Source organism: Mya arenaria, chromosome 4 (assembly GCF_026914265.1).
Source record: "Mya arenaria isolate MELC-2E11 chromosome 4, ASM2691426v1".
Classification (NCBI taxonomy): domain Eukaryota; kingdom Metazoa; phylum Mollusca; class Bivalvia; order Myida; family Myidae; genus Mya; species Mya arenaria.
This window is the reverse complement of record NC_069125.1, coordinates 69,450,623-69,522,711: the sequence shown is the minus strand read 5'-3', so window position 1 is coordinate 69,522,711 and position 72,089 is coordinate 69,450,623. Positions and strand designations below refer to the sequence as shown.

Here is a 72,089-nt window from a genome sequence, read left to right as displayed (position 1 = left end):
TACGATCAAATTAAGAAAGAAAACTCTACATACCGAATGCGGCGATTGCCAGGCCCAGGATTGCGGTGATAAGAAACTTCATCGTGACGTCGTCGGTGTACGGCCCCACTCAATGCTGCTGAAACATTCCGACTCTTTTTATACCTTTCCTTAACCAACACTGCAAGTCATCCGATCAATCATGCCAGGTTTTAGATGACTACCTTTTACAGTTGATATGTTTTCTTTATCATAAGGATTAGTTTTGGTGATTACATGTTTGATATAAAGGTACTTGTTATGCAAAAAAGGATAATGTGCATTCAGCAGCAGTTGGTTTATCACTATGTTTTTTTGCTGGAACCATTTTCACTTTTACGTGTTAATACATCGTTTTCATTTTCATTACCTGGCAAGAATAAAAACAATCATTATGTCGGTAAATTATTACAGCTGTTTTTTGTCTTCTTTTAAGATTTCATTTTAACTGTTCCTATCGTGTCCATCAAACGAGGCACTTTTGGGTATGATGATACAAAACAATAGCTATCCTTAAGAAAGATAAACGGCGATCAATTTTTCATAAAGCGTGTATGACAAAGCAGTATGAATTTGTTTCATTTAAGTATAAAAAGTACTTATGTCTTTTTTAACAAATGTCTTACTCAATAGTATGGCAGAGACTATTGTTTGCTAAATATGTGCATTACTACTGGGGCAGGGTTTGTGCCATGTTTCATTTTAATATATAATACCATTTATAGTTGAAGCAAATTATTTCGCACAATTACAAAGGTCCGTGACTACATGTATGAACACATCAAGGCAATGGCATTGATCAATTCTTCTTCTTCTTCTATTTTTCTTCTTCTTCTTCTTTTAGTCAATGCCAGTTCATGCAAAATATAGAAAGTCAGATACCCCTCCCGGATCGCCGTACGTCCGTTCATGCCACATCTTCGCTTTGTTTACAAAAAAAAACATGAATTTATTCGATTTTGTCTGAGAGCTTTTCCCTGAATTTGACTGGTTTATAGTTAAATCGGCGGGCCCACTAGAGGCACTAATAAGACGAATTTTGAAATATTTTTTTCTGAAAAAAATTGACATCAAATGTAATATTTAAGTGCATATTTTTTCCAGCTATGTGACGGTCCAATCTATCCGGAATCCTCGAGTAAAGTATTTATAGAAAATAAACCACGGACCCTGGTTTTCCTTCCCAAAAAGAACCTCTGATATTCCCCATTTTCTGAAAAAAAATCTCACAAAAAAGGAATATATTTTTAAAAAGATCCTAAACATAACGTCTTATTTTCTTTCCGTCTTCGCATATAAGTCAAAACTGAGGTTCAACAGCTATCGCCAAAAAGTACGTTGGGCGTTTCTGTCTTAAAGGTACAAACAAAGCCCCTAGCATATTGTAACCAAAGTAGTTTATGAACTGCCTACCTTCTCAAAGTAGGTCGGAATTTAGGTTTAAACTGTCAATTCTTTTTGAAGGAATTGTATATAAGTTGTACATTTTCTGAAACTGTATTATGTTCTGAGACGAATGCAAGATATTTCGACACGAATGCAATATATGTTTTACAAAAATGGTAAAAAAGGTTACGAGCTTCGCAAAAACACCACCGTCCGTACGAGGTCTTCACATGTCAACTCTTACTATTTTATAAAAGAGTAATTCGGGAATCATATTGTGGCGAGTAACATGAGACAGTTATAAAATTACAGTATAACAATATTCAATAACCAACATTTCCATATCGATTTAAGTTAACAATATGTATTTAAGTTTATAATATGTTCGAAATTTACCTATTTGTAAGAACATAAATTAATTATTAGCTGTGTACAAATGTTTAAGAAATCAATCTTAATTGTTTTGTAGGGATTTTTACACAATTTAATTTCTCTTGACACTCTCATATTACCATTATAAACTTAAAGACACTAGACACCAGATGGTCCCTAAATCGGCAAACTCAGTATTTACTCAAAACAAGCCTAGAATTATCAATACGAGCTAATAGCGGTCTATTAAACATCATTTTACATGAGCATTTTAGCAACTCCCTGTGATTTTCAGCAATGTAATTGATTTCTATCACATTTGGCAAGATCATATAATTATTGAGATGTATTTTGTAATTATAACCAACACACGTTGAAGGTTATGGTAATGTTAAAAGGGACTGGTTATATCACACGTATTACGATAAGTGAGTTATAGTTGATCGTTGTTGCTATGGTAACCATTTTGTCTATATAATCATCCTAACTTAATTTTCATCGTATTGAAGTGAAAGTTTTTTTTTTTTTTTTTTTTTTTATTATTCAATATTGACAAATATTATACAACTTAGTACATTGCAAACATATATGTATATATACATATCATTGAGACATTTATATAGCGTACTTGTTATTTGTATAACAAAATATTTGTTTTTTAAGTATTGGTGTATGAGTGATATCACATGCAAAAACATATTGTACAAAAAGGTCTATATAGGTGGCTGCCAATGCAGGAAGCAGTTTTTTAATCTTTCAATATTTAAGTGTTTAAACAAAAAAGAGTGAGAACATAATAATGGAGGAGGGTTGGACTGATAGAAAGGATAGAAAGAATATAATAGAAATAGAAATAGAATAGATAGGAGGTACTTATGCATTTATGTAGTTATTCAACAGATGCCATTTGTTTTCATGGAAGTTTATTTTGTTATTGACTAGAGCTGTTTCGCTCTCTATTTTTTCTCTAAGTTTTACATAGTTTAAAAAGGATGTAAAGGTTGGTATAGTGTTTCTGTTTTTCATGCTAAATATAAAAAACTTAATTAGCAGTATTAAAAAGTTTATTATTGTCTTATGTTGTAATTGTTCAAAGATGCCAAAGCTTATGTTTTTTAAGTTTAAATTGATCGAGTTTGGATTATGATCAATTATTCTTTTTACTTGAGACCACAGAGTTTGTGTTATTCTACATTCCCAGAATAAATGTTCCTGTGTTTCGATGTTTTCCCCGCAAAAGTCACATAAACTTGAATTTGAGATTCCACACTTGTATAAGAATTTGTTTGTAGGTATAATTCTGTTTATAAACTTGTATTGAAAACTTCTCAGGGTAACATCATTGGTGCATCTATAGTAAGATGTGTAGATTAATTTCCATAAAGTGTTATCTATATATTCATCTGGTATGACCCGTTTCCATTTTTCATCTATTTGGCTGGAATTTCTTTATAAAACTGGATTGAGTATAGTAATGTGTTTGGTTTTACTTTGCTTGTTCCGATTTTGTGTTTTAGCGTGTCTTGAGAGTCGTTTATTGGCATAGCAGCTCTCATTTGATCTTTCATTGACTGAGGCAAACAGGCTATTAATTGATAATATTTTAGGTAATCGTTATTTTTTATATTGTATAAATATTTAATATCTTCAAATTTGTAAAAGTCTTTTGAACGATAATCAAATATGTGTTGTATGAATTGTACACCTTTATCATACCAATCTCCGTAATAAAAAGTGCTACCGTTGTTATTAATGTGTTTGTTGTTCCATATTATGATTTTATTTGTCGGTATCTTTGGGTATAACTGATTTACTTCTGTCCAGGAATGAAAGATGTCAAATAAGAACTTATTTCCACAACAAATTTTGTTAATCAAGGTGTCGTTTAAATAACACTCAAAAACAAGGTTTCCACCATATTTTTCAATAAGATTTGAATAAAATGTTTTATATTGGCTTTTGTTAGAGCGGTCTAATATTCTCTTTACCCAAACGCACAGTTCTTTTCACAATACAAGTCTATACTACCATAACCAGTCTATCATTCTAGAATCTATCCAAAGACGTCAGCGTTTACCTTGTTACTTCCCCTTTTCTTCTACGACTTCCGAGAAGGTAGCCCGTACATTTTTTCTCAAATCCCTGCCCAGCCCACCGCCTTTACATGTTAATAATAAACTATATATATGTGTGTTTTCAGTTCATCATTTGTGTGTATAGAGCTTAATGTTATCCATAGTTGTCAAATACCTTTCGGTATACTTAAATCGAGCCATAGCCCGGTCATCTTAACTTCAACATAACATATGTAACTTTTTAATTAAATGTCTTTTGTTTGCTCGCGTCTGTGATGTTTATTTCAGACGAGCCTCCAGAAACCATTGCCATATTGCTCATACCTTGCCCAATCTTCTGCACGGCTTCATGTTGTTGACCATGACGTAACGAATCCAAGTTCAGCTTTCCATCATGCATGAATATATAACCGTGGCCAACGTGAACCCGAGGATTAGGACGTTTGTTCCGGGAAGGCGCGGTGGCGATTTACATTTAGTCAATACTTAAAATATTTAATACGCCTAGGCAGTTTAGTACCGCTGTTACCAGGGTCTATCTGCTGATGGTGTTTTAAGTGTACAATACGGTGCGTCTTTATGGTGACGCTTGGAAGGGTCTATAATGTTTTTTTTATTTAATTTATGTAACAAAATGTGGGGCATACAACTACCGGATTCCATGACAGACCATAAAATAAGTGCATGTACTGTTAATCCAGAGCTACAGATATGTCTTTTCAGGAATTGGGTATTTACCAAATGGCATTTCAATGAATCTTGTATCTGTATTTCTTCATTGGGATTGTGCCAGATGTATTTTTTACTTTACTGGATACATTGTATAAATGTTGCCTACAGAAATTTCTGTGCTATGTACACTAGTTAAAATAATGAATGGTTCAGAATGGTATATACATGTACATATGCGTGCTACTGTTGAAGGATATGCTAGTTACTGTTGTGATGCTTGCAGAACTGTCCTGCCATTGCCTCTGCTAGGTAGTGCTCACAATGACCTCGCTAATGTTGTTACAGGCATTTCTTCATCCTCATCTGATTAAAACCTTCCTGCTCTAAAATATATCATATAAACATTAAACTAGAACTCCGCGAGTCGGATGTGTCGCCTGACGAATTATTTACTGTCGACATTATAGCTGTTAGATTGGCATGAGATGTTTTTTTTTAAGCAAAACAGGAAGTTGGCCATTTTGTTGTTGTATTTTTGTAGAGGATCACCCAAGGAAGCTTCCAGTAAAGTTTCATTGAATTTGGAGTGGTAGTTTCAGAGGAGATGTTTTTTTTAAGCAAAACAGGAAGTCAGCCATTCTGTTGTTGTTGCTGTTGTTGTTGATCAATCATGACCTCTTGTTGTATTTTTGTAGAGGGTCACCCAAGGAAGCTTCCTGTAAAGTTTCATTGAATTTGGACTGATAGTTTCAGAGAAGATGTTTTTTAAAGCAAAACAGGAAGTCGGCCATTTTGTTGTTGTTGTTGTTAATCAATCGTAACCCTTGTTGTATTTTTGTAGAGGGACACCCAAGGAAGCTTCCTTTCAAGTGTCATTGAATTTGGGCAGGTAGTTTCAGAGGAGATGTTCTTTAAGCAATTGTTGACGGACGGACGACGGACAAAGACCGATCACAATAGCTCACCTTGAGCACTTCGTGCTCTGGTGAGCTAAAAAAGTGTGCAAGGTAAAGTTAAACATGAAAATTAACAAAGGGCAATAACTCTAATATGGAAGCAAGAGATACAGTTTTTGTGCACTGCGATCCCCTTCAAAAAGATCTATCTATCTATAAAGTTTCAAGTTGATAACTCTTATAGTTTTCGAGAAATGCCCCGGACAAAATTTAAGCTTGAAAATTAACAAAGGGCAATAACTCTAAACATATAGATGCAAGAGTTACGGTTTTTGTGCACTGCACTTTCCCTCAATCAGATGTACCTACGGAATAAGTTTCAAGTTGATACCTCCTATAGTTTACGAGATATGCCACGCACCAAACCTAAGCATGAAAATTAACAAAGGGCAATAACTCTAAAAATATCGCAGCAAGAATTACGGTTCTTGTGCACTGCACTTGCCCTCAATAATATCTATCAAGCTATGAAATTTCAAGTTGATACCTCTTATATTCTTCAAGATATGCACCGGACAAAAATTTAAGCATGAAAATTAACAAAGGGCAATAACTCTAAACATATAAATGCACTGCACCTTCCCTCAATCAGATATACTTACGGAATAAGTTTCAGGTTGATACCTCCTATAGTTTACGAGATATGCCACGAACAAAACCTAAGCAAGAAAATTAACAAAGGGCAATAACTCTAAAAATATGGCAGGAAAAGTTACTGTTATTGTGCACTGCACTTGCCCTCCATGAGATCTATCTACATATGAAGTTTCAAGTTGATAACTCTTATATTCTACAAGATATGCCCCGGACAAAACTTTAAGCATGAAAATTAACAAAGGGCAATAACTTTAAAACTAAGAAAGCAAGAGTTACTGTTATTGTGCAGTGCACTTGCCCTCCATGAGATCTATCTACATATGAAGTTTCAAGTTGATAACTTTTATATTCTACAAGATATGCCCCGGACAAAACTTTAAGCATGAAAAATAACAAAGGGCAATTACTCTGAAAATATGGAAGCAAGAGTAACAGTTCTTGTGCACTGCACTTGCCCTCAATTAGATCTATCTACATATGAAATTTCAAGTTGATACCACTAAAAGTTTAGGAGATATACCCCGGACAAGCGAAAATGGGTCGCGGACGCCGCCGCCGCCGCCGCCGCCGACAAAAGTAACCCCTATATGTCGTATTTTCATGCGACACAACAAATGCATAAATCGACAGATCCTGATCATTTTCCCCTTTGGTAAGTTTAAAGGTTGGTATAGCCTACTTGCAATTATAAAACTTCAGTTATCATGACAGACTTAACCTAACTAATATAGTAATAATTAGTTCAACATAATTGGTTATAGGAACCTACCTCCTATAGCGCTTTGATCGACTATATCCCTAATCTTTAGAATCTGAACTTGCAGTTGTCCCAAAACCAGTCTTTATTTTCGCGTTCTTTAGGTTTGATTGAACCGCATTATAGTATACTAGGATTTAAAATGTGTGTTATTTATGATTTATACCGTGATAACAAAGCTTTCTGTTTTTATTTTTTACAATGGATGCTGATAAATTATTGTTCAAACCAAACGTTTCATGGACACGTTGGAAAAGGTAATCTTTAAAGAAAACCAAAAACAATTGTAATAATTTACCGACATAATTGCTTTCATTTTTGCTAGCCAAGGGTAATAAGACGATGAATTAACACGAAAACGTTTAACCAAAATAAAAGTGATAAACTAACCGCTGTTGAATGCACTTCATTATCCAACATCAGTTATCTATACTTGCATCAAGGATTCCTGAAAAAAACATGCAATCACCAACACTAATCGTTACACGATTTGACGGTGTGTCTGCCATCTTAAAACATGTTTGTGACATTATCCATTGTAGTTTTGGTACTTTATATGGGTATTGGACTGCGTTCTGTATTGTATTTTAACTAACTGTCAAACATTTAAAGAATGGACTGTCCAATATTTTAATTTAATTTTTCAATGCTCAATAAAGATGTGACTAAGGTTTGCGCATTCATTAGGGAAAAGGAAAAAAATGTGTATTTGATGTATGTCTCTTATAATAATAAGCGAATATTGCACAGTGAAAACACATATTGCACTTGTTATATTTTCGTAGAATTTCAAGGATGATTATTTTAAAATAATAACCAAAACAATTATTTACTATTGATATGTCCATTAATATAAGCGCAATTTTTTTTTTGATTTGCCTAAGAGATTCACATGATTAGTATATTTTTCAATGGACGTGACAGTGTCCAATAAATTGACAATAGTGCCAAGAAATTCATGATTTGGACCTCGTGGTTAACATGTTTTAAGTAAGTGAAACGCCTCAAACTGTTCATTTTGTCAGCGGAAAGCAGCAATACGTGCCTCGAACTGTTCTTTCTCTGACTTATTGACAGTTTTCGGCCTTTCACCCTTACTTAAACAAGGCATTTTAACCTACAGGCTAATATGATCAAGCAAAAGGAAGATTGTAATATGTTAAAATGTCGTAGCCCAAGTGGCTTTGAATATATGGCGGATACTTAAGGGTTGATAGCACACCCTTTTTAATATCACAAAGTTATATTTTATGATTTGAAAAACAAACTTTTTGCGTTTGTTCAGTGTTAAGAAATGGTTGTAAATGGTAATCCTAACAAAAAATGTCATGGGAGACATAAATGAAAGAAATCAATAATGCGGTGTAATGCCTCAGTAATCGATTAAAGTATCGAGATCAATGAGGTCTTCTAATTTAATACAGTACTCGATCATACGTTTAAGTACCATCAACACATATATTTAAACGAATAGTAATGTACTAACTCGACATGCAACAGGAGCTTACTGCAAATGTCACAAGAGGTGCAGCCGGAAACAGAAGTTTGTTGGTCGTTGCCCATGGTGCAAGAAGGGCTGTAAACTTGTGCTCTGCTGCAGAAGGAGGTGGCACTAAACACGTAGCGACAAGGTTATATATATATATATATATATGGTCGAAACCATACAAGTATGTTAAACATTCTCTATGTCAGAAAAGAAAAAAAATGAAAATTATTATAAGTAAAGTTTTAAAAGCTTTCTAATGTGTTACGTGCTGCAATATCATTGTTACTTTGGCATCCTTCTTAAACAAGCCTTTCAAGAATATGTTACACAACAAAGTGTAACTTTGGAATGCTAATTTGAGATACGAACTACTTTCGTTTTTTCTAGAAATTATGAGAACATATAAATAAAATGCGGTATCAATTATTTCCTTTTTGTTGCAGACCGGATTGTTTCAAGGACAACGACTCGATTATCATTTGTAAATATATTGAAGTAAAATTCACAATGTTGGTGTTGTCGGGTTGAATTCAAATTCGACAATTGAGAACATCTATGTCACATTTTAAAGCAAATTCTGCCGATCGGTTACAGCCTGTTATACATTGTTGTTTATTACATACACTGTCTAAGGTTTTTTTTTTATACCAAACTAGTTTAAAATTTGGTTTCAATGGTTTCGTCGGTTTGGAAACCTGTTTCGAAATTTTTGATTGAAGTAACAAATGCATGGTTGTGTGTACAGCTTCAACAACATGATGGAGCTTCTGCGTGTAGCCATTATTTCTAAATTTCTTCAAAACAATGATACCGCAGACGGTCGTTCAGACGTCATTGGCGTTTCATCACACGTGTTGGATCACTCTCCGCCTTTTTTTCTTCAAATTGAGCTATGTTTTGGATATTACTAATCAGCGACACCTGCGCAGTAGGGGGTTTCAATATTTTTAAAAACAAGATTCGGTTCTCGTAAAACAAACGATACAACTGGTTTTCATTTTGTCACACAAGAAACACACAGTTCGTAAAACCAAAATAAAACCAAAACTATTTAATTACCAACAAAAAGGCCCTTAGAAAGCAAAAACCGAAAAATATATTTTGTTTGATGAGGTTTAACATTAAGAATGTGCGTACGAAGTGTTGAAATCATTAAGATTTTATATACTAAATGCAGACGATCTACCAGAATGCACCTTAACTTCAAGGCTAAAATGCACGATACTACAAGCTGCCCAAAGGTGATAACAAATACTGCCCAAAGGCGATAAGACATTCTGCCCAAAGGCAATAATGACATTTTAGTGTCAATACTTTAAAACTAAATGATTCCAAAGTTTGATGAACGATATAGTAAGCTCCAGTGCTTGCATACGTAAAGCAACTGTTGTACACAGAGTTTTGAAACCTGCTCTGAGTCTAATGAAGTCTAGCAGCCTCTCACGTTAGCAAACTGTTTTGCTTTGTATCCCAGTTGTATCGCAGCGCATACACTGCAAACGGGGAAGCAAATTTCATACGTGAGCTGCAAACACCTTTTGTAAGCTTGAACGGAAATTGTTAATAATAATGCAATGAAAAACTACCGGGAAATCTCTGTAGACAGAACAACAACGCAGAATATGTGAAGGCGAAAGTTTCAATACCTTAAATGCACTTTACGAAAAAGTGTATCGTCATAAAAGAACAAAAAACCCATAACATATGGATTAAACTATATGGCTAATTAGTGTTTGGATAAACGCCGTATAAAGGATATAAGATCTTTTTAATGTTTCACAACTGAAAAATCAAACGTCAACATCAGTGAGAGGGAAGTCGTTCCACTTAATACAATTACGGGACCTTATTTTCATGTTTCGCGATCTCTGCTCTCTCAAAAAAGTTCTTAGAGTGGCTATACACTTTTAGATATTTATCATCCATGACGAGATTAATAAAGCACTTGATTAACCTCGTATAAAAACTGATTCAATGGATATTAGAAAGTGATTTGGTTTGTCATCAATGCGAGTTTCTCAGAGTTTCTCAGAGACTTAATCATTCATGCAAAGCATCAAAGACCCCGCGAATGTTTTTGAAACATGACTTAAAGGAAGCAGATGCAGTTTACCAGCATACCAAGTTTGAGATACCTGGATACAAGCACACTTCAGATATTAAACGAATTCGGACTTTCAGCGCAAGGTCACCACGACTTTGACTCTTGACCAACTGACGTCAAAATAGTAAGGCTGGTGGTCATGTTTAAGGGATCTCTACCAAGTTCGGGGTCAAAAGGCCTAAAAGATTTCAATTACTGATAGGAAACGGCGTATTTTAGCTCAAGGTCACGACAATGATCCTTAAGCCACTGACCTCTAAAGCATTAGGGTTCATCTGCTGGTTATGACCAACCTGCCTACGAAGTTTGAGGGCCTTGGGCCACAGTGTTCAACATATATTGATCGGAAACCGATTTTCAGCTGTAGGTAATCTTAAGGTCACCACGACATTGACGTATGTCCGACTGACCTCAAAATGAAAATGCTTTATCTGCTGGCCATGGCCAACCTGCCTACAAAGTTTAAGAACCTTGGGCGTAAGCTTTCTTCCGATATTGATCGGAAACCGTGGGGATGGACGGCTAGACTATCAGATAACCATATGCCACCCTTTGGGGCATAAAAATCACAGGTGCTGTTATACTTACAATTATTATCTTAAGGTTTTATTTTTTTTAGTTATGAGTTAAGTGTGACACAAGCATTGGGTGATTTAGGGACATTCTATACTCTACCAGTTTATAAGGGGTATGATAATAAAAATTGGCCTGGTTCATAACATCTTAAGTCATTTCTTAACTTAAGTCGATGTCCTCAAATGTTCAATCAAATTATTAATAAGAAAAAAACTACATGAGTTTAATTTTAGTTTAAAGTATAATTTTATGTGTATTACACAAAATTAAGTATTTCAAATATTATTAAATTATTATATCATACGACCAGTGAAATACTTCACCTAAGGAAATGACTTACCCTAAGGAAATAAGTTAAGATGTTTTATGAATACCAGCCCAGCAGCATATATGAGAACATTGAAATTGAAAATAATTGTAACAAGTTAAATGGTATTTAATATAAAAAATGAGCAATTATGATATTTAAAATCAAGTTAACATGATCGTAAAGTCTACTGAGCTTGTTTCTGTAGTTTATAAGATTACCATATTGCTTTATAAGTTTCATATTTTAACTAAGAAGTAATCCGTTTAAATATGTTTAAACAAAATAACCATGCTTACACTGTTATTTTTATAAACTATTTCAATTGAAAGCTTAGGTATATTAGTTGAAGGAAAGTGTGTTGCCCCGTGCTTATTTTTTTTGCGGTATCTTTCTTTTGGGTAGTTCTTTCTTTTCGTTACAAGCATTTTCTAACTTCCATCGCACGCGCTCGACAAGACCAACAGAAAGTAATAAACGCAATTCCAGGCCATTTTTCGCCCCCTCATGATGTATGTTTTGCTTTAATGGTTTAGGTACATTTGTATTGCCTTATTATAAGTGTTATGTTTTTAGTATTAGTTAAGAACAATTAAGCATTTCCATTGTTATTTACTGACTCATTCGTGCCTGGGTGATTTCGTACGATATTTTACTTAAACACGACATTCTCAATCCGGTCTAAATAAATGTATGAGCAGAATGATGGTTTGGTTATTAGGCTCGCTCCACAGAGCGAGCCTTTTTAGTGATTGGTTTATGAGATCGTACTGGAGACGGAAATGATTGATTTTAGCCTTTCGGTTGTAAGTGTATGCACAGAAAAGTGTTGTTAAAAATTTAGAATTAGAGAATGATACTATTTTGACTAATGTTAGAGTGATTTCGATTTAAATTTTGTGAAAATGTTTTTCTTTTACCTAATTGGCAAAAGGTGTAAAGAAATAATGTAATTTGTCGATTTCGAGGCGTATAATCAAAGGCCCGGAGGTCAATAACTCCTTTCAATTTTTGATCATGCTCAAAGAATGGTTGGGTATAAAAGACTGGCCGGACCGGACTAAATCCGGACCAACAGAAGTCTTCGAACTGTTACGGAAAACGTTCGGAATTTTCCTAATTTTGTGTTGGTATAAAAAGACTGACCGGACCGGACCAAATTAAAATACGCATTGCTATGTTTTATAGATATTATATCTATTATAAAATATATTTTATTATGTCTATCTGTGCGTCTGTTTGTGCATCTGTCTGTATGTATGTGCGTCTGTACGTGCATCTGTCTGTGCGGCTGTCTGTACGTCTATATGTGCGTCCGTATATATGTATGTCCGTATGTTTGATTGTCTGTGAAACTGTCTGTGTGTCTGTCTGCATGTATGTATGTCTGTATTATTATCATTAGTATTATTATCATTAGTAGTAGTATTAGTAGTAGTAGTAGTAGTGGTAGTGGTAGTGGTAGTGGTAGTGATAGTAGTGGTAGTAGTGGTAGTAGTGGTAGTAGAGGTAGTAGAGGTAGTAGAGGTAGTAGTGGTAGTAGTGGTAGTAGTGGTAGTGGTAGTGGTAGTGGTAGTGGTAGTGGTGGTGGTGGTGGTGGTGGTGGTGGTGGTGGTGGAGGTGGTGGTGGTGGTGGTGGTGGTGGTGGAGGTGGTGGTGGTGGTGGTAGTGGTAGTGGTAGTGGTAGAAGTAGTAGTAGTAGTAGTAGTAGTAGTAGTAGTAGTAGTAGTAGTAGTAGTAGTAGTAGTAGTAGTAGTAGTAGTAGTAGTAGTAGTAGTAGTAGTAGTAGTAGTAGAAGTATTGTTATTATTTTTCTTATTTTTCTTATTATTATTATTATTATTATTATTATTATTATTATTATTATTATTATTATTATTATTATTATAACTATTATTATTATCATTATTATTATTATTATTATTATTATTATTATTATTATTATTATTATTATTATTATTATTATTATTTATATTATTATTATTATTGTAACCTAACATAATAAGATATATTAATCAATAAATAAAACATATATGGATCATAGCAATGCATATTTTAACTTGGTCCGGAAATTAGGTAAACTTCCGAACGATTTCCGTAACAGTTCGAAGATTTCAGTTGATCCGGATTTTACATTCTGATTAAAGAAGCTGAAACAAAGACGGGTATGTAATTAATGCTTTCTTTTATGAATTGAGTTATTGCGTTGTTTCGTCTGTTTGTTGTACTGAACGTTCACCAGGTATGACAAGTGGCTTTCCTCCTGGCTCTCCATTTTATTCCCTCTACAATTGCAGTTGCTGATCTACGGCCACTGTCGTTCCCACCGACAACAAGCCCTTACGTCTGAATAGTATTTATAAATAGACACTAAGTTTACAATCATGTATCCCATTTCAAACTATTCATTTAAGACAGATAAGTTTGCTATTTGTCAGGTTTTTTTATAAGTACCTGTATATGTTATGAAACTGTGTATAACATATGTTGCATATTTCATACTTGAAGGACACATCTGCGTTTCAATATCATGTATTGTTGATTGCACTCTGAATATCATGTCACACTCATTTCTAGTCACTTCTTTTTTTTTACTTGCATTCATATTGTTTCAATTTCAAATTTTGAATAAAAGTGCCACCTTTTATTTCTCAGTTCATTTCGCCCCATTTTACTTTGTGTCCTGACTAACATGACTAGAACAAATTAGCCTTATAGTCATTTATAGTGCCTATTCGTTCTAATTTCAGCACTTCAAAATGCAGCTTTTTTATTACTCAAAATCTGTCTTAAAGTAAAATAAAGCTCGAAAGATGTCCTGCATTATTTGAATACTCATCCATGTTTGTAATAAAACAAACCTAGGCTGATTAAAATTTCCATGTGTCAGTACTGAAACTGCCCATTTCGCCCCCTCACAAAGCACTAACTGTACATTGCTATGGAACGATTTAGAGCGAGCCTTTTTTGCTGTCTCCTGCAGCAATTTTGTACTTGTACCAGTAGTAGCTAGTCAGTAGACTGCATAGTAAAAGAATCATTCAGGCAACACATGCAAAGAAGAGTCAGGACGCTCACCTTTATAGCCATGCAAAGCTTTTCTAAAGCATAGCAGACTTTGAGAAAGCGCTTGCGAAGGCAGAACAATCACTATATGATGTGTTAGAAAATGATCCTTCTCAAATAGAGTTAAGTAACATTTTAAATGTCGAAAAGGAGCTGGAAACAACCTTCGATACCTATACGAAACTCTCAGAAAACTACCGCGAGTATCTTGACAATACGCACTCAAAGGAGTCTATGAGTGAGATAGACAAGCTCCAAACAAAACACCAGAACACAATCAGAAAAATTACAAAATATCGTGACACTTTCACACAAAGGAAAGAAGCTGAGTCACAACATGTACTGTTTTCTCCTCAGCACAGCTTCCATGGCCGAAGTTCTCGTGCTAAATCTTATGTTTTAGCAATGAAGTATGCTGCTACTGAAGCAGCTATAGCAAAGGCAGAGTATATGGAAAAAGAAGTTTAATTAGGGAAAAAGCGGAAATCGAGGAAAAAGAGAAAATTCGAAGTGCAGCAAAAACCAGAAGAATGGCTGAGATCGACGTCGACTTAAGTCTATTAACTCATAAGAAGGAAGTAGCAGCGATGAAGACTGAAGTTGAAACTTTAGAGAATATGTCGAAAAAGGACAATGAAAGTCATGCTTCCGCTAGTTGGAGAATGTTATCACCAGAAAATGCAAATAGTCGAAACAAAGTAGTTGAGTTTCTTTCGGAGTAGAAACCGTTTAAAAAGGGCGATAACCTAAAAGCTGAAGCAGGTGCTAAGGACTTTACACAGTATCTGCTAAGGAAAGATCTTCTGCTAATTAAGATGACGTATTTTAATGATACAGCTGATTCGTTCCAACCGCGGAATTTTTTTTAACAGATGTCTGATATAATGACCTTGACAGCGACGGAAGAAATGGATCTTTTGATAAAATGGTTAAAGAAAGAGTCTAGAAAGCATGTAGTCAGTCTTAAAACAGTGTACCGGAAAGACCAAACTAAAGGTTTGCAGAACATTTGGGTCCGGCTTGATGAGAGGTACTGAACACCAGAAGCTCTTCATAAGACGATTATGAAAAAAACTGGATGACATTCCAAAGTTGACTGCAAGTGATAAAACACGGTGATACACAGGAAGATCCAGAATATTCATGTACATTGGCCTACTTCGACTCAGCTGTTGGTCTGTCTCCCATCATTGCAAAATTGCCATTCAACGTGTAGGAAAAATGGGCAACTAAGGCCTATTATCATTAAAATGATTTCAAGTATCTTTTCTGCCATTCTCATTGTTTACAGAGTTTGTACAAGATTTAGCATCGATCAAGAATGATCCGTCTAGTCCAGCGATCAACAGGTCTACAAACCAGAATAACACACAGACGCATGTCCTCAGAAGAACAGGAAACTCTTACACATCTGAAGCATTGCTCCCATTCCAAAATAAATCGTGGTGTCCACTTCACAACAAGAATAACAGCCTTAACGATTGTAAAGTGTAGGTGTAAAGGCATCCAAGAAAGGAAGCAATTCCTACGTGTTAATCGTATTTGTTTTAAATGTTGCGATTCAAATAACCACAGGGCTAGTGATTGCCGTGAGCATGTCAAGTGTCAAATATGTGGTAGTGATCTAGGTGCCATGCATGCTTATGTGGCAAACCAAAGTCCGGACGGCGAGGAGCGAGACATACAAGGACCAAGAGAAGCTGTAAACAACAAATGCACGCAGATTTGTGGTCAAGGATAGGGTAGATATTGTGCTGAAATTGTTTTGTAAGAGAAACATCATGCACAAAGTCCAACAAATGTTGTCAGATGTTATGTAATGTTAGATGATCAGACTAATAGGTCTCTTGTTAAGCCAGAACTGTTTACTTTGTTAGGAATTGATAGGGGAGATTTTTAGTATACAATAAAGTCTTGTACAGGTTCACATGTTAAATATGGCCGTAGAGCCAATTATTGTACTATTACATCTTTTGATGGTGCTGTGACATACAAATTGCCTTCCATCATAGAGTGTCCTGATATACCAGACAATAATGATGAAATATGTACACATGAAATCGTACGCTCTCATACACACTTGACCGGTATAGCACAGGAGATTCCAGAGTTGGATGATAAAGCAGAGCTATTACTACTCATCGGTCGGGATGTTAGTGAAGCACATCAAATAAGGAATCAAATTGTTGGTCCATTTGGTGCACCGTTTGCAAAGCAAGTTTGTCTTGGTTGAATTGTCGTGAAATTTGTCTTGGAAAGGCCCATATCCAGGATCCGGTCAATGCGTTTAAGACACATATTCTTAGTAATGGTCCCCCCCCCCCTTGTTCGAACCTTGTGACAGTCTTTTTGAAGTCAAAGATGATCCTGTGTTCGTACTGCTGAGGACAATAATCCATCACTGTCCATAGACGATAGGGAATTTCTTGAAATCATGGACCATGGGTTTCGGAAGTCTTCCAGTAGTAGATGGAGTGCTCCTCTTCCATTCAGAAATAGAAGGCCTAGGTTACCAAACAAAAAACAAGAAGCTCTAAGGCGAGCAAAGTCCTTTGACACAAATTTGCATAGGAATTTTGAGAAAAAAGGTCAAATGGTAGATTTTATGGGTAAAATTCTCACAAAAGGTCATGCCGAAATTGCTCCTAAAATAAAAGATGACGAGGAGTGTTGGTACCTCCCTATCTTTGGGGTAAATCACCCTAAAAATCAGGTCAAATCAGGGGGGTGTTTGATTCATCAGCAGAATTTCAGGGTGTCTCATTGAATTCTGTTATGTTGAGTGGGCCAAATTTAACAAATAGCATGTTAGGAGTTTTGAGGTTCAGATAGGATCTGGTTGCAGTTGCATTTGATATAGAACATATGTTCTACTGTTTTGAATTTGATGAAGCTGGCCGGAACTTTCTCAGATTTTCTGGTACCAAGACAATGTGAAGGCATGTTTTTGTCAACAGCCCTTCCCCAGCAATTGCTACTTATTGGCTTCGAAAATCAGTAGAGGGTAGTGAAGTAGATTTGCATGAGTTTGTTAAGAACGACTTTTACGTCGATAATGGGTTAACGTCACAATCTAGTGTCTTAAACGCCGTGAGTTTGATACAAAGGTCACAATTGCCCTTCAAAGTAGTTGTCTTAGACTTCATAAGGTTGTGTCAAACAGTGTTAAGGTAATTAAATGTTTTCCCTCTGAGGATCTTGCCAAGGATTTGAAATGTCTTGACTTTGACAAGGATTTGTCTATGCAGCGTAGCTTGGGTCTTGGGTGGGATTTGAGTTCAGATGCATTTTTTGCAAGGTTGATATCACTGACAAGCTCACTACAAAAAGGGGAATTGTGTCTACAATAAACAGTGTGTTTGATCCCCTAGGTTTTTTAGCCCCCTTTATCATTGTAGGAAAGCTTATTTTGAGAAGCGTCGTAATGGAGGGTCAAAATTGGGATGAGCCAGTGTCTCCTATGGTTATTGCAAAATGGATTGCGTGGAGAGACAGTCTTAGTGACTTGAATGTCACTTGACTTAGTGACCCCGTAGTTACTTTTTGCATTCACTCAGTGATATGACAGCAGAAGAATTATATGGGTTTTTTTTCAGATGCCTCTGAGAAGGCAATAGCTGTAGTAGCTTATGTAGTTGGCCATAATGAAAATGGTAAAACAAATGTTGGTTTCTTGATTGGAAAAACAAAGATTGCTCCGAGTTGAGGTCATACGAGACCACGCTAGAGTTATGTGGTGCTGTTTTAGCGGCTGAGATCGCGCATATTGTGCTTGACCATTTAGCGGTCAAATTTAGTTTGATACAGATAGTAATATCGTGTTAAGCTACATTCACAATCAGAGTAAAAGGTTTTGCACATATGTAAGCAACCGTGTACAGAAGATAAGACAAGTTAGCCAACTTAGTCAGTGGAACTATGTTCCCTCTGGGTTGAATCAAGCAGATATTGGGAGCAGGGGTGCAACTCCTGTTGATTTACAGCATAGTTGTTGCTTGTCTGGTCCTAGTTTCTTGCATACCAGTGCTTTGTCTGTCCAAAAGTTCTTTTCGTTGCTTTAACCAGGGCAGGATATAGAAGTTAGGTGCAATGTGTCTGTGTTAGGTACACGCACAGTTGTTGACAAGAATTTGAGTAGTTCTAGATTTGATAGATGCTCAACTTGGCAAAATTTAGTTTGTGCTATGTCTGTTTTAAAGCACGTAGTAAGGTCATTCTGTAAAGAGTCGAATTGTAATGGTTGGCATACATGTCCGCTTTGTAGGTCATCAGATTTTCAAAGGCAGACTGAGTATATAATACTAGGTGTAGAACTAACCCGTTTGTACCACAGGGAAATTCAGTGTCTGAAGGAACATTGTAACATTCCTAGGGATTCCTCTATCTAAGCATTAGACTCATATCTTGATGAAAATAGTTTTTTGCGTGTTTGGGGACGGTTAAGCAAGAGTTAATGTTCTTAAGGTGAAAAGCACCCTGTGATTGTTCCAGGCAAGAGCCACATAGCCCATCTTTTGATAAGACATTACCATGAACTAGTTAAACATCAAGGACGGCATTTGACTGAGGGTTCAGTACGGTCAGCAGGTTACTGGGTCATTGGAGGAGAGTCTCTTCTTTCATTCATAACTGTTTAAAGTGTAGGAAACTACGAGAACGTTTCCTTGGGCAATAAATGAAAGATTTAACTGTAGATAGAGTAGTACAGGCCTCTCCTTTTACTTACGTAGGGGTTGATGTGTTTGGGCCTTGGCAAATAGTTTCTAGGAAAACTCGTGGTGGTCAGGGTTCTTCTAAACGGTGGACAGTCATGATCACTTGTCTCACAATTCGAGCAGTACATATTGAAGTCATAGAGGAAATGACCTCTTCCTCGTTCATCAATGCATTACGAAGGTTCATTTCTGTAAGGGATAAGGTTAAGATCTTTCGCTCAGACCGTGGGACAAATTTCATTGGTGCATTAGATGGTGCAAACAATGAAGCCAATAACGTCGAGGATAAAACTACCGATTTGTTCTTGAGAGATCATGACTGTCAGTGGGTATTTAATCCTCCACATAGTTCACATATGGGAGGCTCATGGGAAAGAATGATAGGAATTGCGCGCAAGATATTAGAGTCGATATTGTCCAATGTCAAAACTCTTACTCACGAGGTGTTAGCCACTCTTAAGGCTAAAGTCAGTGCCATTATGAATGCCCGTCCAATTGCCCCAGTGTCAAATGACCCTGAAAACCCTGAAGGTTTGAGTCCTTCTGCTTTATTGACATACAAAGTTGAGTGTGATCAACAAGTCATGGAGATTTAGATGTGAAATCTTTGTACAAAGAGCAATAGAAGAGCTATTATCAGATTAATTCTGGCTAAAATGGAGGCAAGAGTACCTTCAATTCTTACAAACTCGTAGTAAGTGGTGTCAAGAAAGCAGGTCCCTTTGTGAGAATGACGTGGTTCTTCTTAAAGATCCTGAAATTGTTCGCAATCATTGGCCAATGGCAATAGTGTCTAAGACCTTTCTTAGTGAGGACGGTCGTGTACGCAAGGTCGAGGTTACTGTTTTCAGAGATGGTAAACATTATACTTACATTCTGCCAGTTGTTAAGTTGGTACTTCTTGTTAAGTACAAGCCATAGGCTGTTTGCAGTGTAGTTATGCAATAGAGAAATGCAGAGGTGTTAAAATGTTAATGTGTATAGTCTGTATTGAATCAAATTTGTATAATTTGCATTTAGTAATGCTCTTTATTGTGGAAAGATTATTGAAAATAATCTAATTGACCATGTTGTATGCATCTAGCATACTGTCCTTATAATGATTACATTAATTATTTGCCAAAGATATATTGTCATGTTGTCCATTATATGAAAGCATATTATGTCATTGAAATGTAATTTTGCATAAATCTATAGCAACATACTGATATATATAGATTTAGATTAGATCAGGACAGCCTGTTTCATGTCATGGAATCTACCCAAGATTAAGTGATTATTCTTTATCTTCATTTGACAAAACTTTTTTTTATTGTATATCATAGTTGATCTTAAAAGGTTTTTTTTATATCTTGATGTTTCGTTTTTCTTTAATCAGTTTATACATTTGTTTGATCATAAAGGTTGTTTTTATCAAACATATTTTAAAGTTTTATTGTACCATAATAATGTTGGCAGGTCCGTTTTTTCACGTGACCCTCAATGGTACAACATTGAAGCATATTCCAAACTGAAGTCAATAAAGAAAAAGCCGTGAAAAGAATTTAATTGTGTGCGTTTCCAAAGTTTAATTATACAAAGTCTATATTTTTATTAAAATAATAGAACAGAAATTAGCTTTTGAATGAACAATATAAATGTTCACTGCCATATTTGTCAAAGATAAACGACGGTGATTTTTCCTGGGAGTTGCTGTTTCAGTGCTTAGTTCCTTAAACATTTTCTTGAGGGACATGTAAGATGTAAGTATTTACCTTAATCTGTTTCCTTATTAAAGTTGCTCACTGTGCTGATGACGTACTTACTCGTTTCTAAAATACTTTGTTCTCATTGGTTCGTTTTACCTATATTTGTATTTGGCAATAATGTTTTAATAAAATTAAAGGATCTTTGGATCTGTTATCAACGACCCAAACGTGCGATCACTTCATAGAATCAAAAATCCTGTGTTGTTATCATTTATGTTTCGAAACACTTGCTAAGATTAAAGACATAACATAAAGATTGTTTAAATTTGCGAATTAAACTTGAGACACAAGGAAATGACTCAGACAAAAACGTATTAACACCAAATACACATATACGAACACCACAAACCGACAACTAACTCATTAAAATAACGTTACCGATAAATGATGAGATTACCCCCTTGGAACGGTACAACTAACGATAGATGACTTTTTATTAAGTAAATTCATGTTTAAATAAATATTTAGTTTAATAGATTAAAAAAAATGATTAAGCGAAATTGTTTCGAGAAATTTTGATTCGACTTTAATTGGTATTCCCCGTGTTTGTAGATAAGCCCATGAAATAGTAACGCATAACACGGCAGGCCTTTAAAATTAACCATTAAATTTCCTATCACAGCTCCATAAATTATATGGGCATATTTTAGAGAGATGACTAGCGCAAGGGATGCAGCGATTCAACACCAAACCTGCGATATCGATGGTCTCGCGAGAATGATTGATATAGATGTACTCCATAGTGAAAAGACCAATTACATTGAAAATGGAACGCATTTTAGATGCTGCTATGATAATGTTTGAAGTTGTGCATATCTATTAATTAGAACATAAAGACCTGCTTGTGTAGGATAAGACGCGTTATTTATGGAGATGAATGTAAGAGAAACTTCCGGATTAGCGATACGTTCTACGTAAATCAATTTCGTTTCCAATTACGTTGGCATTTTCGTTATACAAACGCACGTATTCTAGCCAAAAAATGGCAAACGCATGCAGGCATGATACAATTTCACATAATCTTATGTGCCTTCAACGGCATTAAAGTTAAATGTAACAATTAGTATATCTATTCTGATTGAATATTTTCTAGCGTACAGGATAAACATTTCCGTTGAATTTTGTCAAGACCTCACTGAGCAATGTCGCACGCCCTTTTTTGGTGGAATTACAATGACGCGTCTAGCTACTCAATCTTTACTTTAGTACAAACATAGTTACAGGTCATCGGAGGTGCGCTCGGGTTTGGTTTTTCCTATTTGAACCGGATCACATACTTGATATTTTACAACGCTATAGCATTTGAATTGTATATCGTGTTTTTACTTTACAGCAATCATGCGTTCGATAAATTCACAAACATGGGACCGTTTCTTTGAACAGAAACGCTGTACAAAAGAGACCTTGTGGTGTGCGATGGGAGCGCACTAGGCGATACGATTCAAAGATGCTCGTTACCGATCGTATGGGAACAGACGCTAAAATGAATGGAATGAAGCTCGTGTGTTAATTCGATTTATAATTAAATGAAACGTTCCTATGTCCGCCAGAACATGAATGATGCTCGAACGTGGTAACAGTATTCACAATTCAACTTGTCGGCCATTGAAGTTTGATCCATAATTATGCAGATTTTATATTGGTTCCATACAATTGCACTGCTAAAGCGTGAACTAGAGTTCAGGTATTGGTCAGTTATGCGTAACTATGTACTAATCGCAACTTTTGATTTCGTCTGTACACAATAAGCGTTTTAACGAACTGCTCATGTTGTGTGTCATACGTCCACATTTTATTACATACCTATAACTGGTTTGTTAAACCAGAGACAGTATTAGACCCACAGTATCACAGTTTCACCTTATCGTATATGCTTATTTTTATTCTATATTTTCATAATATCATTATGCATATATCTCGGAATAAATATTGTTCATGTCAAATTTCACGCTTCTGAAAATTGTTTTAGCGCTGCTGGCGTTTAGCAAAGAAGCGCTGAGTGCTGCCTGTAACACACCTATGCGTCTACACTATTTGCGTTGAGTTGAGGATAATGTAAATGTTCATGTATAAGCACTTTAAGAAGACACACTTATAATGCATAATCATGCAAATGCGTATACGCTCATTTGTTTTCAAACATAACTACTACTTCTTTAATTGCTCATACATCGATATCAGTTTCCGTAAATAATAAAAAATATGTGACATTTGTCTCATTCATTCGATTGTGAATGATAGTAAACAAGGTTTAACTCGAAATGACCACAGAATATCAAATCTTACATTAAAAAAATCAATGTGAGATCAATGTTATTTGCAATAATACTTATTAATAATTACAACAAGAAAGGAACAAAAACAACAGACACTCCGTTCTTCGAATATAAAAGCAACACGGTTTGGCACATATATTTAACAAAATAGTATTTAAAGTCACAAAACAATAACAGATTAATCAAAATTTAAATGATTATCACATTCATAAAAGAAAAAAAAAGATTAACGTTTTAAAGATCAAAGGTAATTGGACTAAAAGACATATATAATCACACAATAAAAACACATTAAAACTTGGTATAAGCACATCTGTAATTGTCGACGGTAGCTCAAGCCGGCATGAATTTATTGGGTTCTGTTGTTTATGCCAAGTGATAACAACAAGCCTGTAATAAATATCCAAGATATTTATTTATGAAATTAGGCATGACTGTAGTCAATAACCGAATATGGCAAAAATGCACAGATTGCAATCAACAATATGTAAACAATACAATAAAAACAAATACAACTAACCTGCAATAAATATCCAAGATATTTATTTATGAAAGTAAGGGATGACTGTAGTCAACAACCGAATATGGCAAAATGCACAGATTATAGCACTTGACATATTAAAAACACTCATGCGTGAAAGGTTAGTTTAACAGGATTAAGTTGATCACAGGACAGTAGGGGCGGAGATTTAGTTGAGAAATGATAAGAATTGTAAAATAGAGATCACAAGACAGTAGGGGCGGAGCTTTAGTTGAGAAATAATATGAATAATGAAATAGAGAAAATGGTAATTTGTATTACTACAGCAACTTGGTATACAGAAGCAAGGCTCCTGACAAACAATCACATTTAAAGATTATCATTTATTACCATTTTATTACAATTCCAAATTCAAGTCCTGTGACATACTCCCCCTACTTCGAGAAAAGGGCTCCTGACTTTTTTGTTAAACAGTCTGAAATATATCAAAACATTTTTTTTAATAAAAGCATCAAACATTAAAATATTAGAAATTTACAAATACATACTCAGAAATAAAATGCAGGCCGGCTGGGCTACAACTCACAAATATGCTCATACCGAAAGTAAGTATATAAGGCTTTATTAGCACCTGAGGTACGTTGATAACTACTGTGACTGCTCTGCTATCACTCTCTACAAACATAACCCGTAGGGTAAGTAGATTCCACATATCAAACAACCAACTATCAAACTACTACCAAAGGAAAGTATTGACCTTAATTTAACAAATGTAACTATTGGCTAATAACCAGAGGTGAGTATTTATAAATATCATACAGGTAAGTACTACACGAGCACTACTTCACAGCTACAAATAACCATAGGCTAGAGACTACGACTGATATTTTTTTAGAAACATATACCACAGGTATGTCAAACAAAACATTTCATATGGCAATAATGAATAATCATAAACTGGCTCAATATAATATCAAACTGTAACACTTTTTAAAATCCCGCACTACTTAAAATCGTCCGTGCTAGTCATCTACTAGGCTTTTTAAATTTTCCAATCCCCTGTTGCCATCCACTTCGGAGGTTTACGTTTCCTTTGTGGTCTTGGAGTGTTCTACGAATCATTCACTGTTGAACCTCGCCTGGCTGGAATGCCGTAGGGCGCTACATCTGCTACATCTGTTGGATCGTCAGTTTCTTCGACCTTTCCATCAGGTACATCGTCTACTTCAGATGAATCGCCACTCTGAACGTTACTGAGCACTGTGTCATCATCTTCGCCCAAGTCCTCTTTTTCTTCTAAATCTCCTCCGCTGGTAGTACTCATAAACGGGAGGAGAAGGTCCGAGACTTCTTGTAACGTGTCCCTTCCCGTTTGACCTCATACACAGGGATGTCTTCCAGAGGTTTTTGTACCACGATGTATGGGTAAGGTTCCCATCCATCTGACAACTTTTGCTTTCCTCGGATGGAAACATTTCTTACAAGTACACGATCACCGAGAAGGAGGACTGAACTTCGCGCGCGTTTGTCGTATGTTGCTTTGTTGGTTGATGCCATCTTCGCAGCGACTTCTCGGGCCTTGGTGTAGGCGTGTTGCAGACCGTCTCCCAGATTGACGACGTACTCTGAGTGTATGTTGGATGACAAGCTGTCAGTTGGGACCCCAAGGAAAGCATCAATAGTCAGTCTGGGATGCCTACCGAACATCAGAAAATAAGGGGAAAACCCCGTACTCTCATGATGAGTGGCATTATATGCATGTGCGAGGCTAGAGACGTGGGCCTTCCAGTTAAGCTTTTGATACTCCTCCAGTGTCCCTTTTGAAGTAAAGTTTGATTGAACCTCTCAACCATTCCATTACCCATTGGGTGGTAGGGGGTGGTCCTAGTTTTTTCTACCCCAGCAAGACTACAAAGCTCTTTTATGAGTGACGACTCGAAGTTCCTTCCTTGATCACTATGGATCCTGGCAGGAAATCCTAAATGGACGACGAAGTTGTCGAAGAGAATTCTTGCAGTAGTCTTTGCTGTCTGATTGCGGGTAGGGTACGCCTGTGCATAGCGGCTGAAATGATCCGTCAACATTAGCACGTTCTCAAAACCTCCTTTGGATCGTTCCAGTGAGAGGTAATCAATACAGAGGATGTCCATTGGAGCTGTGGACGTAATGGGAGACATCTCTGCAACAGAGCGGTCCAATCCAGGCCAGTAGAACCTCTCTGTGAAGAGACTCGTGGTTCTATCTCGTCCCTGATGTCCTAGGTCATCATGTAGGGCTTTAAATACTTCACCCCTAAGAGCTTCAGGCAACAGCAGCTGCAACCGATCTTCTCCATTCACCGTCGTCTTCCAATACAATACAACTTGAAGCATCATAATGTTCGACCACTCCTTAACATAAGCTGACATCTGCCGGTCCATCGGCTTAGCCGGTTTGGTTTCGTGTGCAATATGGTCTGCAATGTTAGAAATGGTTGAATCTTTGCGCTGTGCCTTATGCCAATAGTGGGAAGATAGACTGTATGAGTCAAGGATATCATTTGGTATATCCAAGTGCTGGCTTGGTTGCGACGACTCTGGATCACGTACTGTTTCTGATAGAGGGACTGTTTCGGCTGTAGCGGCGTGACTGATTGCCTGAATAACTTCGGTTGGAATCACACGGCTAAGACCATCAGCATCTATGTGATTCTTTCCCTTCCTATAACTGATGCTGAAGTTATAGTTGGATAGGGCAGCTAGCCATCTGTGACCAGTAGCGTCCAACTTGGCGGTAGGGTTCACGTAGGTAAGCGGATTATTATCCGTCACAATCTCGAATTTCCCGCCACACAAGTAGTCATGAAACTTTTCAGTAACATACCACTTCAAGGCAAGAAACTCAAGCTTGTGAACGGGATAACTTAGCTCACTCTGCTTCAAGCTTCGACTCGCAAACGCTATTGGGCGCTCCTTGTCGCCTTGCCTTTGGTAAAGGACGGCGCCGAGCCCAACAGAGGACGCATCTGTATGTATCGTGAAGGGTTTCGTATAATCGGCATATCCTAGCACCGGTGGGTTAGTTAGCTGTTCCTTTAGGTCATCAAAGGCCTTCTGTTGTGACTCCTCCCACTTGAAAGGTACTTTCTTGACTTTCTTCGAAGGAGTAGTTCCCTTCTTGCGCTTGGTTGGCTGTCCTATGAGAAGGTCATTCAACGGTCTAGCTATGGTTGAAAATCTCTGATAAAGCGTCTGTAATAACCTGCAAATCCCAAGAATTGCCTGACTTCTTTAGTGGACTTTGGAGTAGGCCTGTTCTTGACGGCCTCCGTCTTCTTTCGATCGGCCTTAATCCCCTCTGCCGACACAACGTGGCCAAGGTAGGTAGTTTCTTCTTGGAAGAACTCGCACTTGCTAGGTTTCATTTTCAGGTTGTATTCAGAGAGACGTTGAAACACAGCATCGAGGCGATCAAGGTGACTATCGATGTCTTGGCTAAAGATGATGATATCATCGAGGTAAATAAGGCAATCTTTCAAGTTGAGATCTCCCATGCAGCGTTCCATTAAGGGTTGAAACGTTGCAGGGGCGTTGTAAAGGCCGAAGGACATGCGATTACACTCATAGAACCCGAGACCCCACACTTGAAAGGCTGTCTTCTCCTTGTCATCCTTTTCTAACTCCACTTGCCAATATCCTGACTTCGAGTCTAGTTTTGAAAAGTACTTCGCTCCCGCTAGCATGTGTAAAGTGTCTTCGACGCGTGGAAGAGCGTAAGCATCCTTCTTGGTGCGAGAGTTCAGTTCAGCGTATTGTGCCGTCCTTTTTCCGAATAATAACCACATTTGATGAAAACGGACTTTTGGACTCTCTAATGGCATCGATGTCAAGCATATCCTGTAAATGTTGCTTTACTTCTTGAAACAGGGCTGGAGGAATTCTTCGTAATGGTTCCTTAAATGGATCAGGGTTAGTCAACTCTATCCGGTGTTTGACCGCTGAAGTGTTTCCAAGGTCCAACGACGTTTTAGGGAATATGGCTTCCCACTTGTCAAACAATTTGGCGACCTTCGTCTGCTGGTCAGGTGTCAAAGACGATGTGTTCAAGTTGACTCACTACTTGATCTTAATTTCACTCTCTGTCTTATTGTCTTTGTTTTCTTTTTCAAATGCGGTTTGCTGCTGGACAGTTACTGATGGATCTTCAGAGGTAAGTATTTCTTTTTCAGGTTCATATTTTTCAGGGTTACTCTTTTCAAATAGGGGTGCCGATCTCAAAACACTTACTTCCTGTAGGTGGCAAATTGGTGTCCTAGCCTTTATCTTCACCACCTTTGCTGAAAGTTACACACTCTTACCGGAACTCTTGTCGTTTTCCCCGGGTTATTAAGAGAAACTACTCTTGAACATATGCTAGATTTATCAGGGCCAGCATTCTCAACATCCTCTGTAACAGCTGAATCAACACCGTTAGACTTTCTAACAATATCTGTTATAGTTTTCATTTCCATTGGTTGAAGTGTAGTTTCCTTCGTAGCCTTAACAATTCCAATACAAGCATTATTTGTCATATCAAAAGCCACTTCCCATTCCTTTGGAATATTTTCAACTGTCTCCCACCTGCACAATCTCGCACACTCTCGAATTATGTTCATTCCGACTATTGAAGGTACATTGCGGTTGTAATTCGTACCTTTTACAATCAACAATGGTATAGTCAATGGTTGCATTTTAGTGTCAGGCAACCTAATATTGGCCTCTATATAGCCACTATATGGAATCTGGAGTCCAATTCCACCCGAAACAATGAGTTCAAAGGCATTTAAACTCTTTAAATCAGGCTTTTCTTCCATTGACATGTAAAACTCCTCAGACAGCGTGCTTATCATAGATCCGGTGTCTATTAAGGCTTTCACACACTTTCCTTCAATCTCAATAAAATGTTCATTCGCTGATCCAACTAACCGTTCATGTAACTTATTCTTTTTCACTTTAGGGCTATCTACCTCTTTGCTTCCATCGTGCCCCCCGATGAAAGCTTCTGTCCGTTTAAATGCTCCTCTGTATTCTCAGTTCTCTTTTGACTTTCTCCCGTTGGCTCTTCTTTCCGATCTTCATTCTGTCTTCCTCTATTTTCCCTATTAGCTCCTCTTTATCCCCCTCTAAAGGGTCTTCTATAGTTACCGTTGTAACTGTTTCCCCGTGAGTACTGATTCTGTCCTTTTATCCTTCCTAGTTCACTTTCCAGCGACTTCATTCCTTGCAGTAATTCCTGTATCACACTATCTTCTTTCTGTTGACAGACAGTAACTTTAGCCTCTTTTGATCCATCTATCATTTTTTTCGCAAACTTCTTTTGCTTCTTCTAACCTTGCCTTCCTTAACAACGACTCAAAGGTATCCGTACTTTCATTAGTCTGGAGTTCCTTCCCCTTTCTGCTACGCAAAGAGTCAGGCTCACGCCAATCAATGTCGGACGCGATGTGTAAACAAATCTAAGGGGATTTCTTAATTTATTGATCATCCGGTAAGCAAAACCTGAGTGTCTTTGAAAATATATTATAAATGTAAAGGTAACGTTAAATTGCTTTAGAGCAATATCTTTTAGCATATTTACAGATATGATAAACTTGCATAGTTTTCGGACAATTATGCATTTTGTATAAATTCGGACATCATTGTGACATTAGGTTTGTGAACGTTTATAGTGATTTTAATACCTTTATTTCATGATACAAGTTATATTTGTCCTTTAAACACGTTCAGATCAGTGCCTTTTCTAAAAAAAAATGTATTTTTAAATTACGTTCTAAATATAAATAGAGTTATAATTGCTTTCAGATTCCAAACCAGAATTCATATAGACATTGCTAGGACTTATTTGCAGTCAACTTATCACAAGTCAACAAATGGATGAGGTAATTTGATTAAATATGCATTTGTCGTACATTTTTAAATAATGTTTATCTGACATTTCCTGTTTACCACCAGAAAGACATGGCTTAGCAGTGCCTATCCATGTGGTGCTTATAGTTCATAAGCAAAAAAGATATCAACCTCAAACCTAGATGTTACTTTGACCACGTCCGTCAGCACAGGGACAGATATGCATTTGAACTGTGAGTTGCTCTTCTTGTAATACTTGCAAAAATGACAAGCCCCTAAAATGCACATTCATCGCCTGATGTCTATCATTACCTGTATGTCCAAAATATCGCACTTATGAGTTGGATGGAATCCAATGATACCCCTACAAATAAATATGAACCAGAAATCATGTCTATAATTGCTATAATTTTGTTTAGGTAAAGTCCAAATGGTCAGAAATACATTGGTATATAGTTTTTTTAATGTACCCAACATAGTCATGTGTGGGATAAAATATTAATATTTAGGTGTCAATATACAAAAAAAAGGATCTTTAATTATTTATTATATTTTGTTATATTTCCAGGAACAAGAATATTCAAAGGCCTTAGAAGCCTTCAACAAGGTCTATAAAACTGAAATTCCTGGATTAAAGCCTCTGCAAGCAAAAACATTAAATGTGCTGCTTTCTGGAAAGGATTGTGTCTGCTGCCTCCCAACTGGCTATGGGAAATCTCTTATCTTTGAAATTCTTCCATTCATTGACCCAACTTGTTTAGTATTAGTAGTGGAACCTTTTAACGTGATCATGGTGCAAGAGTGCCAGAAGCTTGGTGACTCAGCTATTTGTCTTTCAGCGGAAAGTGATTTAGGTCCCGTCAAAGATGGAAAAGTGAAGTATATTTTTTGCCATCCAGAGGACATTTTAAATAACAAGAGCATCATTGAGCTGTTTAGATGTGAACATATGAATGAAAGAAAAACATTCTTAGTCATTGATGAGGCGCATTGCGTTTTGGAATGGGGCGACGACTTTAGACCTAATTACAAACAACTAGCTAACTTAAGATCTGTTTTTGTTTGTAATGTGTTAGCTCTTTCAGCAACGGTGACATGTGTTGGACAAAGGGAACTTATTAAAAACTTACATCTCATAGATTGTGAATGTGTTTGTGCTCCGCCAACAATGGCAAACATTGAACTTATTGTGCTAAAAAGACCAAGTGCTACTGCCAGAGGAAACTGTGCAAGCACTCCCTATGATTACATCTTTGAAAGGGTACTGCACGAGCTCAATGATCTAGGTAGCCAGTTCCCAATCACTGTTATTTACTGTAAGTCTATGCAGTGGATAGGCTATGGATACCAGCTGGCCAGAGAAATCCTGAATAACAAGTTCTATGTTGGTGATCAGATTCCAGAAAATGCACGGGTAGTGATGTTCCACTCCTCAATAGAAGGCAGCAGTGGTAAGGCAAGTATCAGCTTAATCCATTAAGTAAATACATTAGGACCGAGTCATTTAAAATAAACATTTACTAAGTAAATAATTTTACCCTCAGAACTAAAGTTTATGGGGTATATTGGAATTACCCTGTCCATCCGTCTGTCCATAGAGCTTGTAAGCGCAAGTTTCCTACACGATTGGTCGGATTTTGATCAAACTACCAAATGGAAGAGCATGACATGTAGATCTGCATAGAGAAAGATAACTCTGTTCTGAAGATAATAAAGGGATATAATTTGACGTCAAACTTTGACGTTTATAGTCCTTATTCACTATCAATTTGGTACCTTGGGGTATCAGTCACATTCTTGTAAGCATTACTTATGAAAAAGGATTCCTTAAGTACCCAGGAGTCATTGAATCAGGTACATATTGAATACTACTTCTTTCAATGTAGTTGCTAGTGGGCTATTAATGCCAAAGTTTAAGGTCATTGTGATAATCTGGGAGCATTGCAGCATCAGACTGGTGTTTGCATCAGTGGCTCTTGGCATGGGAGCACACCTGCAGCAGTTCAAGCGTGTGATACATGCTGGCCCGCCATCTTCATTAGAAAGTAATACATTTATCTCTTTACTGAACCCTTTATTTAATACTTTAATGTTGTGAACAAAATTAAAACATATAAATAAAAAATATGCTTTATTTAGCATAAAATGTTCAGATATAATCATAAACATTAAAACAAATGACCATGTCACATATATGTCAACATATTTATGATTTATATTTATAATGAAATGTTAGTTTTACTTTACTACATCTGAAATATAATAATATAACATATTCTACATTCTCTAAACAGAACTTCTTGTCTGTAATACTATTTTATACTGTATTTAAGAACATCATCAGACCAAGCAGACAACAATTACAAAATTGAATATTATAGGCATTATACACATTTTTTTCAGCATATGTTCAAGAAATTGGACGGTGCGGAAGAGGTGGTGCACATGCTAATGCCATCCTGTACTACAATAACAGTGACCTAGGTATTCAGCACATGCAAGCAAGCATGAAGGATTATTGTAAAACAGACAAATGCAAGAGGGAATTTATAAATGAACATTTTGGATTTGATCTGTCTGATAGGCCAACTATTTGTTGTAATATCTGCCAATCTGATCTTGGTTTGGAATGGGATTTTTCTCAGCTATTAATAAAATAAACTGAATATGCACCCATTTTCCTTATTCTTAGACAATGTTGTGGAAATCATATGCCCGATTTGGCCATCATGGGTAATTTGATTGATGGGCAAGTGAAATTTCCCTAGTTGTCCAGGGGAGATTAAAACTTGAGCTCCTAAAGCTTTTGTCTCGATAATACTATGGAATTGCATTTAAACTGACTCATACTAAGACTTGAACAGACTTTGCGGTCTTTTTATGTTTACATGCATATGTGCAGGTGTGAAAATTATATGTACAAGTATATTTTTGCATAAAAAATCGAGTCAAATGCTCGGTAGCATTATATAAAGTATTTGTTAAAAATGAATTCCATTGATTATGAAATTTAGCTGATATAAACAGTATTATGTTAAAAGTGTATCTCCATTTCTCTTTTGTCTAAAGTACAATGTATGATTTAAGCATATTCCAAACGAACCATGTCTCTTATATGTGTATTAATATATGAATAACCACTTTTCCAAGGGTGGTCTCTTTAGACAGGTTCAATAGTAAATGTATTTATGTGTATCCAATCTGGAAAATGTAATCAAAATTGGCCTAGATATTTGCAAAGTAACATTCTGACCAGGTTTCATCAAGATTGTGCCAAAATTATGGCTTCTAGGAGTGTTGGCAAGCTAAATGTAGACAATGCATAATTTATTACGCACAGTTACATACATAGACTATCACACTGGTTCACTTTGAGCATCGCGTGTATCATATATAAATATAGCTTTGCACATGCATTTGTATTAGACTTTAATGCCCAACGTCGTAGTACATATGGAGTTTGTGTTTTTCAATCCACAAAACGAGTTCATCCATATCGAGTTTTGTGATTGGATTCTTTGGCATGTTCTTCAGTGACTGAATGCACCGCCCACACACATGGTGGAAAGGTCTTACTGATCTCAAGTCTGTTATTAGGTGAAGCTCATCTTGGTAGGAAGATGGTGTCTTGTGTTTCTGAGCCCGTCTACAAACATGCGTTTCTGTGTCATATTTGTCAGAGATTTCATTCATTCCATGAAAGGATGAGCTTCTTTTTTTCATTGATGCCTCTGATACATTAGAACACATGGATTTGAGATGGTTCTTTGTAACTCTTACAAGATGCTCCATCTGGAGATCAGCTGGTATATGGGTATTTGTTTTCCCACCAGTGTTAACAAACAGGCCATACAAACTGCTATTAGCAACCTTTTCACTGAGTTTTGCAAGCTGTTGACAAAGAAACTGCAGAATTTCAAGTGCATACTTTGACCTGTGGTTGTGGCTTTTTAGAAACACCATCAAGTATTTCAAAGTTCTCAGTAGGCGATTTCTGTCTGGAATTTTGATGACATCATTCAACTGAAGATAAACCAGACCAATCTCAAGAACAACTTTGCCATATACATGTATGGAGTCACGACCATAATCATGGTTTTCGGCTGAAACTGGTTGAATTTTATCAAGAGCATTTCTACTGTCACGCAAGACTCTTTCAACTATAGGCCTAACTAATTCACATAGCCACTTGTTGATGTCCTCGCTGCTCACGTTTGTACAGTCAGGCAGTTGAATATTGGGGACAGCGTTTGTATCTTCTACCTGAAAGTACTCTCATGCTGCCTCCACTATGTAAGATTTAATGAAGGAGACGGCCAACTCCTTGCAGTCATTGTAGTGGTTCTTGACATCCAAGCCATCTGCATCTTTTCGTTGTAAACGGATTTTTTGAGCATGCAATGTGAAAATTTCAGTGTTTGATGTATGGTAAAGAATTTGGTAAAAGCTAGATAGCACAGTCATTTGCAGGTGAAACAATTCAAATGTAATTGGCTTTAAGTTTTCAAATCTCTCTGTTGGGGTCAATGCTGCGGCACGGAGACGTTTGGCTCCAGAGAATCGTTCTCGAGTCAACTGATCTCCGCCGATATGTACAGGCTCTGGTGGCATTCCAGCACTTATATGAACAGAATTCACTAGTGACTCGTAACTGTCGAGAATGTCAACAACATCTGAATACTTTTGCTCGTTTTTGGCCATTATAGGAAGTGGTATTACTTTATTCTTCTCGTAAAGAAGTTGACTATGCTCTCCTAGTATGTCCTCATTTGCTGCTTTCTTGGCAAACTTGAGCCAAGGAAAGAATTCTGTAAGAGTTCTAGCAACGAGTCGATTCATATCATCTATCAAATACTTCCAATCATTATCTGCTAACAGAAAACTTGCAACGGGTAGAATCCTTAGATCACATTGAGGTGACTGGTCAGAGAGGTAATCAAAAGACATGTTCTGAACTATGGCAGTGGATCCAAACCAATGTTCCATGTGTCGAATTTTACCACTACTCTTCCTAGCATGAGCAACACCAAGCTGAAAGTTAATATTGTCGCCAACTATTCGAAATTGATCTTTCAGCAACGGTGACATGTGTTGGACAAAGAGAACTAATTAAAAACTTACATCTCATAGATTGTGAATGTGTTTGTGCTCCGCCAACAAAGGCAAACATTGAACTTATTGTTCTAAAAAGACCAAGTCTACTGCCAGAGGAAACTGTGCAAGCACTCCCTATGATTACATCTTTGAAAGGGTACTGCACGAGCTCAATGATCTAGGTAGCCAGTTCCCAATCACTGTTATTTACTGTAAGTCTATGCAGTGGATAGGCTATGGATACCAGCTGGCCAGAGAAATCCTGAATAACAAGTTTTATGTTGGTGATCAGATTCCAGAAAATGCACGGGTAGTGATGTTCCACTCCTCAATGGAAGGCAGCAGTAGTAAGGCAAGTATCAGCTTAATCCATTAAGTAAATACATTAGGACAGAGTCATTTAAAACAAACATGTACTAAGTAAATAATTTTACCCTCAGAACTAAAGTTTATGGGGTATATTAGAATTACCCTGTCCATCCGTCTGTCCATAGAGCTTGTAAGCGCAAGTTTCCTACACGATTGGTCGGATTTTGATCAAACTACCAAATGGAAGAGCATGACATGTAGATCTGCATAAAGAAAGATAACTCTGTTCTGAAGATAATAAAGGGATATAATTTGACGTCAAACTTTGACGTTTATAGTCCTTATTCACTATCAATTTGGTACCTTGGGGTATCAGTCACATTCTTGTAAGCATTACTTATGAAAAAGTATTCCTTAAGTACCCAGGAGTCATTGAATCAGGTACATATTGAATACTACTTCTTTCAATGTAGTTGCTAGTGGGCTATTTATGCCAAAGTTTGAGGTCATTGTGATAATCTTTGACACATTCTGTTTACAGCTGAAACAGATGATCCTGGATAGTCTTCAAAAGCCACCAGAGCATTGCAGCATCAGACTGGTGTTTGCATCAGTGGCTCTTGGCATGGGAGCACACCTGCAGCAGTTCAAGCGTGTGATACATGCTGGCCCGCCATCTTCATTAGAAAGTAATACATTTATCTCTTTACTGAACCCTTTATTTAATACTTTAATGTTGTGAAAAAAATTAAAACATATGAATAAAAAATATGCTTTATTTAGCATAAAATGTTCAGATATAATCATAAACATTAAAACAAATGACCATGTCACATATATGTCAACATATTTATGATTTATATTTATAATGAAATGTTAGTTTTACTTTACTACATCTGAAATATAATAATATAACATATTCTACATTCTCTAAACAGAACTTCTTGTCTGTAATACTATTTTATACTGTATTTTAGAACATCATCAGACCAAGCAGACAACAATTACAAAATTGAATATTATAGGCATTATACACATTTTTTTCAGCATATGTTCAAGAAATTGGACGGTGCGGAAGAGGTGGTGCACATGCTAATGCCATCCTGTACTACAATAATAGTGACCTAGGTATTCAGCACATGCAAGCAAGCATGAAGGATTATTGTAAAACAGACAAATGCAAGAGGGAATTTATAAATGAACATTTTGGATTTGATCTGTCTGATAGGCCAACTATTTGTTGTAAAATCTGCCAATCTGATCTTGGTTTGGAATGGGATTTTTCTCAGCTATTAATAAAATAAACTGAATATGCACCCATGTTCCTTATTCTTAGACAATGTTGTGGAAATCAACTGCCCGATTTGGCCATCATGGGTAATTTGATTGATGGGCAAGTGAAATTTCCCTAGTTGTCCAGGGGAGATTAAAACTTGAGCTCCTAAAGCTTTTGTCTCAATAATACTATGGAATTGCATTTAAACTGACTCATACTAAGACTTGAACAGACTTTGCGGTCTTTTTATGTTTACATGCATATGTGCAGGTGTGAAAATTATATGTACAAGTATATTTTTGCATAAAAATTGAGTCAAATGCTCGGTAGCATTATATAAAGTATTTGTTAAAAATGAATTCCATTGATTATGAAATTTAGCTGATATAAACAGTATTATGTTAAAAGTGTATCTCCATTTCTCTTTTGTCTAAAGTACAATGTATGATTTAAGCATATTCCTAACGAACCATGTCTCTTATATGTGTATTAATATATGAATAACCACTTTTCCAAGGGTGGTCTCTTTAGACAGGTTCAATAGTAAATGTATTTATGTGTATCCAATCTGGAAAATGTAATCAAAATTGGCCTAGATATTTGCAAAGTAACATTCTGACCAGGTTTCATCAAGATTGTGCCAAAATTATGGCTTCTAGGAGTGTTGGCAAGCTAAATGTAGACAATGCATAATTTATTACGCACAGTTACATACATAGACTATCACACTGGTTCACTTTGAGCATCGCGTGTATCATATATAAATATAGCTTTGCACATGCATTTGTATTAGACTTTAATGCCCAACGTCGTAGTACATATGGAGTTTGTGTTTTTCAATCCACAAAACGAGTTCATCCATATCGAGTTTTGTGATTGGATTCTTTGGCATGTTCTTCAGTGACTGAATGCACCGCCCACACACATGGTGGAAAGGTCTTACTGATCTCAAGTCTGTTATTAGGTGAAGCTCATCTTGGTAGGAAGATGGTGTCTTTTGTTTCTGAGCCCGTCTACAAACATGCGTTTCTGTGTCATATTTGTCAGAGATTTCATTCATTCCATGAAAGGATGAGCTTCTTTTTTTCATTGATGCCTCTGATACATTAGAACACATGGATTTGAGATGGTTCTTTGTAACTCTTACAAGATGCTCCATCTGGAGATCAGCTGGTATATGGGTATTTGTTTTCCCACCAGTGTTAACAAACAGGCCATACAAACTGCTATTAGCAACCTTTTCACTGAGTTTTGCAAGCTGTTGACAAAGAAACTGCAAAATTTCAAGTGCATACTTTGACCTGTGGTTGTGGCTTTTTAGAAACACCATCAAGTATTTCAAAGTTCTCAGTAGGCGATTTCTGTCTGGAATTTTGATGACATCATTCAACTGAAGATAAACCAGACCAATCTTAAGAACAACTTTGCCATATACATGTATGGAGTCACGACCATAATCATGGTTTTCGGCTGAAACTGGTTGAATTTTATCAAGAGCATTTCTACTGTCACGCAAGACTCTTTCAACTAAAGGCCTAACTAATTCACATAGCCACTTGTTGATGTCCTCGCTGCTCATGTTTGTACAGTCAGGCAGTTGAATATTGGGGACAGCGTTTGTATCTTCTACCTGAAAGTACTCTCATGCTGCCTCCACTATGTAAGATTTAATGAAGGAGACGGCCAACTCCTTGCAGTCATTGTAGTGGTTCTTGACATCCAAACCATCTGCATCTTTTCGTTGTAAACGGATTTTTTGAGCATGCAATGTGAAAATTTCAGTGTTTGATGTATGGTAAAGAATTTGGTAAAAGCTAGATAGCACAGTCATTTGCAGGTGAAACAATTCAAATGTAATTGGCTTTAAGTTTTCAAATCTCTCTGTTGGGGTCAATGCTGCGGCACGGAGACGTTTGGCTCCAGAGAATCGTTCTCGAGTCAACTGATCTCCGCCGATATGTACAGGCTCTGGTGGCATTCCAGCACTTATATGAACAGAATTCACTAGTGACTCGTAACTGTCGAGAATGTCAACAACATCCGAATAGTTTTGCTCGTTTTTGGCCATTATAGGAAGTGGTATTACTTTATTCTTCTCGTGAAGAAGTTGACTATGCTCTCCTAGTATGTCCTCATTTGCTGCTTTCTTGGCAAACTTGAGCCAAGGAAAGAATTCTGTAAGAGTTCTAGCAACGAGTCGATTCATATCATCTATCAAATACTTCCAATCATTATCTGCTAACAGAAAACTTGCAACGGGTAGAATCCTTAGATCACATTGAGGTGACTGGTCAGAGAGGTAATCAAAAGACATGTTCTGAACTATGGCAGTGGATCCAAACCAATGTTCCATGTGTCGAATTTTACCACTACTCTTCCTAGCATGAGCAACACCAAGCTGAAAGTTAATATTGTCGCCAACTATTCGAAATTGTTTTCTTTCTTTTATTGCATCTATTAATTCAGTCTTGAAATGTCCAGATATTGTATCCTTTGTGGAAAACAATCCCGAGTGGCTCAAAGTAATACCAAGTGTTTGCAACCGATCATAAACCTGAAAATTATTAGAAGTGAAGATAATGTATCTCACATCAATGCAAAACATACCATTGTTTCTATATAAATTAGTATTTTAGTCCAGATGATACAAAAATCTGCCTAGGATGTTCAAATAAACTTGCTTACCAATGTTTATTACAAATTTCATTAAAAAATGTATTGTTTTAGTCATTTATCCAGATAATTTGTTATCCACTTTGCTGGTTTATAAGTAATCTCATTGCTTTTGGCCAAGCGATTAAGGAGAAGAAGTGGTTTGAAACAATCATTGATAATGGACAAACGACTGACAAAATACAATCACAATGCTCACCTTGAGCACATTGTGCTCAGGTGTGCAAATAAGAAAAATAATTTACTTCAGTACCTTGCTTTATTTTTGAAAATTTATAATTCTACAAAAAACATTACCATAATAAGATTTATAATCAAAGCAATGACTGCATTTTATCAAATGAATAGATGTTCAATATAACACTCTTTTTCAACATTATGGGTACTTGCAGTGCAAAGTTTTATTATTATTAGATGAGAATAGCTTGATCCAAACCTGGATAGTAAATAACAAAGGACAATGGTGACTATGTCAGAGATCACAATTTCAATAGTGCTGAGAGCAAAACACTGAAATAGAATATATAATAATAAAAATTTAAACAACAGACAAGAATTTTTCAACTGTCTTGATATTAGGCCTAAAAAAAGTCTTTTTTTTGGTCACCGTGCCCAAACTGACAATGGTTGGTCATATTTTTTTTATATTTTTATAGAGGTAAATTGCCATAATTGTCTTAAAAATCTTATAGCAAAGGTAGTTAAATTTGATACAGAATATTGAATTTCTCATTAATTTAATGCTTTCAATTTAAAAAAAAAATAGGCAAATAAAAATAGTTCAAATAACCATCATTTCCAAACAGTCTTAGTTTGAATGTTGTTGGTTATAAACCATACAAACAAACCAAATAGTCTTGAATTTTAATATAATTTCGGATAAACTGCCAAAAAATTCTAATATCAAGTGAATTTTGGGGTTATTTCGGGTGACCAGAAAGCAAACATATTTTTGAGACCTTAACAAACAAGAAAACTATTAACATACAACAGTATTGAAACTCATCAATGGTGATCAAAGTCTCTAAACTTTTCAAACAAGCTCAAAATAGCAAAGACAAATATTTAACAGAAAATTCACATGAAAGAAGATCAGATTAAAATGAATATCGCCATTAATCGAACAAATAATTTTGTACTTCATGCATCCTGTCTTTACAGTTAAACACCCACTGAATATCCAAGTATCAGGTTAAGACTCAACACACTGATTTTTTCCTCATTGCATAAACTAATGGTAATAAGGATTATTGGTTATCTATGGTGTAATTCTATGGTGCCTCGGTCACAAAAATAGATGGCAAATTACAAATTGATCCGTGCTAGTGGCTGGAAAAAAATCAGTAATAATGTATGCATAAACCATGTTTCAATGAACTTTCTGCTATAAAACAGTTCATGCATCAACAAACAAAAAGAAACGGAAAACGCAAACTTTTCAACAGTAACACTATTTACTTTCTGATGAGTCTGTTCATTGGCAAGTGTGATGGTCACAACCTTCTGCACTAATGATAGTTCATGAAACTTCTGCTTCATGAGCATGCCATAGATTGCTCCGATTACTGGAACTAGTGAATTGGTTGCTGAAGAATGTCCAATTTTACTGGTTGGTAATGTTACGGCCAACAAAACTTCAGCCAAAAGAGGCTGTTTGGTAAGAAGTTTTTCCATTACATCATCCCAGCTAAAACTGCTAAGTTCCTCATAACTTGTTCCATGGAGTACACAGTTTCTTGTACAGTTTTCCCTTGCACTATTTTCGATATCGTATAAAACCTCAAGAATTATGCTCCCTCGTAGTGGAGACTGCATGATTTTCTCCGCGGCTACACTTGCAGTACAAGAACCTGCAAAAATATCAGATAAAGTTAAAATGAATTGAATAGAAATTCATAGCATTCCTGCTACACATGCATTTTTCTTAGTTGGTTAATGCAGAAGCCACTGTTAATCCACGCTATATGAAATACTACACAGTTTTTCACAAAGGCCTCATTTCCTTATCACAAGAAAAGAAGGCCAAAGTGAAAAGACAAAACGCTTGTTTTCACTGTTTCTTAACATGAACATTTATATTGTTGTAAACAAGTATACTACCAGATATATGCACAGGAAAATCATTTATTCATTCCGAAAAGAAACAATATGTTACATTATTTTTAAACTTTATAAAATACTTGCATTATCATTTCACAAAACAGCTTAACTGATAACATTATTATAATTAAGGCCAAGCTTTATGTAGTATGATGAGAAATATGCCATGCACTGGTGGATTGGCTCACAAGAAGGGAAGCATGGCGGACCAGGAAAAGGAGGACAGCACAGGGGCACGATGAAAAGGTTTGAAAAAAACACACTATGCTTACACAATGTTTCCATTAACGAAATTCGGTCTTCCTGTCTCAAAGGAGGAAATCGCCGCAGTCTTTTGAGGGCTGACTGATTCAAATGTTCTGCGGCCTGACTGGAACACTGTATAACATAATAAAATAACAAAGAAAATTTTACAACACATAATAGAACTGCTTGCAACAAATGAGATACTTCAATATCTGTTTAGTATTTAAAATTACTGAAATATGGTATTATTACATATTTTCCTGCAAACTTAGTATATATCCCAGAATAGCATCAATATATCTGAGCAACTTTCAATAATCTTAGATTCAACCCAATATCTTACAGTCTACATGTCAAACCACTAGCACGATGCCCAGTAGTAAAAATCTGTTCATGATAGTAAGAATTTAGTCATTTAAACAGTGGTTGTAAAATGAGGAGGAAATGGTTATAATCCAAAAAGGTTTCATTCTTACTTGTATAGTCCTCCTTGGCTCTATGAATAACCATTCACCTTCACTGACTTCAGACCTAAAAACAAACATTTACCTGACATGTTAAAACAGCACACACCCAACATACTTTCACATAAATTTTCCTTATGTCTTATTATATATATATATATATATATATATATAACTTGTTCAAACAAGTCAAAGGACACTCTGAATTGGCTGCTGGAATATGCAACAACAGCCCAAGCAGTTATTGACAAGGGCCTGAACCCGGGACTTCCTGCACACCATGCAGGCACTCCACCAACTGAGCTACCGAGTTAATGATGTGAATCCATCAAAATTTTACCAAATACCCGAACTGGCTAAACAAATTTTTATAAAGTTAAAGTCAAATATGGCCAATTAAATTTTAAAATTCATGTACAAATTGCCAAGATAACCTAGTTTTTGACCACAACTGACTCAGAATTGAATATTTCTAAGCACTTCTGACAAAGATTCCTAAAAGAAGTCATGAATGTTGCATCAAGTGTTAACAAGATTTTTCTTAGATTTGACCTAGTGACTCTCAATGACTCTCATTCGATCTCGTCCTATATATATCATTTAAATATTTGTTCAGAGCAAGATAAATGAAGATTACGGCAAAAATGTGACATCGGGAGTGTTTACATGGTAAATGTTAACGACAGACAACATGCAATGGACGACGGGCGTGGTGAGCTCAGGTGAGCTAAAATGGGCAGTATTAAAAGGTCATTGAATCAGAGAAGAATGGTTATTTCATCTCTTCAAAGAAATAGAACTTACTTACTTTGTTTGCATATGTGGAAAAGACCATACAGTTTGCACTCCTACTTCGGCAGTCTGTAGTATGCCTGTTGAAGCAGTGTTTATCTCTTCTGTATTGGACGTATCCGGAGTGGGCAGAGAAGCATTCATTTCATCTATAAGACAGAGTCTTCTAGTTGCACTCTTACAGGAATGCCCTGTAAAATAATAATGAAAGTAAAAAAAACCCAGATAATTTAAGTTACCACTTTTTTTAAAATAAAAACACAATATCAGAAAAGAATAATGCAGAATTTGGTTAGGAATTCATAGCTGAAAAGCTTCTAGTATTATATGTTGTCAAACATGTCAAAATCATTAAACAAAACAGACAATGGTGCTCCAGAATTAAGCATGCCACTTACAAAACATTAATTATTACAAGTGTCACTTGAAAATGTATTACCCGTTCTTGACTTTCCGGGAAATAGAACTTCCATTGCCTCAGCACAGTCCTTCCAGAAGGCGGTCTCCGAAACCCCATTTCGCGGACGCTTTGAATATGTTTGAAGATAGGCTTTCTCTTTCTTCGTCCAGGATACATGTCTTGTTTCTTCCTGAATCAGATTGAACATGATAACTATGTATTATGCATGATGATAATTATTTATAAAAATGACGTACAACTCTGCTGTAAGTTGAGTTCATTAGGCCTGCTTTTCCAGAAAAGCTAGTTGCTCTAATGCACACGAGGAGACAGATTTTGTGGATACAAATATAACTACAAATATCACTGAAATCTATGTACCCTAGAATCCTGCATGACACTTAAAAAAAATCAACTTGTGTTGGAGGACATTATCAGATGTGAAATGAAGTACAAGCCATCTTGACTGTAGTCGCCAAGGCTGTGTTAGGCTAAAATGTCCAGGCAATGTTGTTGATCAACTAGCTTTAACCAAGGCATGTGACAGAAAGTGTATGAAGCCATTCCATAGTACCAAATACCGTGCAATCTTGTTGCAGGTTTAATATTAAATATGAAATACATTGTTACACAAAATGTGTAATGCAAATTCTATTTTTATGGGAAAAGCAACTTACAAAGGTAGCCTTCTTGGACAACTGTTGCGGGGTCTTTCCTGTAGGTGTTACACTCCCCCTTTTCATTTTTTCTGAATATCTCTTCGGTGGCGTTTGAATACTACTGGTAGATGTAGAATATGAATGATCTGGGCCACAACGTGATGTGATCACCTGGAATCCTGGGAATCGATCATGGGACTTATAGTATAAATGGTCCATCTCTTGGCTGAAACAGAAAATATAAACAACATAGCGTTAATGCAGTTGCATCACATTTTTTGGCATTTTTATATAATATATAATTATGGCCAGTGTGTGTGAAACAAAAAATCAGGAATCATCCTGAAAACATTAAACCATGTACCAATTCATCAACAAACAAATGCGATATCCGAAATTAAACAAGACGATTGTCTATCCGAAAACTATGCAAGTGACTTTGACTGTTCTCTGCAAAATCACGTTAGATAATACAAAAAAATAAACCGTCAGTAGTATTTAATTTAAATACCTAATTATTTACCCAAAATGATTTTCCGATGATCAGCGTTTTAAAAAACTTCCCATACTTACCTTTTTACAGCGCGTACGCCATTGAACGCTTCGTGCCAGAATCTAACTGTATGATTAGATGCCGGGAACCAGAACATACTTTCATATGCCACTCTCGTAGTCATTTTTAAACTTTCTGATCTCAAGCCTCTCCAAAACCTTTCTTTAAGTTTTCTATCCCTCTTTCGTTCGTCTATCTCACCCTTTTCAACGGCCTGTTGAAAAAGTGTTTCAATCCTCACACCACATGTTGAACATGGTTCGCCTTCCTTCTGCTTTGCAGAATAAAAATCTTTCACTACCTTGTCTGCTGTTTTCACATCCCCATAAATTTCACTAAGTTTCATCATAATCTCATTTGCGGTGGCCGATGGCTTCAAGGTAAGTAGGACTTGTCTTGTCTCATCTTGCAGAGCATTTCTTATTGCCTGTACCATTGCATAATCAGGGTATACTTTAGACGTTAAGAAGACATGTTACTTCATTTTTCCATTGTTCAAATTGTTTACCCCGGAAATTTGGTAGCTTCGGTGCACCAGGTTTATATGTAAACTGCTCAGGTTTAGTATCATTTCTTCTTCACAGGGTCAAGTGCATAATGCCGCACTGTATTGACCAATAGAATGTGTTTTCCAACTCACGAGAACAACGTCATCAGCTCATGTGAACAATGAAATCCTACTACTGTACGGGAGTGCAGTAGTCATGAATAATCATCCAATTGATGATTATGTGTGTACACACTGTAATATCCAGGTAAGCACAGGTAAATCCGTGTAATGTACACTGTATATGAAGTGGTGATATATGCTATCACTCGGCAAATGGCAACTGCGGTCCTGAAGACTTGCAGATACACAACTTCCAAACATGGGCGCCAATGTCGACGGTAGCTCAAGCCGGCATGAATTTATTGGGTTCTGTTGTTTATGCCAAGTGATAACAACAAGCATGCAATAAATATCCAAGATATTTATTTATGAAATAATGCATGACTGTAGTCAATAACCGAATATGGCGAAAATGCACAGATTACAATCAACAATATGTAAACAATACAATAAAAACAAATACAACTAACATTGTGTAATAAATTATGCATCAACATTGTGTTGTAAATCATGCATCAACATTGTGTTATAAATTATGCATCAACATTGTGTTGTAAATTATGCATCAACATTGTGTTATAAATTATGCATCAACATTGTATTGTAAATTATCTGCCGATTCAATCTCTTATACTGGTAAGTACTTAAGCCTTTTGATGAGGTCAAACTATACTATTCTGAAGTTTGATATTTCTTGATTTTTATACGGAAAATTTCACATACCCCTTATCACCCGATATCGATAGATAGATGTCGGAACAAGTGTGAGGTCAAGTTCTCAAACAAATGTTTTTAACCCAAGTGAACTTCTGTTTCGCCCTACGCACCAGTACAATCATAACTCGACTTATAAAAATAATATACATGAACTAGATTCCCCCGGTTTCACGCCTGCATATGACTTGAAGAACACTGATGACTCTTATTTATATATTCTGTTATATGGCTGTATTAAGTTACAAACTTTAATTTAAGAAACAAACAAATATATCGTATTTATTAAAATCTTTGACAAAAAAAAACTATTATAATTAACAACTCTAGAACAAAACAGGAACATTGTGGTCGTTCAATAGTTAAATCGTTGAAAAACCAAGCAACTATAATACTCGGCCTATCGGACATCTATAATAAATCATTGGTCCGTCCCGATCTCGTGGACATCATTATAGCCATTTACCGACGAGCCATTCATTACGTGTATACTATTATTGTTGTTGTTTGAGCGGCCGGTGGTACTACCCGTTGGTACTCATTACACATTTTACTTTCATATATCTCTGGATGAATGCATTATGTACAATTCACACTGTGAATTGCATCTTTTCTCATTTCATTTGTACAATTAAAATTACCATGTCTATGTTAGATGTTAAACATGTCAAACTCAACCCTTTTTTTTGCGTATGTACATATTCCAGGCTATGTTTCATACTATGTCTAAATCTGTATGACTGCTATTTGTTGTATGTGTGATTTTTATAAAGAAAAGTATACACATACTGCCTGGTATGGAATTATTATTCACTAGATACGTAGATGATGCAATGTTGTTTAATCTTGATGCTTACCCAAATCAAACTTATATTGTTATTTATTTTAAGTATCACATCAGTTAAAACTTCAAAATGTTGACAACAGTGTAACTTACTGATAGTTGGCCAATGAGATGTACATGTATGTTAAAGAATCAAAATTAAGCGTTAATTTTTGCTTAACTATTTAAATTTCAAATTCGCCTTTTTGTTATGTGTATGTGTGTGTATGTTTACAAAAATATGTATACAAAATACAAATACATACAACATTATACTGGAAAATTATAAAAACCTTCTTAAATATGAATCAATTTATCTCCTCCATGTCTCTTAGTTTAACTGTATAATAATTAACCATAACATTTCTCATTTCATTTATGATGAAATATTCATTAATGCCAATAAAAATATATTTATTTTAACATGTGTCAACGTAATTCACCAATTATTTTGATTGGTATGACAAACTAATAAACATACCAATAACTATATATATGATTGTAATCCGTTTGTCGAAAAACCCCGATAAAATTGTGTTTTTCTTTCAAACTAAATTCAATCAACGTCGCCGAGGCGCTTACTGACTCATTCGGACCTGCTCAAATCAAGCGCCTGGGCAACGTTGATTTAATTTAAATTTAAAGAAAAACAAATCGGTGAATTACGTTGGCATATGTTTAATTAAGTGCATTTTGACTCTGGACAATCGGCGATAATACATCAGTCATGTGTGCTCTCTTAAGGCCATTTTAGAAGTATTTGAGCAGTGGATGTTAAACATTTGAAGAGTGATGGTATTTTGTGATTGTAATTCTTATAGAAGGGTCCTTCCAACGAGAGGAGTAATGTTTTTGTCAGGATTTGTCCAACTTTTGGGAAAGTTTTTTCGTTTACACCAAGCATGTGCGTATTTTCAGCAGGCCTACATGTCTACCTTTTAATAAATAATATACTTAGTCACAGATGATAAATTGTCAAAAGTTGGATGTTTTTGTCATATATGATGTTTAAACAATATCTTGATATTTTCGAGAGTTTTTGGTTACTTTTATGGTGGGTCGTAGCGGGGTGGGGGTAGAAGAGGGGTAACGGTTCAAAACACCGCACCAGACACCTGCGGATAAAATTAGATGAAGGTCTATCTGACGTCAAATTTTAACCTTGCCTGTCCGGAGAAAAGTCTGCACACCTGTTGACACTTTAAACAACATACACACTCGCACTATACTTGGTCAAAATAGCTTTGACATATAATCGGATCCCGCTGTACTAGTTCCATCAGAAAATGTGTTTTTTATTAAAGATTACCCGTTGTTATGTTCCATAACGACTACTTCAGTAAGGCTTTGTTCCAAAGGACTTCACTGTAAATCAGCTTTTATCTATCTATCACTCTTTCTGCCTTGCTTAAGATTAGAGTAAAGACGAAAGAGCAGTATTCTGTGACTTCTAAAAAACCTTAGATCGCGTATGGCATGAAGGTCATACGTTCATGCTTCGATACAGTGATATTTTCCGTTCCCTATGATAATGGCTTACTGATTATCCTAAAGAAAGAAAACAGAGCTTTATCTTGTCTGGTACCATATCAGATACGTTTTTCAATATCTGCCGGAGTTCCACAAGGTTCAATGTTTGGTCCCTTACTCTTTCTAGTTTATACAAATGATATTGTTCCTGAAATGAAAACACCCATACAACTTTTTGCGGATGATACCACCATGCATATCATTTTCGATGGTCCCTTGTTTGCCGCTCAGCAACTAAACAATGACATAAAAATATCCATATATTGGCAGCAATGTGGCTTGTATCTTAAACCCAGCGAAAACCGATTCACTTCTCATCTCTCGAAAAACAAACAGACAGGCACATACACCTATATTTATGGATAATGTTCAAATAGCGAAAGTTAATACTCATAAACATTTGGGCGTAACCCTCTAAAGTAAATGCTCATGGCATGAACATATTTAGTCCGTCAAAACCAAATCCTGGCAACGTATCTACATCATGCGATCATTAAAATACGTCCTGGATTGAAAATCGCTTGAGGTTTTATATAAAAAAAAATGATTGGCTACTGTTGCAATATGCAGATGTGGTTTGGGACAATCTTACGTAAGCTGACGAAGAGGACCTAAAGAAAATTCAGCTTGAGGCAGCACGAACCATATCCGGAACAACACGACTTGTTTCCATTTCATATCTGTATATTAAAACGGGACTTGAATCTCTTAAAGTGACACTCTTATTCAAAATTAATACATACAAATGTATAACAAAAATCAACTTTGACTGATAAACCTTCTTACTTCTTACTAAATAATGCATTTATGGAAAAATATTAATTACTGATAACAAGATTGTAACCGTGTATTTAATAGAAAAAAGCGCAAAAATATTAAATGATTGGTGAATGCTAGCAGATTTACTATGGTCTACTATAGTCACATAAGGTATACATACTGTGTTTTATGCTCATTTCTTTCAAATTAAACTCGGTATCCTTCATAAGAACCATTGTTTTCGACATTTATTTATCCTTTTTGGAATATTAAAACAATATTATTGTGGTAAATCTTATCTGGGAGTAAGAGTGCATCTTTAAGGAGAGAAGGTGGAAATATAACCTCACTCTTTTTTACAAGACGTTTCATTTTCTTGCGCCAGCCTATCTCACTACAATATTTCCTTCCCGAGTTGGTGAAAAAAAATCTTCGGAATTCTGCTGACCTTCGTAATAGTTGTAAAACACAGTTGTTATCGAATTCATTTCTGCCAACTTCAATATTCTCATGGATTGCACTTACGGAAACTGTTAGTTCCTCTCCATCCTTACTCTCCTTCAAGTACAATCTTAACAAGAATTAACAATTTGTTCTTCATTTCAACTACATGTATTAGGGTGAACGCAAATTGAGTTTCACCAATGCAAGTCCGGATGCACTATAGTAACCGTAGTGAACATTCTACCCTAAATACATTATCAATAGCCCAAATCGCCAATGTGGTGAAAATTGAGTACACCTACCATTTCTTCTACACATGTCCCCTATATCATGCACAAAGGCGTCACCTGTTTGACAAACTGTCTGCTGTTAGACCTATGCCACTTCAAGTAGTACTACAGTGTGGACCCAAAAAAGCCACGAACCTGACCAACTCAACGGTATTCAATCACGTTCAGCACTACATTCGCCAAACTAAACGCTTTTGATCTCCTTGAGATAAATAAACACAAACTTGATTCTACAACTGACCTGTCCTTTCCATGCCATCCCAGTCTTCCCCTTTCTTTACGTTCTCTCTCTTTGGCTACTTCCATACTTCCAATGCATTTTACCACCTATTACTTCATACATTTGTCATCCACCTTTCACCTTATATATCAAATTGTAATGATAACAAAAATCTACAAATTGTAACAACATTTCCTCCATTTCTGTTTGAAAGAATGCCAGAAGAGAGGCAAAGTATAAGCTTACAAGCTTCCTTCTCAATGTTGTCAGGATTATTTTGTTTTGTGCATATTTCACTTATTTACCTTTCATGTATTATTAAGGCAGAAAATTACTATCGATCGTGCTTTACCTTTGTGTATCCTTAAAATGTTCGTTTGAAATAAATATTGTTTAAACCTAACACTATCATGAAAGTCCGATTCTGACAGCTGCTCGGTCTTGTTCATTCCGTATCTGCATTTAAAATTTTAAATACGGACAACTTCTATAACTTATTTTTCTTTTAAGCGTTATTGTTGCATGTCATTCTAATATTGCACTGACATCCTTGATTAACATAATAAGATAAACCATGCTACAGACTGGCCTTTACTGATTTTACCTTTTCTCAAAATGAATATGAAGTGCACTAATTTTTTATAAATATAACATGCAGACAAAAGTGTAAGTATGCTTCAAAATTTTAAATAATTTGAAAAATAAATCAATAAAGCGACCTTATTCATGTCACAATAAGGTAACACTCTTAGGTTATACATAACTGTATGATCTAGCCTTACCTTGAACAATCGACATAATGCTCAAATCGAAAGGGGTGCTTTCGGGACGTTCTTTGTCCTCGTCATTGGTATACGATGTAAATAAGAGTTACCCAGCAAAACAATTGGATATTTTAACCAAATTAGACAGGGGCGTTTACAATCTAGTTTTTTATAATGTATTATAATATTATAAATAGTTTACGTGACATTGACTAAACGTGGCATTGACCTTTCTGTGCAAATATCGGTATGCAATTGGTCGGCTATATGTGACCGATCGTTTTGTTTAATCTTTTAATTAGTTTCGGAGCTTACGTGGCATTAACCTTTCGGTAAAAATATCGGTATGCAAATGTGATAGATCGTACTGTTTACGTTGTAGAGGTTAGTGTGTACTTTTCAATTATGATTGATTCTCATCTTGAAGGTGATTCTTAACACCAATTTATAAGATGTAAATGGCAGTTTTTAAGTTTCAATTAGGCATTCATGGTGATAAATCCTTCGATGTGATAAAATGTTTAATTATTGTGCTTGAATGTGGACTTGTATAAATTAAGTAAACACTTTCTTCACAATTTTGCGATTGAATGTCAAAGAACTAGATCATCTAAATTAAATTAAAATATCTAATACATTTAAGGTATCCGACACACAAATAAGCTAGTTCACTGACAGCTCCATTAACCTTAATGATACCATTTTGATGTCTTGTGTAGGTATCATTTGAAACATATTTGCTTGCTAATTACTAATTTGATAAATAATTGGCCGTTAGTTCATTATTAAGTTATTGCACAATAATGTGGGGTCACTATGCATCAAAAAATCACACTCTTGTGCGTCAATCTTCTTAAGACAAAAATATATATGATGAATCGAAGCACGTATGAATAGACAAACTGAATCATAACTTCCATTATAACATATAGTTAATTTTATGATTCAATACTTCCCCTCGATCGAATGATTAGGCGATATAACTTCTAAGATTGAGAGTCGGTTCAAACCTTGACATAGTAATTACTTACAAAATAATCTAATGAATGCTTGCCTATAAATGCTCACGATTGCAAACCAGCAACATATTCGTAACTCACAACAAGAGCGGCTTTATTCTACGCTTATCCTCCCATGTGATGTATCTCTATAATGTGATGAAGTTGTCCGTATACTGCTTAACGCCTATGTTTGTTCTTTGTTCGTTAATTAATACAGAGTATAATTATATTTGTTTAACTTTTTGTTTAATTGATGTTTCATTTAATCAGTTTTTTTCTGTTGTTTTTTCAAATTTGCTTCAAGTAGGTGGGTGTTCATGCATATTTAATCAAATGGCAAAAATGATATTAAAAACAAATATTTCATCCTAAGAAATTTACAAACACGATGTAGCGCCTCGTTAATTACACGGTTTTAATATTAAAAACAAGACAAAAAACAAATGAATTATGTATACGGAAGCAATAAGATATGCTCAATCGTTTTCTAACAGAGTTCTTTTCAATTGAACGAGGCTAGATATTATTATAATATATTACCAATGTTATATTTTACCCTGAAGTCCAGCAATACGGATTTGATTAATCTGCCGTAATATCGTGTGCGCCATTTATCCTTAGAGATACCTATATTTTCAGCCAATGATATCGCCTATCTGCCTTGAATAACTACCACTTCAAACTTCAAACTTCAAACTTCAAACTTTATTCGTGATATGCAGGCCACCGGCCCATACACAACAATATATACATTATTACAAAACAAAAGTATATGCTAGTTATACAGACAATAATACATAAAGTGTTATCCATTATTAAACATTAACATGAAAAGGGTTGCATGTAAAAGCAGGTGGAATGTACTCCTCACGAATATCATTATATAGAGGACAAATAAAAACAAAGTGTATCTCATTCTCTACCATACCTTCACAATAAAAACAATGTCTGAATTCTCTAGAAATATTATAGTATCGTCCTTGTTCAATCATAAGACTATGTGATGAACTTATAAAAGCTGCAAGGCATTTGCGGAATTTTACAATATCTACACAGGAAATATACGTTTCTAAACCATGATTCATTTTAAAATCCTTGTACAAAGTATGTTTTGCATTATTAGAGCATTGATTACTCCATAATTGCAAATATTGATCTCTCAAGCGTTGTAGCATTTCAAAAACGTTCCTGGGTTTTCAACAGATTTTGATTCCCATATATAACCAAAACCATTGCTATACAAATTTCGCCTGACAAGTGTTGCCCAGTTAACATGACCACGTGCATCAAAATAAAATAACATGTCATAGCATAGTTTAATGTATCTATTATTACAACAGTTCATCAAACGTATCCAATATTTAATACTTCGTTTTTGTGCATAGATATACATAGGAAATCTACCTAGATCACCCAATACAACATTATTGCATGAATTAAGGCTAACATTCAGATAACGTTTACATGCATACACATGAACATTTTCACAACATTGTGTATTATGAAGTCCCCAAATTTCTGAACCATATAACATAATACTAGCAATTTGGGAATCAAAAACCTTAAAATATGTTTTATAAGGCACATATGGTAAATTGCTAAACGAATTGAGAACATGATTACAAGCTAACTTTGCCTTTTCAGCCATAAACTCTGCCATTTGTATACAAAGACAACTTACAGGTAAAGTTAACACCAACATATGTAAAAGAATTTATAACATCAACATTCTGGTTGTCATATTTCCAGTGTTCATGTCTGGATAATCTGCCGCCATTTTTGAAAACAATAATTTTTGTTTCGTTTACATTAACATATATCTTATATGTAACACTAAAATCATGTAATATATTGAGTTGGCGCTGTAAACCAATCACTGTATCCGATAATAAACACACGTCATCAGCAAACATAAGAAGGAATATTTCAGTGTAATCAGGAAATAACTGGATACCTGTGAGATTACTACTACTAATTACATCGTTCAACTCATTTATAAATAAAGAAAATAATATAGGACTTAAACTACAGCCCTGACGCAAACCTACAGGACATGTAAATTCATCTGATAGGCCTTTACTGGTCTTAACTGCTGCCTTAACAGAGTTGTATATAGACAAAATCGAGTTATAAAGTGTGCCCTTTACACAGTTCTTACTTAGAACATTACACAAAATGCGACGATCAACTGAATCAAATGCTTTTTTAAAGTCAACAAAAGCGACATATATGGGTCTGCGTTTCATACTTAAATATTTATTAATAATAGAATATAGGATAAAAGCATTGTCAATAGTTGAATAATTGCTCCTAAATCAAGCTTGACATTCTGCTATTCTGTCATAAGCTTCTGCATAGAATGTAATTCGTTTAGTAATTATTGCTATATAAATCTTACTAAATACATCTAATAAAGCTATGCCTCTGTAGTTATCTGGCGAGTGAATACATCCCTTCTTATGAAGTGGAACTATAATTGATTTTGTCCAAGATGTAGGAAACTCTCCCTCATCATACAACCTATTAAACAATTTAGAGATGAAGGGTAATAAAATATCAATGCCATATACAAAGTATTCTGGAATAAGATTGCCTGATGAGGCCTTTTTAACATTTATGGATTTTATAGTTTTTACTATTTCCTCGTCTGTAATAGGAGAATTAAATACAATGTTTTGTATGTCATCAATGTCATTCATATCAATGTTATGGTCTATAAATTCTTCTTCGACATGCTCATTACTGTCCATAGAAAACAACGTGCTGAAATGTGTAAACCACTCTCCTACAGAAATTTGTGGAACAGTCCTTTGTTTATTTGACAACTTTTTAATTTCACCCCAAAAATATTTCGAATTGCGAACTGAAGAGTCCAGCCTATTTAAATAATGCCTATAATAAATTAATCGTTTCCTCTTACACATAGTTTTAAAGTTACTCTTATGTGTTAAATATTGGTCGAGAGGTTCGCCAGTTCGGTGTTTTCTATAAATCCGTAATGATTGCATTGCTTTACTTTTGCAGTTCCTACATTCTGCGTCAAACCACACTTTTCCAGATCGCTGTTTACGTACACGCTTGGTTTTGCTAAATGATTCAGACGTTTGTAGAATAGTATTTTCTAATTGTAACAATATATCGTCAATATTTGCATTCTGATCAGCTAACTGATTTTCAAATTCGGCAAAACAACCATTAAGTACATTTTCACGTAATATGTTTATAAAGGCGACCTTATTGTTTTCATTAATATCAACATACATAACATTAGATGGACTATCGTCGTTGGCAATAATAGCGGGAATCGTTAATGTTAATGTGATAGCACAGTCAGAACATTCGATACGTGGATTCACTTTGAAATCAACGATATAATCAGTAATGTCCTTAGAAACAATGTAATAGTCGATAACACTTGCTCCTTGTTGATTTACAAAAGTAAATTCGCCCTTTCCTTTATCTGCTCCAAACCGTCCGTTAACTATAACCTGAGAATGTTTTACAAAAATTAATAAGGTCATGTCTAAATTTATTAATAACCTTGTCACAAGAGAGTCTGTCTATACCTTTGTCACCATCTAGAATTTCAGCTGCATCATGCAGCTCCGGTACATTATCTATGTGGGAAACAAAGTCTGCAACATCAGACGTACGCGAGTTTAAATCACCACATACAATTAGTGGTAAGCCAATAAGATTGTCATTAATAAGTAGATTTTCCAAACCGTGTATTCCTTTAGCGATATTTTGGCAACATGAGTAGAAGGGTGATGCTTCCGGTGGGAAGTACAAACAACAGTATAAATAGTCATATTCACTGCAAAACAGTGATTTGTCAAATTTCAGTATAACACCATACTCGAATGTATCTCTTACTCGTGTAACGGACTTAGTTAACGTATTTCTTACTAAGACAATGACACCGCTTATATTACGGCCACCTTTCATAGACGGTTTTGCATTAAGTGCATACAACGTATGGTTTGGAAAATATATTGAGCAAAAGTCGGGATCAATCGCCCAAGTTTCCTGAAGACCTATAACATCATAACTTGTTAAAAAAGAATCCACGTCTGTAATATTTAATTTACTTTTTAGACCTTCTATATTCCAGGAAATAAAGTTTAAATAATGATAAACGGGAGGTTGTGTAGGGCGTTGACCGTCATCCTTGTCAGCTGGTATGGGTACAGTAGAATTGTGGCCACTAATACTCTGGGAATGAGCGTTTGAGTTTGACTTCGTACTGAGCCGAGCTGCGCGTCTAATTACACGCTCGTTGTTACGTTCAGTCATGGCAGTTTTGTGAAGTTTTCCATTTCTATAGTAACCTATGAAACCCTGTTTCCTGAGCCCTGCGATTTCTTGACGCTGTAGGTATGTAAGATCCGCCGATATACGCAGACCTTTGCCTCGAAGTTCATCTCGAAATTTAAATAGCTTCATCTTGTCATCAAAATTTTTAAAAGTAATGAGCACCATACGGGACTTTCCATCTTGCCGTACACCAATACGATTAGCTTTTGAAATCGCACCCAGACTCAGATTATCATCTTCACTAGTAACACTTAACAGGGAGTCGTCGATGAGAGATAGTAGAGGTTTCTCGTCGTTTTCATTCTCTTTCAGGCCAAACAGTCGTAAGTTACATTTTATACGCTCAGAGTCTAGTATATTTAATTACTTTTCCATAGCCAAGTTATTTTCTCTGGCAATTTCGTCATGTAGAGAAAGATACGCGACGTCTTCCCGAACAACATCTGCATCATGTTCATTATTTTCTAGACATTGTTCAATGCGTGTTAATCTTCCAAATGCTTTTCATTTTCACGCATTTCGGAAAAACAGGTTTTCATATTACCCAATTCAGCGTCAATTCTTTTCAAATCTGATTTTACATCTAAAACTTCGTGCTTTACCTCTTTAATATCACTCTGAAGTGTAGCGTGAGAGGCAGATATTTTATTGTCAAGCTTGTTATGGGATTCTTGCATGTGTTCCAAACATTCCAAAATTAACTTGGTATCTTTAGAAGGACCTTCAGTAGGGCCTGGGTTTAATTCAACATCAGATGACAGTATCAATAGACGACTACTGTACGATGCATATACTGTGCTGGCTACACAGCCCGAAGCACCCGGAACCATGGAGGTAATACCAATACTAGTGTCAGCAAACAATGACGAGTAGGACGAGCCGATGCACTGATGATCAATATCCGACGCATAAAACTGGACGATTTATGCGTGGCTATCAATAATTCCACGAAGAACAACTGCTGAGAATAATAGCAATAAACTACAGGCAAACAACCTGCAATGAATGTCACTCCCGCTGGTATAAGGGTTATATTTGGAACTGATGTTGGTCTTTAATCTAGGCTTCATGATAGCTTCAAAATGGCCAATTCTCATCCGATATGTGCAAGTGTCCACGCCCATTTTGATCAAAATTTGACCACGCTTAATGGGTAAACAGATTTTATGTTCTATCTTACCATAGACAGGGCGGTAAAACGCGCACGTCGCCAATTGTACCAACAACAGCCAAAGGCTATAAAAACAAGAACAGTAGTCGAGTTTTTTTAACATAAACCCCGTTTAATGGCACAGAATCAACGCCAATGACATGGACCAACAGCATAAAACTCCAGAAACAACAAACTACATAATTATATAATATATAAACAAAACTAGGGGTGTTTATCAAGGATTGTTAGGTACCGCTTTCGAACGGTCAATCAAATGTAAATTTACTGGGGGTTTAAAGGTCCGTGTATATACCGTCTTTTTTACAATTGAAAGTCAAAAACGAAAAAAATATCATACAAATGCTTTTTCGTTTTTCTAATGATTGAATAGAAAACCAAAATTGATAGGCTTTTTCCTTTTCCGTTTTTTAATTATTACCACGGAATACAAAAAAAGGAAACTGTTTATTTAAATCGTTTATTTTTTGCTTTTTCGTTTTACAAAGTGTAAATCGAAAAACAAGCTATCCTGTATATACCGTTTTTTTTTTCTTTTTCTTTTTTATGATTGAAAGTAAAAAACCAAAAAGGAACATTCAAATCATTTTTCGTAATTTTAATGACTGAATAGAAAACCAAAATTGATAGGCTTTTTCTTTTCTATGATTTCAATTTTACGCACATAAATCAAGACAAGTAATTGATTCATTAATACCGTTTTTCGATCAAAAAACGAAAAAAGATTTGTAGGTTCCTTTTTCGTTTTTTACTTTCAATTGTAAAAAACGATAAACGAAAAGACAGTATATACACGGGCCGTGATCATAGGGTTTCATAATGAAAAGCATCATTGTACTAAAACTGGGAACTAAAAAAAAACTTAATTAAAATAAAAATACAATATATATTTGCTAACATCATGTTTCAAATGATTACTCAAAGTAAACGTTTGAAAAGAAAAGGAGCCAAACACGGCTTTAACGATAGTATGAACCTGCAATTTGTTAAATTTAATCAAAGGACTGAAAGCTTATTTATGAAAGGATGCCATATTCAACTACATATTTTTTATGAGGAATTCATCCTCAAAATTCTGAAGGCAAGTACTCTAGCTGCTGGAAACGTCTTAATTTTACAAATTTTCGTTAAAAGATCACCATAAAAATCGGGATGAGCAATACTATTAGGAATCGGCGATTACTAACCATCAACTCGAAATTGATGTGTAAGGATTCTAGCGCGCCATTCATCCACCATTTTCACTGAATCTGTATCAACTCGATTGTGCATATTTCTGAAGTTAAGGGGGTATTTACGAGGAACCAGATTTAGTGATAGAACTGAGATTAGTAATGCGATACGACATTCAACTCAACATTAAAACTGGTTCATGAACCATTAACCAGATATGTGAATGACGCTACACTAAGTGTATTGCACATGACGGTATTTTTGAGGAGTAATGCGTGACAATTATTTATCATAACGTTTACCGGTGCAATTATCATTTTATGGCGTAGTCTTGCGCCGCTCCTGTGAACATGGTTTTGTTAAATGTTTGGTAGAATTTTCATTTCATGTTATTTTTCAATGAAGCTTCGTGTGTATTTGCATATGAAGCTGTATTAAAGGTCGCAGAATTGATAGTTATAACTAAATTCTGCGATTTAGAGGGACAGCCAAAGTAGGTCATATTGTATTACTGTTTTGTTGCTTCTTCGCTACTTTCATCAACCATGTTTGCTATAGTTTTCTCTAACTTATTATGGAGGTAATACTGTCAAAATATTGCATTAAACCTTCTTCTGCTTGTCGCTGTTTTTTTATTTATATACCAAGTATTTTTCATTAATACGTTGAGTTACATTTTTGACAGTGCCTTAATTAAGTATTAAGTATGGAGGCAATATATAACTAAAGTAAGCCAGAATATCGAAGCGGACAGTGTTTTCTTATTTTATTATTAACTGTTCATAATCAATGAAACAAATAACCATTTTCAAGCATAAGGCTTGTAAATTAACTGTCCATCTGGCTTCTCTTAAAAAAGCAACAATACAATCTGATTACGTTAACGTGGATTACATTTAACCTTGCTAACGCTTTAGCGATACGTTCACTTGGCATTGGCAATAGAAACGTGCAAAGACAAGATGTGTTTTTTCAACTGAAAATTGGTCTTTTATTACAAAATTAGACCTCAAAATCCTTTTGTACACCAAGCAATAGGTTGCATTTAGATACTGGTTGTTGTGTTTTGAGGGAAAGAGTAGGTTTTTCATCTCAAAAATCTTATTCTTACTTCACACTTTAAGATGGTCATAGGCAATAAAGTATTTTAGAGATTAAGAAACTCTACATATTTAAGACATTTGTGGAACTTTTATGCTTGGTATTTCGCGTAATCCCAGATAAAATGTAGAAGATTGTTTATGAATCATATAAATATATCTTTGTTTGGTTAGACTTGAGATTACAAAATATGTTTACTTTCTGATGTTAGAATCTCTATGAATAGCCATATAGTCTTATGCTTAAAGACAGACAACCCAGTCTTTTTAAATATTATGATTCTATTAAAGAGTTGTCTACTCTCCCTTTCTAAACAACTAATTTGACTCCATCAACCATGTACTCATGGATAGTGAATGAAGTGATTCGGACGATTGATTGGACGCACGAGACCTATCTTAAGCAATACGACGAGTGTTTGAACATCTCCAACACCTATTCAAAATACCCTCTACCAATTTAATTAAGACGAACATACAGTGCTTTATGCTTTTTTCTGAGTTAACAAGTTGTACAACGTAACGAAATAATTCATTTTACGAACATGAATTATGCATTACGAAGTTACACTAGTCTATTTTCCTTTTGTTTCGTGAGTTCCTACGATAGTTATTTAACTACAGGTTCAACTGTCAGTTTAACACGTACGTAATAACACTTCATCGACAACCCTCGTTTACCATGAGACACGCATTGCTTTTAATAGATATCGTTTTATGTATAAGGGCCAGCTGTGGTGGTGAAGGATATGTAGAATCGTCCTATTGTGACAGGCTTGTTATTGAATATGAAGGCATTTCATAAATTTGTTTACGAAATAAGCAATGAATATGAAACTATGAAAACAAGTTCCTTCCTCAAAAAATCCATCGAGAAAAGTGACTATCTTTTGTAATAAATATATTAAATACGGGAGTTTCGCATGCGTTTATGTATAAACATTTGTTTACTATGTGCTGAATGCAATCAATATGCTTCGAGTTGAGTTGATTACTTTTTCTCTTACCATTTGTTTCTTCCAATTGAAAAATATTCGTCTGAAAATTACGTTATTTCTTTGCAATGTGTGCATAACTAATGTCTGACCATTTATTGTTTTCTTGCCCTCATCCACATTTGTTTTTCTTCTTTATTTTCATACTTATGTAATCTGAGTAAGGTGTGTGTCTTTGTGTGGCTTTGTGTGGCTTTGGATGATGTATATGAGAAGGGAGGGGGGAGGAGACAATAGTGTTTTCAATGTCTGCCATCGCTTATTGGTCGCGGTATGGCTTGAGCCCACTGTATCCCATTCAGTCCAGAGCTGAAATGAGGATACGTACCGTGATTATTGACAGTGCTATTAAGCCAAACATAATTATTTAACCCCCCCCCCCCCCCTCCAAAAAGTGGTTGTTTCACAGTGACGAATGACATCGTAATCGTTAGGATGATACAAGAACAAAAAGTGGTCAGCCCCGGTTATAAACCGGAGCCGAACAGATTCTGCGCACGTCACCTTGGTTTGTTGCAATGAATCACTCTTAAATGAGGCGCAAAGCCTCAACCTAAACTTTCATCATATCCGATGATAATCAGTGCCGTTGGTGATGTGTGGTTTTGGAGTCTGAATTTTATCATATTAAGATTTTAGCAGAGATGCTTGTCCATTGCATTATCGGAAAAAAAACTTTATTGTTCGGATTAATCCTTCCAAGACTAAGTTGCTCGACTGAACATGCTTGCAACGTCTTTCGTATGAGATTTAAAGTGTTTTGTTGATTTTAATGTGTGAAAACACGTGGGGTTGTGCTGTTTAAGATAGTCATAGTAAAATTTAGCTGCTGGGCATGTCTCTGTAGTTTGTGTACATATATGTGTTTTCTACATATATATCCGTTATGGGTGTGTGTTAACGAACAAATAAACTACATGATGTTTTACTTCTTTATTTCATTTTCAAGCCATGCAATAAAATAACAAACTCATTAAAATATCTGTATCGATAAGTTATGGGATTACCGCCTCGGAACGGTCAGTGAAACACGAGTTTAATGGAACATGACTCTACTTGTTTTATTATTAAGTTTCCTCAAGTTAATGCATACTTTGATAAGATTTACCTTTTACTTCTTTTCTTTATTTAGGATTGTTGGGATAAGAGTGAGGATTGCGCACTTAAACTGGTTTAAAACCCCAGTAAATTTACATTTTACTGACCGTTCCAAGGCGGTACCTAACAATCCATGATAAACATACCTAGTTTTTGAACAGGGGTTGTTTTCAACCCTGTTCAGTGTAGCCACAAACTCGACACTCACAACATAAAATGCCTATTAATAGTAACAAGTGTCGTCTGCCTCTTTACCACCAAAAATATAGTTTGAGAAAGTGCGGACTATATAAATTGCAAGCTATGTTTCCAATAACCGAGCTAGATTTGACAAGCAAGAAGCAATCATAACGCAATATCTATTTTAATCATTTAATTTGTTGAACTTAGATATAGATAATATTAAAGAAGTATCCCTGCGCCCAAAAATGAATGAACATCGAAACGTAAACAAAGAATTACTATCCACTCAAAGCACATCATTCCATTACGTGATATAATGATCTCATCCCCTGCGCACAGTTTCCCCGCTTAAAACATCACGTGATAGCCCACGTGGGAATAACAAACGCACGCCATTTTGGCAGGCACGTATTAAAGTGATGACGAGTTAGCTGACGATATAGAAATAGAAGAGAGTTACTGACCATAGACAAAGAAGGAAAACAAAAGTTTTGAAATTAACGATTTTTTAAGACTTATTTTGTTTAATTTATTTGATATACTTTTTATAGTGTACGTATAGACATATGTCTGTGTATTTTGTTTTGAAAATGGCATTTCATTGAAATGAATTGGGTTATATTGTTTTGCTGGTTTGATGAAAATATGAGAAAATATCACGGATTTAATAACTTTTTAGGTGTTTCATTAACAACTGTTTGAAAGCAATTATTTTAATTTTGATCATTTTAATTAAGAAACTATTTCTCTTTAATCTGTTGTATTTTCGAAGTTGTTTTGTGAATAACAAGGCAAACATAGGCAAAGTCTTGCTAATGAGTAAAGTTTGATTAGTATTTATTTCATTTTCTTGACTGGGAATAGCACAAGCATTCACCCTTTTTTATATTTTCATTTTCTATTATTAAACCCCATACATTTGCGGGGGGGGGGGGGCTTCGTGGAGTTTGTTTCTATGCTGTTTCAATAATTCACCAGCCGTTGCATATTATCTATTTATCGTTCCTCCCGGTGAGAATCCATTTTTTATGTAAATAATGTACATATCATTTTAAAATACTATTTAAAATTTTAACAGTAGCCCTGAAAAGGATCGTTTTCAATTTAATAATTAGTATAGTCTTTGTTTATGCCAACATCTAATTACCAACCGGAAACGTTTTATTGTTTCTTTTAAATTCACCCTGGATGATCAACCAATTTCTATTTTATTTCTCTGTTTCATTTATCCTTGGCAAGCCTTACTCATATTGTAACACCATAGGATGGAGTGTTATAGGATTGGTTACATTATCCATCCTGGTTTGCCTGGTTACACAGCGACATTAACTTTATTGTCGATAAAATATTAATTTGTCATTTACCATCATGCTTCAATAAAACTGTGGTTGTTTTACACGGGGACTCTTATATTCACTGTGCTACATATCAGCACCTTATTAATACATACATGATCGTAAATCATAATGGTGAAAACCCGTATAAAACCCTGTTCATGCAGCGCTTTGATTTATATATAGTATGTATGCAATGTGCTGTTTGTGGAGTTTTGTGCTGTTATGTTTTTTGTTGTTTTTTTTGTTTGTTTTTTTGTTGTTGTTGTTTTTTGTGTGTGTGTGTGCGCGTGTGTGTGTGTGTTCTATGTCTTTGGCGTTTACCCAGTGCCATTAAATCGGGTTTATGTTTAAACTGTTTGCAACTGAGCTTGTTTCTGTAGTTTTTCCCATAAGAATTAAACTAGTTTAAATGGCCATAACCTCACACTTGTCCTATCATTTATCTTGAATTACATATCGAAGCCTGATCAGAGGAAACAATCTTTAAAAACCCAGAACTTAAAAATAAAAGTCTTCTTTTGCGTATGTTTATTTAGGATGACATTTAAATTGGTATCTGTTTGATGTTGTTCAATTGACCACAATACCGTGTAGTTGAAGTATTTGAGGTTTGTAGTTTTGTTTCCTTACATGAACTTAGCACGAGTATCCACGATCTGAGGCGAAAACGTCTTTATATTTGGTTGATTAACGTTTCTCGTATATTTTATTGACTACTTTCGAATGATGTTTGAAGATTGATTAAAAGTATCACAACGAATGAAATAAACTAATCGAAGATTGGTTGTTTGTAAGGTTATCTTTTAAAGCTGCACTTTGACAACTGTTTATTTTTTATTTTTTTTGTCTTAGAATCAGTCAATTGTTCCGTTAATATCTTGAAACCAATGATAAAAGACTGCTGACAAAAGATCAGATCGCAGGTTTCCATATGAATTGTTTTTAATGCCAAAAAACTCATTTTTCTTAAAGCGTTAGTAACGCCTTCAGCTATGAAACATTAATTGTTGAACGTAATTATGAAAGTGATCTGATCTTTTGTCAGCAGTCTAATTTCAATCATTTTCAGCGATTTACGCGAAAATTGGCTCATTCCAAGACAAAGTATAAAAAAATCAAAGCTGTCCATCTGTGAGAGTGCAGCTTTAAATGTCAACCTTGTACAAAGTAGAAACCCTGACCTAGGTTAAATGTGACAACACAACCAAGAACTAGACCAGCAGAAAAACAATTAAAAATATTGAGAAGTTTACGTTGTCTTACGTTTGTTTTTGAAAAGACCTTGGACTGGAATTAGGATCGTGACGTAATCGTTTTTATTTCTGACGGTGACGAATACTGAACACTTGAATATTGAAACATTGCGTTATATTTATGATTGATGCGATCAACGCATTTCCACCTGAAACTATGCATCATTATTTCCGTCTTTTTAGGAGCGATTACGTACTTTCTTTGGAATGTAAGGCAGCGTAGTGACAATGACCTGATTGATCAAGCCTTTATCAAAAAACGCATATTATAGTTAACGAACACGGTGTTTAAGATGACTTGCTGTTTAAATAAAAAGTATAAAAGGTGGTGGTTTGACGTAGCCGGCATTCAATAAGGATTCACCGACCAGACATATCACCATGAAGTATCAATTGCTGCTCGTCGTCGCTCTCTTCACAGTCAGCTCAGGTAGGACTAGTTTAGGTACTTGGATATGCTGCTGTTAACGTAATGTTAACATAGTTAGATGAGAATTCTTCATATCATGATTTCAGCATTGCATGAGTTATAGCTAATATGTACGATGGTGAACTTAACTTTGTATGTTCTGCTCGCGCATATTATGCTGGACGTAATTGTTTGTATAATAACAGCTAATGCCAGCTTTTATCAGCCGTTACCATCAACAGACTCCCTAACAATACATTAAAGTAAGGGCATTAAAAAATATGCGGGCCTCTACAAATGATAACGTAACTTCAATGTCCTTAAATATAACAGATTACTTACAAAGACATCGCATTTGGATTTAGCGTTTTAAGAAAATTAATAAAAGTAATCGATTGGACATATTGTATAGGTTTTATTTCTGTTCTGTATTTAAATTGCAGTTTCTGCCCGCGGTAAACAGCCACCATGCAAAGGTAAGATGTGCGGTGGCTACGGAGGTGGAATGGGCGGCGGATTCGGAGGTGGAATGGGCGGCGGAATAGGCGGCGGATTCGGAGGTGGAATGGGCGGCGGATTCGGCGGCATGTCCGGTGGTTATGGTGGCGGTTTGGGCGGCGGAATGAGCGGTATGTGTAGATTTTAATTGATTTGTAAAACATATCTCAACGAAATATCTTGTGAGCAAATTCTAGATCATATACTGTATTTTTAATCACTCATCATCATGAAGTCACTATGTATACGCATTACATGATAATAAGAAGCAGTAAGTAAATGAAACTACATATGTGACATTTGGTTAAATCATTTAAGGTGGGTACATGGGAGGGTACGGTGGATTTACCGGTGGAAAGAAATTTGGCGGTGCTGGCGGTTATGGAAGTGGAGGCGGCGGATACGGTTATGGTGGAGGATTCGGTGGTGGTATGTCCGGCGGATATGGAGGCATGTCTAGCGGACTAGGTGGATACGGTGGCATGTCCGGCGGACACGGTGGTGGTGGACACGGCCACGGCGGCGGTTACGGTGGCGGCATGTCCGGTGGATACGGTGGCGGCTTTGGCGGTGGAATGAGCGGTTAGTGTACATTTGCACTGATTTGCAAAACATATATCTTCGAATATTTTCGTGATAGTTAAACACTGAGGCAATTCCAAAACATACACATATTTTAAGTCAGTTATCAAGCACTGTGTATACGCATTACATGCTAATAAGAAACGATAAACAAGCGAAACTACATCTGTGACATCTGGTTAAATCATTTAAGGTGGATACATGGGAGGACATGGTGGATTTACCAGCGGAAAGAAATTCGGCGGTGGTGGCGGTTATGGAGGTGGAGGAGGGGGATATGGTGGCGGATATGGCGGTGGTATGTCCGGCGGATACGGTGGTGGATACGGTGGCATGTCCGGCGGATACGGTGGCGGATTCGGCGGCATGTCTGGCGGATTTGGTGGTGGATACGGTGGCATGTCAAGTGGATACGGTGGCGGATACGGTGGAATGTCTGGCGGATTCGGTGGAGGCATGTCCGGTGGTTATGGCAGCAGTACGTATAAAACATAACTCCTAGGATTCATAGCCCAGATAAGACTGATTTCGAATACAAACTCTCGATTGAAACATTAGTATCGATTACTTCTATAATTCTACCAATAGTATAAATGGACACTTCTTAATACGTAGGTTTTCTCGGATAGTTCTGAGTAAAGATTTAATTCTGTACGATCAAGGACAGCGGTTGCCGAACAAGTTTAAAAACATATCTTGATTCTTAAAGTGTTATGAACACAGGAAGACATGCTATAAGAGTTATTTTAATGCACAACGTTATCTCTATATTCCCAGGAGGCCGATATTGCAAATGCGCTCCACGGTGCAACAAATGGCAGAAGTTTGTCGGCCGATGCCCATGGTGCAAGAAGGGCTGCAAGCTGGTGTTCTGTTGCAACCGCGGTAAAATGTAAACTCTATGAGGTAGGTTTCATCTTAATATTCTCGAGTTTCGCATACAACATTTATTAAACCGCTTTTTTGAAATACGTTTAGAGATATTCTTTTATGAAACGTTTGTTGATACCGTATGATCGATCGAGCATTTTATTAAATAGGGTTAAGAGGCAAATGACTGAGAACAAATAGCCAATTAAAATATGAATGTTTTTTTTCTCTCCAGATACTGACATCTTACGAACTTCTACTGATAACCTCATTCTACAATATACATTCAGTGTATTTATTTTAATTAAAGCATTTTGAAAATGCAATTGGTGTTTACTCATTCGTTTTGCCCAATGGTAACTTGTTATCTGAAATGGAAACTAGAGGTGAAGTGACCAGTAGCCAACAATAACACCAAATACCTTGTTGAATGCACACAACTAAGGTCGAACATACACTGAACAAGAAACACAAAATGTACCAACAACCCAAGAATATATCACACATGCATCACAATAATGTATCCGTTAGTATTGGGGTATCCGCCTTAAAACGATCACAGCAACGGGTGCAATCTGGGGGTTTTAAACCCTTATTTAATACTTTACCTTACTCTTGTCACAACAGTTGTAACAAAGTGTATCGCATGACCGATACTCATTAAAATGAAAGCGCGGAATGCGTTGAAAGGCTGTAGGCGCGAAAAGCTTGATTTTACTTGTTTTCAATTCTGGACACAGGTAGTAAAAGTCGAATCAAAAATATTTTTTAGAGGCTCAAACCTCTAACCGATAAGTGACTGTCATTACCTAAGAGTAGGTAATGTCAACTGACGATTTATAAATAAATTAGTTCTATTCATAACAGTAACTGATGAACCTTTATATACTCGCAAGTTTTTTGCTAGTGTAAAGTTAATTAAATGAGACCTGATATTGACTATTTGTACTAGGTAAAGTAAGACAGGGTCTTTTAGCGAACACGTTTCTATATTCTCCATAATTATCTATAATTATCTATTTCCCTCCCTTCCTAACCATGATTATTCAGCTTTCTTTCAAATTCACATTAACGTTGCAATCTTATGAACCTATTTGAATAAAGTGGTCTTTTAATGCACTATTTTAAACCGCATAACACCATACATCCAATTTTGTAACCCCGGCGCATTAATTCTTATAACATGTCATGTCGAAAAGTAGATCTGGCGAGACCTGATTTCGATTATAGGTACTATAGTATCCAAGCATGTGGTCTACAAACTAAAACGCATGGCACAATGATTTTTCAAAGTGAAAATATAGAATCGACCGGGTTAGTGAAAACAAACATTTTTTACGCATAATACCATACACCTATTTTACACTTCTATCTTACTCATCCAAGAACACTCTTGAATAAACTTATGCATTCACTACAAATCCTTTATGGTCTTAACGTCCCTACGCACTAAAGACAAACACATGTTTGAATGGGACAAGACTTTGATTTATTTTAGCACAGAGTGGAACAGTGAGACACACACAAACGATAAACAAATACTCTTCATAAATACTTTAACAACACTGTAAAGTTCGAACATACTGTTCTATTTAGTCTGAATTCTGCCGGCACACCCGGCACATGCCCTGATGAAACCTGTAGACCAATAGGCGTCAATAATAGGAATGACAGCCGCCCACGAAAAACACATTGTGGATGAAACGTGTTGCCGAAGCGATGCACGTAGGGCTTAACTAAACAGATAACCTCTAATTCATTCCTCAGAAAATAGGAACGACGGAATCCATCCGGACATGCATTCATGTGAAAAACAAATTTTAAACAAGTATATAAATATATTTTTCAAATTTGAATGAAATCGACGTTCACTGTTAGAAGTCAAGCCTAGAACTGATCTGCCCGCCAATATTACCGACCACTCTAGCTCAATTACCAAGTGACTTTCACGCTCAAATGACGCGCCCATTTGCGCTCATAACACGTTAAGACATTCGTTCTGCCTTATAATTTGTAACGGCCAGATCTATCAACACATAGCTCTCTGCTTTCACTATAAATTGTCAAGACAGTGATTATGATAACTATTTAAGTATCAATATGCCTTTCCTAACTTATTTCCTTACTGCCGCGTGTCCATAACTGCGTTTATTGGGCGATAACTGTTTTAGTAACGAAATATCTGCTTTATGTGAATTGGTTCTATGCAGCTTACTGTCCGTGAATCTGGCAAATATCCATTTTTCAGAATAATACTAAAGCATATATCATATAGATTCAGAAGCATAATTAAGCTACCTTTGATATATCCATGTATTATTCGGTCAAACCCAGCCGGAGTCTTACCGTTGTTAGGAGTATGTACAACTTTATATACTTGATCTAAACCGATCTCGTCATTAAGACTATTTTCTATATCAATATTTAGAAAATCTGCAATTGACTCGTTATTTTGGTTAGTATTGTTTGTCAGACTTGAGTTCTTCATTGATAAAATACTGATCAGTCAACGTCAGGTTGATTCTGTTTCTCATTAAGTCTATTCAGATATTTTCAAAAGTCCAGTTTCGTTCATTTAAAAAAGAATCTTACAAAAGTTTTTCTCCTATGTAATTTGCATAGTCTTGGAAAGCTCTTTTTACATGGTGATTATTTCGTGCGTCATATATTTTAATAAGACTTTTCTACATCTATATATATATCATTTAGGCACGCGTGTTGGTGTTAGTGTAAGTGCGTTTTGACAGGTTGTATACGCTAATCTTCAATATGTTCAGAGTATTGACTATTTGTATAATTACTAAATTCAGCCAAAAATCAGCTTTTCATCAGAACATGAACAGTTCTGAAATGAATCAAATATAACTTGAATCATCGATATAATTATGGCAATGTGAACTTATGTGAAGTAGTTGAACCATAACTCTGTGACTCATCGTGACCTGAATTGCCTCTCTGGATACAAAAAATGCTGAAACACAAACGTTTAACAAAAGTTAATGGTACTGCAAAGAACTAAACGAACTTGAAGAATCTTTATCATTATGGTCTAGTGAACTTACGTACAGTACAAAAAAAGCATAATAATGTATAAAATTAAAAGTAAAGAAAAAACACTTGTTAATGTATAATAAGTTGTGTGCCTAATTTGTTGTTCGAAGGATTCCTTTCTATTTTAAACTCTCCACTTACAAGTTTTTTCTCGGTAAGCTTGTGGAAATGTAATGTACAAAAAGTTCTGCTCTGTGAAAATTAGAATTTCGAATTGGATGATTTTGCAATATACCCCTAAATATTGCAGTCATAGACTAAATAAGTAATCAAAACCGTGGCTGTGATTTTATTATAAATAATACAACCCGAACGCTGAAAATAAAGGCAGTTCTTTTATTCAACACATGGACTCCCACATGACTAATTCAGAGTCTCCAGTGACCGGATATGAGCTGGATTTCTATATTCCGACACAATTGGTTGTCGTTTCCTTCATCAATGAATCCAAACATATTGGGAATGCATCGGAACCGAGTACCTACCTCCCTTGCTAAAACACGTAACTTTTTCTTACCAATAAAACCTATGTAGACCACAGCATTTACAAGCTACTTGTATAAGGATAATTCGAGGATATGATAATTCTAATCATTGTTTTGATTTTTCGATAAAAATCCTGGTCCAAGTAATTGGGATTTTTGATTTAGCATTCCTATGCCTGCAATTATCTGTCCGACAGCGGTTCACAAATTATGACAGGCAATAACGCATAACATATTTTTTAGTAGTACGATACACTGTCTACTTGACTTGTTAAGCAATTCCTCTACCGCTACTTAGTAAAATCCTATTTTGGAGTGATCGAATGATCTAATAGAAATGGAAATAAATGGAGACTTTATTGTTTAGTAAACCATATCAAAACAAATCAATACTATTATTTGTGACGGTACAACTAGAATGCCAGGTACTTAACCTCGTTTATGGGTATGGTCACACACCCAATACCGTAACAAAAACCATCACCAGATACTGTTTTAAAATGAATACCTTTTCACGGTGGATCGCCGTACACAGGAAATAGTAGGCCTTGCGAGACGTAAGCAATATTTATGTAATGAACAGGTATTTCTTTACACGATTTTTCTGTTAATTTTAAATGATTATTATTGTCAGATGTTTTTCCAACCTGTAAACATGCAATATATCCCAGATTTGTTTGAAAGCAGTGCAATACGTTTTTGAAACCTAACAGCACTCTCAAAATTTTCACATGTGTTCATTATATCTCTGATTTAAGTTGAACTTCAGCTTGAACTCGAATTTATTTCTGAGCTGTTCGAATTACTCATTATTAAGATACAGCCTTGATATGTCCACATTATATGGACTGGGTATAATATTTTGTGTACTGGGTATAGCTGTACACTATGAAATAGTGTACTGTGGATAGTAGTTTACTGATTGTGTCATAGTCGTAGTAGTATTTGGTGCATATATAAAAATTACAACATATAAATATAATTTAAAATGAGGAACTAGAGCTCTATAAAATTTAAAGGAATGTGTAATATATGTTGTTGTTTTTTAATATCAAGTATATAAGGGTTTTTTGTCTAAAATGGAGGCAAATACGTATTTGATTCATTTATTATGTTGGTTTTGTTTGGGTTTAACAACCTATCGACAACTTTGGTCATTGAAAGGCGTTGGCAGTCCGTACATGATCTAATTGGCCTCCATAATCAGGGCATTCTTCGATTTCACCTGTTAGTAGAATATGTTATTGTTTCTAGTTTCACTGCAAGCGACTGACAACTTTCCCACTTGAATAAGAAATATGTAATGCATTGCCTGTCCGTTCGCCTGTTTGTCTACTCGTTCGTTCAGAACAATAACTGCTTCTCTAGGATGTAAATCCAAATTCACAGAAGTGTATAGCATATAGCATAACTCACTGAGGTCATAATATTTAAGATCAAAGCGCACTTTGGAAGTATATGTCACTTGTCCAATATTGTTTTTCTTTGAAATGTGTAACAAATGATTGCATCTTGAAGTGTAAACTTTCGACACGCTTTCGCCTTCAGATTAAAATGTCCCAGTGTCCCTACTGTGCCGAGGCGACACACGACTGCAATGTCACCATTCAACTTTCGATTGATGCTCACCCAAATAATGAAATTAAAGTTGTCAATCAAAAGATCAGTGAAGCCTAATGTCAAGAACAGGGAAAACAATAGCATCTGCAAACGACGTAAAATTTATATGCAGCTTAATTTGAAAAACAATATATATTCAAATGGTGTCACAATGACAGTGACTATGAATGCTAAATATCAACACTGTGATTAGAATATTCATAAGGCGCATGTCAATTCCCAGTACAAAGAAAGCTATACTCCAAACAATATCTGCGTTAAAATGTTTATACTCCGTTCATAACCACTGCGAATTTAAACGAGAAATTCTCAGATGTAACTTAGAAGTTCTTAAAAGGATTCGAAGCAGAGATTTTTGACTAAAAATAAAGAAACTCCTCGGTTCAAAATTTTATTATTTGACGTTCACAGATACGCTTCTCTGAGATGACTTCTTCAGGAATAGTTGTCCTTATTCAGAGAGAAGAGTTTAGATTCGTTAATAACTTCCTCGAAGACTTCATTTTATCTTATATTTGGTTACTGATCCAGTGGTTGATTCTAATAGACCATTATTACTCTTTAGGGGTGCCCATTTACTTCTAGGCAATGATCAAATACAGTTGCGATAGCCCCACTTGTAACTGAAACAACTTAGGTGAATCAGATCTCTGATTCCACTTAGCAAAACATCTCTGACCTTTATTCTTCGTACGCAGTTACTCGAGCAGCTATGGCTAATCAAGAGAATGAGAACAACAATAACACAGATGTTGACTAAACTAACA

The 72,089-nt window shown here is 35.7% G+C and overlaps 3 protein-coding genes and 2 pseudogenes across 3 annotated transcripts in view; 3 read left to right on the top strand and 2 right to left on the bottom strand.

Annotated features, from left to right (window-relative positions):
- The window catches only part of LOC128232700 (acanthoscurrin-2-like), a 2,175-nt gene extending 2,060 nt beyond the window's left edge, over nucleotides 1–115 (bottom strand). Inside the window, exon 1 of the mRNA XM_052946405.1 lies at nucleotides 34–115. Within this exon, the coding sequence (XP_052802365.1) occupies nucleotides 34–82 (49 nt within the window). The 5' untranslated portion in view covers nucleotides 83–115. The remainder of the gene's footprint in view (nucleotides 1–33) is intronic.
- Nucleotides 116–29,482: 29,367 nt separating this feature from the next.
- On the top strand, nucleotides 29,483–32,150 carry LOC128231040 (uncharacterized). Its single transcript, XM_052943461.1, has 4 exons — nucleotides 29,483–29,491; nucleotides 30,028–30,915; nucleotides 31,372–31,504; nucleotides 31,863–32,150. Exons 1-4 carry the CDS (start codon nucleotides 29,483–29,485, stop codon nucleotides 32,117–32,119), a joined length of 1,287 nt encoding a protein of 428 aa, XP_052799421.1. The 3' UTR covers nucleotides 32,120–32,150.
- A 2,354-nt stretch (nucleotides 32,151–34,504) lies between these two features.
- LOC128231039 (ATP-dependent DNA helicase RecQ-like) lies at nucleotides 34,505–36,166 on the top strand (annotated as a pseudogene).
- Nucleotides 36,167–36,880: 714 nt separating this feature from the next.
- On the bottom strand, nucleotides 36,881–46,349 carry LOC128230379 (uncharacterized; annotated as a pseudogene).
- Nucleotides 46,350–64,118: 17,769 nt separating this feature from the next.
- On the top strand, nucleotides 64,119–66,492 carry LOC128232643 (uncharacterized). Its single transcript, XM_052946317.1, has 6 exons — nucleotides 64,119–64,237; nucleotides 64,660–64,845; nucleotides 65,033–65,296; nucleotides 65,490–65,774; nucleotides 66,074–66,202; nucleotides 66,402–66,492. Exons 1-5 carry the CDS (start codon nucleotides 64,189–64,191, stop codon nucleotides 66,190–66,192), a joined length of 903 nt encoding a protein of 300 aa, XP_052802277.1. The 5' UTR covers nucleotides 64,119–64,188; the 3' UTR covers nucleotides 66,193–66,202; nucleotides 66,402–66,492.
- The last annotated feature ends 5,597 nt before the right edge of the window (nucleotides 66,493–72,089 follow it).

Coding starts and splice junctions, on each gene's coding strand:
- LOC128231040 (XM_052943461.1), top strand. Junction 30,916..31,371: donor TAGAAGGCAGCAGTGGTAAG/GCAAGTATCAGC, acceptor TTAATGCCAAAG/TTTAAGGTCATTGTGATAAT. Junction 31,505..31,862: donor CCCGCCATCTTCATTAGAAA/GTAATACATTTA, acceptor CATTTTTTTCAG/CATATGTTCAAGAAATTGGA.
- LOC128232643 (XM_052946317.1), top strand. CDS start 64,189: ATGAAGTATCAATTGCTGCTCGTCGTCGCTCTCTTCACAGTCAGCTCA. Junction 64,238..64,659: donor TCTCTTCACAGTCAGCTCAG/GTAGGACTAGTT, acceptor TTTAAATTGCAG/TTTCTGCCCGCGGTAAACAG. Junction 65,775..66,073: donor GTCCGGTGGTTATGGCAGCA/GTACGTATAAAA, acceptor CTATATTCCCAG/GAGGCCGATATTGCAAATGC.